Source organism: Raphanus sativus, chromosome 4 (assembly GCF_000801105.2).
Source record: "Raphanus sativus cultivar WK10039 chromosome 4, ASM80110v3, whole genome shotgun sequence".
Lineage (NCBI taxonomy): Eukaryota > Viridiplantae > Streptophyta > Magnoliopsida > Brassicales > Brassicaceae > Raphanus > Raphanus sativus.
Genome location: NC_079514.1, coordinates 19423742 through 19495830, shown reverse-complemented (window position 1 = coordinate 19495830; position 72089 = coordinate 19423742). Strand labels below are relative to the sequence as shown.

At 32.6% G+C, this 72089-nt stretch overlaps 7 protein-coding genes and 1 pseudogene across 11 annotated transcripts in view; 4 read left to right on the top strand and 4 right to left on the bottom strand.

The window, feature by feature from the left end:
• LOC108849111 (serine/threonine-protein phosphatase PP1 isozyme 7) overlaps nucleotides 1–494 on the bottom strand; it is a 2715-nt gene extending 2221 nt beyond the window's left edge. The window contains exon 1 of one of the 2 annotated variants that reach the window (XM_018622619.2): nucleotides 1–494. This exon is cut by the window's left edge and continues 84 nt beyond it. In XM_018622619.2, the coding sequence (XP_018478121.2) occupies nucleotides 1–91 (91 nt within the window). In that variant the 5' untranslated portion in view covers nucleotides 92–494. The other variant, XM_018622618.2, reaches the window with a different exon arrangement.
• A 343-nt stretch (nucleotides 495–837) lies between these two features.
• On the bottom strand, nucleotides 838–3086 carry LOC108853840 (uncharacterized). Its single transcript, XM_018627286.2, has one exon. The coding sequence runs from the start codon at nucleotides 2930–2932 to the stop codon at nucleotides 980–982; it is 1953 nt and encodes a 650-aa protein (XP_018482788.2). The 5' UTR covers nucleotides 2933–3086; the 3' UTR covers nucleotides 838–979.
• Nucleotides 3087–31342: 28256 nt separating this feature from the next.
• Nucleotides 31343–32904, top strand: LOC108848803 (RING-H2 finger protein ATL16). The gene has a single exon (XM_018622247.2). It carries the CDS (start codon nucleotides 31542–31544, stop codon nucleotides 32682–32684), a length of 1143 nt encoding a protein of 380 aa, XP_018477749.1. The 5' UTR covers nucleotides 31343–31541; the 3' UTR covers nucleotides 32685–32904.
• Nucleotides 32905–43369: 10465 nt separating this feature from the next.
• Nucleotides 43370–45370, bottom strand: LOC108850536 (WAT1-related protein At5g40230-like). The gene is made up of 6 exons (XM_057007447.1): nucleotides 45126–45370; nucleotides 44873–45052; nucleotides 44343–44562; nucleotides 44113–44271; nucleotides 43891–44042; nucleotides 43370–43715 (listed from the first exon to the last, which is right to left on the bottom strand). Exons 1-6 carry the CDS (start codon nucleotides 45344–45346, stop codon nucleotides 43571–43573), a joined length of 1077 nt encoding a protein of 358 aa, XP_056863427.1. The 5' UTR covers nucleotides 45347–45370; the 3' UTR covers nucleotides 43370–43570.
• A 170-nt stretch (nucleotides 45371–45540) lies between these two features.
• Nucleotides 45541–59705, top strand: LOC108851491 (uncharacterized). Of its 4 annotated transcripts, XR_008944567.1 has the most exons (4): nucleotides 58401–58574; nucleotides 58927–59229; nucleotides 59439–59559; nucleotides 59671–59705. XR_008944567.1 is itself a non-coding variant. In XM_057007448.1 (3 exons), the coding sequence occupies exons 2-3, from the start codon at nucleotides 58935–58937 to the stop codon at nucleotides 59489–59491; spliced, it is 348 nt and encodes a 115-aa protein (XP_056863428.1). In that variant the 5' UTR covers nucleotides 45541–45641; nucleotides 58927–58934; the 3' UTR covers nucleotides 59492–59705. The 4 variants fall into 4 exon arrangements, 3 of the variants coding, with proteins under 3 accessions (XP_056863428.1, XP_056863429.1, XP_018480430.1); XM_057007448.1 differs by lacking the exon at nucleotides 58401–58574 and adding an exon at nucleotides 45541–45641 and having other exon boundaries at nucleotides 59439–59705; XM_057007449.1 differs by having other exon boundaries at nucleotides 58394–58531; nucleotides 59439–59705.
• LOC108827227 (uncharacterized) lies at nucleotides 45648–48116 on the top strand (annotated as a pseudogene).
• Nucleotides 59706–60125: 420 nt separating the features above from the next.
• LOC108848631 (1-aminocyclopropane-1-carboxylate oxidase homolog 10) lies at nucleotides 60126–61588 on the bottom strand. The gene is made up of 3 exons (XM_018622042.2): nucleotides 60960–61588; nucleotides 60553–60874; nucleotides 60126–60480 (listed from the first exon to the last, which is right to left on the bottom strand). The coding sequence occupies exons 1-3, from the start codon at nucleotides 61472–61474 to the stop codon at nucleotides 60229–60231; spliced, it is 1089 nt and encodes a 362-aa protein (XP_018477544.2). The 5' UTR covers nucleotides 61475–61588; the 3' UTR covers nucleotides 60126–60228.
• A 4807-nt stretch (nucleotides 61589–66395) lies between these two features.
• LOC108850533 (DNA repair protein RAD5B) lies at nucleotides 66396–71585 on the top strand. The gene is made up of 18 exons (XM_018624050.2): nucleotides 66396–67346; nucleotides 67482–67615; nucleotides 67697–67832; nucleotides 67930–67983; nucleotides 68087–68236; nucleotides 68325–68476; nucleotides 68564–68648; nucleotides 68768–68986; nucleotides 69078–69221; nucleotides 69315–69467; nucleotides 69559–69626; nucleotides 69710–69832; nucleotides 69937–70036; nucleotides 70151–70263; nucleotides 70342–70912; nucleotides 70989–71060; nucleotides 71147–71245; nucleotides 71323–71585. Exons 1-18 carry the CDS (start codon nucleotides 66420–66422, stop codon nucleotides 71443–71445), a joined length of 3423 nt encoding a protein of 1140 aa, XP_018479552.2. The 5' UTR covers nucleotides 66396–66419; the 3' UTR covers nucleotides 71446–71585.
• The last annotated feature ends 504 nt before the right edge of the window (nucleotides 71586–72089 follow it).

The window sequence follows — 72089 nt, the reverse complement described above, 5'->3', positions numbered from 1 at the left end:
TCTCAGTTTCAGACAACTGAACAATCTTTCCTGGTTTTTCTCTAGCTTCAAGCAATCTATTGATCACTGAGTTTAAAGCACCAGCTTCCATTGATAATAAACCTTGATAAACAGACCAACAATGAGATGAAACAACAATGACGAGAAACCTATAAGATTTATAGTAAAAGTAAGCTATTGAATATAATAGAAAACAAATAAAAAAGTTTGGAGATTTGATGTTCTTTTTATGCTTGATCTTTGAATAAACGAACGGTGACTTGAAGAAGGGCTTTATAAAGCCGCGTTAAAAGAATATATTCTTCTTCCCTTTTAGCAAAAGCGCATGTGTAAACCTGCCCACATTGTTCTAAACTCAACTACATCATGTAATAACTAAAATGTAAAGCTAGTTTATAGCAAACACATTTTTGGTGTGTGTTTGTTGAGCTTTCGGGGCTTGAGTCCAATCCGCTACGTCCTTTATCAAGATCCTTAAAAACGATAGCCTCTTCTTCACAGTGTCCATGTTTTGGATTCAAGGCAATTCTTCTACGCTTTTTTTGTTGATTAGTTCGCATCATATATGAAGCAACTTGGCCATCTACAAGAACATATTCGTTATGAAACTACCGGATGTGAGAGGACACCACAGGAATAACGAGATAGAGAAAGAGAGAGATTGGAGAATATTAGTTTGCCTTTTCGCTTCCATTACCACCAAAAGAGAGAGAGCAAAGATTCCAAAGTTAGGAGGAAGCGAAGAGTGATGACTCCTCTTCCAACTTTTTTTTTCCCACTTCTAGATCATTTCATTTTCTTATTTCTATACCTATTAGAATTAGGTACTTCAAACAATAAATAAACAAGATTCATTATTTTTGTCAAACAAGAATCATCTTTTTAACTCAAACAAGATCAACCACAAAATGGAAAACAAGCTTTCGAAAAGTAAACTCAAAGAAACAGACAAGTACAATTGTACCAAAGGTGAAGTTTCTCAATCATAAACAGCAAGCTTCTGGTACTCCTCACCTTTAATGGCTAACCACATGACATCTTCAGGATTCACAATCCCACCTTCCTCAAGAAACAGTTTCAGTAGATTCTTTGAAAACCCGCTTACCAAAGCTACTCCTTTCTGCTTGGCTGCTACCGGTGTAGCCGACGAGTCTCTCAAGTTCCAAAATATAATTTCTGGAACATTCTCAAAACCATTCTCCTTATACTTCCTCTCAACCACCTCATAATCCGTCTCCCAATGTTCCTCCGAATCACTGTCCATATCACTGTTATATGTTGCACTATCATATTGGTTGAAATTGCTGGATCCCACTGCACTATCAAACTCCATGTCGCTGAACACAAACAACCGCTTAATCATCTGGTCACTGGTTAAGTTATTCTCAACTGCAACCTCTAGAATCCGATCAAAAACCTTCTGGAAATCCGTGTTCATTCCCCAATCCATTTGTCTCACAAACTCGGTCTTTTCTCTCAGGCTCGAGCCCGTGACTAGATGAAGCTGCGGGTTCTCGCTAAAGGTGATAACTTTCCCTTTCCACGGCTCTTCATTAAGCTCCGAAACCAACAACCCAAGCGCAATACAAACCTCCATAGGTACACCCGCCATGCTCCCAGAGACATCGCAAACCGCCAACGAGTTCTTCATCTTCCCTTTCTTGGCAACATCTTCCACCATTCTCGCCCACTGAAGCTCCGCAACTTCGGAGCCAACTTCATCATCCCCCAGCTGACTGATTATCTGGTGAGGAAGCAACGCGCCAGCAGCCATCTTCTGCTTCCCGGACTTGACATCCTCCAGAAACTCCCTAAACCTCTCGCCATCATGCTTCTCGAAGAGCGTCTTGTAGTTCGTCATAGCAACAGAAGCAACTCTATTGTACTTCAAATGGTTCCACTCCCTTGCACTCATTGAAACCTCAGGCAATGCAAGCGCTTTACGCAACGGCACAAGGACTTGTTTCCTCAGCCTATCTCTGATCCTATAGGCGTAATGCGTCTCTTCTACCCCTTCGTACTCGTCTCTAGAGAACATCCTCCTAGCAATCGCCTCGCATATCAATGAAGTCTTATCGTACGAAGAGTCAACAGAAGGGCACCACTTAGCCGCTAAACTAATCTTATACAGATCATTGGAATTCAAACACACCAAATCGGTTTTCAACAAACCGGCAAACAAATCCGCGATATTATCAAACAGTAATCTGTAGTTAGCGTCAGAGTTATACCTCTCCAAAGCTTTCTTGGCCTTCTCCAACTCTCTCTGTTTCCTTAGATCTCTAGCCTTTGTTTTATCTACATGACCACCGAGCTCCTCAAGAATCCGATCTTTTAAATCCTTGGAGCGAGTGTCTCTGGTGCGCTTGAACTGACTCTGGTTCCTCTTCCTCCACACCCGTTTTGCTCCTCTCATCTGCACCTCCTGGTGAACTTCAAGGATCCGATACAGAATCTCAGGCAAATCTTTGAAGTAGCCGAAATCGACTAGAGACGGGAGATTCAAAGCTAGGGTTTTGGGGTGATTCTCGTAAAGCCACAACGCTGCCGTGTAAAACCCTTCTTTGTCAGACTTGCCAGTGCCTCGAACTCCTCGGAGATGGCAGACGAGTTTCAACGTGGTCAACGGGTCGTGGGACCAAGAAACCGCCAGACGTTGGATCAGATCGTTGGGAGGCGTGTTGGGCACGATGTGGAAGAAGAAATCTAGGCATGGGTTGCCCGAGGAGAGAAACGTGGGTGACAAGTTTTCTGTCAGACCCATCGGTGGGCGTTCTTCGAGGGCAAGTGCGGCCGTCTTGGAGATCAGATTTTGGTCGTTTGAAACAGGGGTTTCCAGCGAAGTGGTGGTGGTAACTGGTTTCATGATCGGTGTCTCGAGGACGGAGGCGGCGGAAGGTGGACCTAGAAGGGCTGTAGTCGAAGAAGCCATTGAAGAGAGAAGAGACAAAGGAATGGTGTGATGGTCTAACGATTTTCTTTTAGGTTTGACTTAGTTTTGAGATGGAAGCACGATGTGAAACACACAAATACATAGAGAAAAAATAGAAAACCCTACGAAAAAGATACGTGTAAGATGTAGAAAAGATACATATTGCATCTATCCATGATATGGAAATATACTAAAAAAAATGTAACCGTCTATATACAAAGATATTTTGTAGATTAGTGCAAAGTTGTGGTGTAACCGTGTATGTTTCTTTGTTGATGTATTATTACCTAAATATAGATTGTGCTCCTTTTTTGCAGACAACCTTTGTATTAAAAGTCCAATGGGTATTTTATAAAAATGTAGTATGGGCTTACAAAACAGAGACCCATTAAGAGAGATTTACATTATTTAGATTAGAACTCGTGAAAACTAACGAATGACTACTTGTTGGGTTAGCTTTACACGCCTATCAACACGTATCTCTGACAACCCGCAAATTGTAAATATAGAACAAAAAAACTAGTACATTATCCATATGCCATAATTTGAGGTATAAATTGTCTAGTTAATCTGATTCACCAGATCCTTTTTGACAGAGATACCTATTTTAAAATCATACAAATGAATAATATATGGTCAAAATTTCATTAATAAAAGAAACTAATTGTCAGCTAACACCAGAAGCAATAAAATGAAGAATAATACTCACATTAGAATCTATTAAAATCATCTCAATCGTTATACCACCAGCAGCAAAATACTATTTCCATAAACGTATGGTTTTCACCTTAATTTTCCATATTGACTTGAATAATTAAATCAGATGAATAACTGATTGCAGCCGTAATTCTTCCTAATAACTTTCTTAGGTTTCGAAGTTGTAAGAGAATTTAGATATGAAGATAAAAGCTGACTAATGTGGTCCTTATATATATATTTATATACACACACCAATATAAGACATTTATTAGAAGGATATTAGTATATGCATATCTTGTATTTTTTTGAATTACAGGTGAAGGAAATATTAGTTGTTCCTAAATATGTCTCACAACGATTATTAAACATATTATAAGGTAACCCATTAAAATCGCTAGGGGCGAAACCCCGCGTAAGCACGGGAATTTTAGAAATTGGATTGTTGTAGTTGAAAATGTTGATGGAGGTGGAGTGTAGAAGAAGAGTGAAGAGATTTTTAAATGCTTATTAGTGTACTTGTGTAATGTCTAAAAATTCTTTTAACTGGAAATAAAACTGAAGAAAAATTCTATCTAAATACCGCATCTTTAGCGGTGCTATTGTGTGTCATGTAAAAAATATGTTTTCAAATTTTTAACAACGATTGTAAATATTACGTTAACCAATTTTTAATTTTTAAAACGTAGAAATTTTTTTTCTCCGACGTCGTACATTGCTGAAATGGTGTTAAAAAAAACTTGAAAAGTGGAAATATTACAAAGTTTAAAACAGGATTAACCAAGAGAAAAGATGTACCAATATACTTAGTGTTCTAGAGGAATTTTGGTGTTTTATAATAGATGATGTTTGCACAAATCTATGTAACTTTAATTTTATCAAAAACTGTGTAACCAATTGAATTATTTTTATTTTTATTTATAATTAAATAAATTAGTTTTTTAAATTGTAATTTAATAAAAAAAAATTTTTTTAATATTTGTGCATTGTAGCAAAACATCAAGTAATATGGAACCGATGGAGTACTATAATTAAGAGATTTTAAACTCTGTTGGAAGCCTAGCTAGTCTCTAACTGTACAAAGCCTGGATTGTATTTTAAACATAAAACTTGTACATGTGGCTAAAACCTTCCTGGAAAAACATACACTGTTTGATTGGCCTCATGGTTATCAAAATTAAGAATTGGCCAATCTTAGATAGTTAAAACAAGATTTGTAAAAATTTAAAAGTTAAATCTATGAATTAACTGTTTTCCTGAGACTTCTATGCCATGACAGCAAGAACTACACACTACACATGGTTTAGTAGGAGGAGATTTAAAGTAACTAACTGAAATCAATTAAATTTTAAAGAACTCAACAAGTCTCAAGAACAGACGGAAATCTCAAGATGGTACATAAATCTCAGTACACAAAATAGAAAAACAAATACAAGGAGCCTTTTAGACAAAATCTCAATTCTCAAACTCAGAAAAACATGTCTGTTATGCTTGTTGGTAGAGCTAATGATAACATTTATCATCGTAGGAAGCTGTTGGATGGGAACTGTCTTAATGGGTTCTGTCGACGGTTTCTCCACAACTTTTACAAAAAGTAAACATTGTTAGATACGCAAGGCATGATTTTTTAGTGAATGAATCAAGAGGAGCTTATGCTTACTTTTTAATCTCACGGCCATCCCTAAGCGGCATACCTTGTGATGACGATGATGAGTTAGTTTCACTCTTCCTTTTCTCTCCTACGCAATCTCATAATCAAAAAATCAATAACAAAACATCTCTGCCCTGCTGCGAAAACATTACTCAATACCATCTTCCATATTTCTTATTCCTGCTTCCACCTCCGTTCCGTTGTGAGTCACAACTATTTGTTATGTTTCTCAGTTCTTGTGATTCCATGGGCTTTACTAACCGGAATAAACCATTGTCTTGAATTTTTAATACGAACATATCATAAGTCTTCTGTCAGTTACTATGCTTGCGGTTTCCTGCAGTTTTCATATGTTATTTAATATTAGCTCAAAAAATCTTAAATATATCCTAAAAGCACATCGAAGAGTATGCCTTTCATTCTCACATTATATGGTATTTGCTCTGACTTATAGACTATTTTAATTCGAAAAGGTTCCATCCATACGTCTTGAACAAAAAAAACCTAATAGGCAAATCCAATACAGATCACATGATCCAGTTACTATGAAATCTACGTTGAATAATTGAAAGAAAAGGATAAATGAAATATTGTATATAACTGAATCTAAAAAAGAGATCTTTACATCCAAAATATGATAATGTTTTTGTTTCAATTATCCCACATGCACTGGTGTCCGACATTCACACATGCACCAAATTGTTTTTGTATAAGCTCTAGAAATATTATGAACGATAACTCAGCCAGGATAGACCTATTGACTACCTATTCTCCCATTAACTTGGCCAAACATTCATCGTTGCCGTCGTCAACAGTCAGTTCAACACGGAACACAGAAGGAGTATGTTAGCTCTGAACATGTATTTAAATTAGGTTGTTCCTTTAGATTGGGGTGAGGATCACTTTGTACCTGTTCACACCTGTGTGGAAAAACACATCTGTTGCACCAGAGGGATGTCTGGATCTGTGCAGCTTCATGTTGCATCAAGAAAGGAATGACCATCCATTTTGTTGAGGGACCCTGACAATCTGAACTTTACACAGGAAAATCAACTTCATGTGTCTTTACGGAAGGAAAAGTAGTTGGCCCTATTTAAAAGCCACATACAACTCATAAAAGAGGCTGAAAGTGTTCGCCAGCACTCTAAATAAATAAAAAAATCAAAGTCTTAGATAAAAGTTTCAGCTCAACACTCTATTGATAGTAAAGCGAACTACAATTACATAAAGATTGGGATGTTTAGAGCAATCTATTAATAAGACAAATCAATGAAGGATATTTGATGATATTTTAAAGCAAGATCACTAACCATGCAGCCTTCAATGATGTGTTTCTCCATGACCATTCTCTCTGCAACATATAACGATTTGCAAACTGATAAATTCAGAAAGGTGTACTATCGCAAAAAGAAGGGAAAAGAGTTGGAAGAGAGTAATGAAGTGAAGGCAGGAAGCGAGGGAAGTTTAATTCAAAATAAAGAAGTAGAAGAGGAACATTTGGATTGAGTGAGAGTCTTTGCAGTTACGCATTCTTTGATCTAGCTATGTTTAAATAAGAGTCATTAGTTCATTTGTGAGGTATGCTTTGTATTTGATTGCTCTTAAACGTCATGAGTTTCCAGTCGAGATGAGACTGACGTGAATGGTGATCTCGCTATGAGAGTGAGCCAGGATCGTAATACAAAGTTGTAATCTCTTTACATTGATATACAAAGAAATATTCATTGATCGTTGAGTTACAGATATCTTGAATCTATCACTGGTGCGGAGAAACTTGATCGGAAGCTACGTGAAGCTGAAATCATGTAAGAAACGGGGATCGGAGTGGAATCGGAGATGACGCCGAGCTCAGGGATGCAGAGAGAGGCGGTGTTACGAAGAATGGAAGATGAGATTGAGTATATGAGGATCGGATGCGATAAGATCTCCAGATCTGATAAAGCAACTTCGGAATGCCTGGATCTTTGGAGAAACAGATCACGACAATGGGATCGAGTTCCGATGCTCGATTCGGAGTGTTGGAGAGCCAGATGTTTGCGATAGCTGAAACATTGGCTCGTATAGAGGCGAACACAGTATTCAATCAACGACAAAGGAAAGAAGTGGCATCCTCATCGTATGATCTACCTAATCAGGTACCTAATCCTTCTCAGGAACTGGAACAATCTCAGTTAGGTTATCGGGGAATCCAGAACACTTTGACAAATCGAGATAAGATATTGAGAATCACCAGGAAGTTACAGTTGGTATCCTTTGCCATTTGACTGGATTTCCAGGGTGGAGAGATTCTTCAGAATTAGAAACTACAATGAAGAAGAGAAGTTACAGTTGGTATCATTGAGTTTGGAAGGTCCTGTGTAGAACTGGTTCAATGGAGAAATGTCAACTAATCCGTTTAAGAGCTGGAATCAGTTTACAGAGAGGATGCTCAAACCGGTTGCTGGTCCTATAGATAATGATCCGGTGGCGAAGTTATTCTGTTTACAACAAGAAGGAGATATTCTCGATTATGTGAATGAGTTTGAAGCGTTGAGAAATCAAGTAACGGGAATTGATGAGAAGAACCTGATTAAAGTTTTCTATAACGGTTTGAATCCAGAAATGAAGGAGGTCACTCGTATGAAGGAACCAGTGAGCTTGACCAGTCACAAATTGGCAGTGTTAAAGATGCAAAGCACGTCATTCTGTAAGGTGATGGGCTCAGCTGCTGGAGGAGAAACACAGAGAGGTTATCAGCATCATTCCCATTCAGTTCGCCCTACGAGTTTTACTCCAAAACAGAGTGGAGATAAACCACGATTGGAGGCTGGGTCTAACAAGGAAAACGCAGTTCAACAGAAACCAGCTTTAAGACCAAGACAGCAATATACAGACGCAAAGCTCGACCGCATGAGAAAGGACAAAGTTTTCTTCAAATGCAAAGCTCCTTGGTCTCCAGATCATAAAATGGAATGTCCAAATAGAATGCTAAGAGTACTTACGATGATCAACGGGTTAGAGCTTGAGGTTATGGATTCTTACGAAGAAGAAGGCTTGCAAGAACAACCGAACCAACAAGTGTTACACACGTTATCACTGAATTATTATTTGGGCATTGACTCTCAAGACTACGAAGATGAGAGGTTTTATCAATAATAAAGAGGTGATAGTCATGCTTGATAGCAGAGCATCTCACAACTTCATCTCACAAGAGGTTGTGACCAAGCTACGATTGAGAGTTTCTGCAGAGAGTAGCTTGGACGTGTTGTTGGGTAATGGAGTAACTGTGAAAGCAACGGGAGTATGCCGATCAGTTACCTTCCAATTAAGAAAAACCAACTTCACAAGTGACTTCATCTCTCTTGAACTGGGGAATGTAGATGTGATACTTGGTATTCAATGGCTTGAAACTTTAGGCAAATGCGAAGTGGACTGGAAGGAGCAGGTCCTTTCGTTTGTCTATAATGGGAAAAAGTGAATTTGTTAGGAGAGAAGTGGTTACATTGCACTAAGTTCTCATTCCAGTGTTTGAAACCGGTCTATACAAGCAGCAAAGGAGGAAGGGAAGCGCTTCTTGCTACTTCTAGCAACATCTCCATTTCCGAAAGTCGTATACAAGTCTCCCAGATACTGCAGGAGTTTGTTGATGTGTTCAAAATTCCAACCACGTTACCACCGTCCCGTGGAAAAGAATACGCTATCAACTTACAAACCGGCGTATCATCAGTCTCTGTTCGACCCTACAGATACCCTCATGCTAGTAAAATAGCTATGGAACAGATGGTTACTGATATGCTAGCTACTGGCATCATACGACCAAGTACTAGCCCGTTCTCTAGCATGTCTTGCTTGTCAAAAAGAAAGATGGTTCTCTACGTTTCTGTGTCGACTAGAGATCATTGAACATAGCTATGGTTTTGGATAAGTACTCCATCCCAGTCATTGATCAGTTGTTAGACGAGTTGCACGGTGCTACGGTCTTTACTAAACTTGACCTCCGCTCCGGTTATCATCAAATCAGACTGGTAGAAGCTGACATCCACAAGACAGCATTCAGAATAGTAGAAGGCCACTACGAATTCTTAGGCATGCCTTTGGGCTTGACTAACGCGCCTGCTACTTTCCAAGCTCTTATGAACAAGGTGCTTAAACCATTTCTCAGACGTTTCGTGCTTGTGTTCTTCGATGATATATTGATTTACAGTCAGAATCAGTCAGATCATGAGGAACATGTACGGCAAGTCTTACAAGTATTGAGAGAGCAATGCCTATTTGCTAATCAGAAGAAGTGCACATTTGCGGTTTCGAGTGTTGATTACGTTGGTCATATAATTTCCGCAAACGGTGTAGCTACGGATTCAGAGAAGACTACATCTATGAAGGTTTGGCCTATTCCAAAAACGGTTAAGCAGCTACGTGGTTTTCTCGGGTTAACTGGATACTATAGGAAGTTTGTGAGACATTATGGTGGTATTTCTTGCCCTTTGACGAGTTTATTGAAAAAAGATCAGTTCTCATGGACTTCAGAAACTCAGTAGGCGTTTGACAAGTTGAAACAAGCCATGATCACTGTCCCTGTCTTAACACTGCCGGATTTTCAACAAGTGTTTGTGGTGGAGTCTGATGCGTCAGGTTTTAGGTTAGGCGCTGTGTTGATGCAAACTAAACGACCGATAGCTTTCTTTAGCGACGCTCTTACTGAGAGGGAACAACTGAAGCCGGCTTATGAATGTGAACTGATGGCTATTAGGAAATGGAAACACTATTTACTGGGCAGAAGGTTTCATGTCCACATAGACCAAAGAAGCTTGAAATTTCTGCTTGAGCTAAAGGAAGTAAATCTCGAATATCAGAAATGGCTAACCAAACTGTTGGGATTTGATTTCGATATCTTTTACAAACTTGGTCCAGAGAAAAAAAGCAGCTGATGGGTTATCTCGCTCTATGTCAGTCGCTTCTTTACTCTTGGTATTGATGGTACCAACAGCACTTCTGTGGGAAGATTTGAATAAAGAGATTCAGAATGATGAGATGAGACAGAAGCCGATTACTCAAATTTCCAAGGGCGAGTTGTTATCAAAGAAGTACAGAGTCATAGAAGGAAGACTGTGGTCCAAGAAGTGTTTAGTGATCCCAAGCTCTTCCGTCTTAATACCTCTCCTTTTGAACGAAGCTCATGATAGTAAGTCTGGGGGTCACTATGGAGTTCTCAAGCCTTTGAAACGAATTCAGTGCTCGTTTTATTGGGCAGGAATGTACAAACAAGTTCAGAAATATATAGCAGCTTGTGGAATATGCCGAACTCATAAACATTCTACTCTATCACTGGCGGGTCTGCTACAGCCTTTACCAATTCCAGAGCTGATTTGGGATGATATCAACATGGATTTCATAAAGGGTTTACCTACTTCAAATGGCTACAATGTGATTCTGGTTGTGATTGATCGTCTCAGCAAGTTTGCGCATTTTGTTGGCCTTAAACACCTTTTAACTGCATTAGATGTCACCAAGAGGTTTGTATCTGAAATCGTTCGTGTACATGGGTTTCCACGGAGCATAACATCTGACCGTGATCGCATATTCTTGAGTTCTTTTTGGACTGAGGTCTTTCGTTTGGTGGGAACGACATTGAAGTATAGTACGGCTTTCCATCCTCAAACTGACGGCTAATCTAAGGTTCTCAACCGTTGCCTTGAGACATACTTGAGATGTTTCTCTTCTTCTCATCCTCGAACATGGCACACATATATGGCATGGGCAGAACTATGGTATAACACGACCTACCATAAGGCATTACAAACTACTCCGTTCAAGATCGTTTATGGTTGGGATCCTCCACCAATATTGCTATTTAAATCAGGATCAACAACTAATTTCGAATTGGAAAAAGCTTTACGAGAACGAGTTGAATTTTTAGAGGTGTTGAAGAAGACGGTGGCGAGGGCTCATGACATTATGAAAAATCAAGATGACAATTCGAGAAAAGACGTTCAATTAGCAGTGGGAGATACGGTTTATCTGAAGTTACAACCCTATCGACAGAAGACAATGGGTCATCGTTTCTGTCAGGAGTTGGCGGCAAAGTTCTATGGTCCTTACCGTATATTGGAGAGGATCGGTAACTTGGCTTATAAGTTACAACTACCTTCGGAAGCACGCATTCACCCTGTATTTCATATCTCTCAGTTGAAACTCGCACTGGGACAACATGAGCAGTGCAATGTATTGCCTCCGGGTAATATTACTAAAGCGGATGAACCTATTGTACCAGAGAACGTGTTGGAGAAATGTTTTGATGCGAAAGGGGAGTTGGAGTTGTTGGTACAGTGAAAGGATAAATATTCTCTTGAGAACTCATGGCTGTTATATCAGGAATTTATTACTCGTTTTCCTGATTACCAGCTTGAGGGCAAGCTGGATTTTCGTTGGGGGGAGTATTAATAGATTCAGAAAGGTGTACTATCGCAAAAAAAAGGGAAAATAGTTGGAGGAGAGTAATGAAGTGAAGGCAGGAAGCGAGGGAAGTTTAATTCAAAATAAAGAAGCAGAAGAGGAACCTTGGATTGAGTGAGAGTCTTTTCAGTTACGCATTCTTTGATCTAGCTATGTTTAAATAAGAGTCGTTAGTTCATTTTTGAGGTATGCTTTGTATGTGATTGCTCTTAGACTTCATGAGTCTTGAGTTTCCAGTCGTGATGAGACTGACAAGAATGGTGAACTCGTCATGAGAGTGAGCCATGATCATAATACAAAGTTGTATACAAAGTTGTAATCTCTTTACATTGATATACAAAGGAATATTCATTGATCGTTGAGTTACAAATATCTTGAATCTATCACAAACACGATGAAACCAAAGCCAAGGGCACGACCTGAACCCGCGGAAACAGTAGATGTTTCAGCAACTGTTCTCTCACCAACCGATCTGAGACGGTAACATTCAGTTCTTGACCCAATGACCTCCCCCAAGATTGAAGTTGCAATGGTCAAAGCCATGGCAGTTTTCGGCATCAGAGAAGTCTGGTCTTGAAGATTATCTCCAAAACTCGAATGTCCAAAAATCGGGACAAGACCGTCTTGATTTGCCATAGAAGAGATTGAAAGATGAATGAAATGCAGAACCATCTTCAAAAATTGGACCTTTGCTACCTTTTTGCACCTGAAAAATAAAAATAATCTTTAGATCACCATTAAATTAAACAGAACATACAATTTTTAGGTTAAAGGGTAAGTAAATTTATAGGAACTGCTAAACTCAAGGAGGAGAGGGAGAAACTAGTAGGCTTGTTGCTGTTTCTGATGAAAAGGATTTTTGGATTATGGTTTCATCAGCAAAGGGACACACAATGAGATGTTTCATTTTCCTTTGATTTCCTTTTCGCTTAGAAAATAGCCTGAGAAATCAAATTTAATAATCCAGAAGTTGAGTTAAGAAAAAACAAACCCAGGATGCTAAGAACACCAATCGAGATACCCAAAAACATCAAACTGAAAATATAAATCATTCACAGATTTCGTATGACCAACAAAAAACTTACATGCATTATCACAAATTTAACCAAATCTCGTACTTGCCAAAATACCCTCCAAGTAGTTCTTTATATGTGTCCCACGAAATCAAATCCGACACCGATTCCATCTTCTGCTCCTGCAAATATAAAACCTATCAGTGAATTCGATCTGCCCATTTCGTTTACAAACGGAACAGAGTCCGTTAATGGTACACTGATGGCAACAGTTCAGAGTGTAAAGACTCTTCATTGGAGGTGCGAAATAGGGGGTGATCCAGAGACATGGGAAATAGAGAGTTAAATGATACGATAGGGAAGATTAAGAATTTGGAGAATAAATGTTTGGGGTTTGCAGAAAAAGTTGAGCGGAGAAGGGGAAGGTAAAGAGTCAAGAAAAAATAAGAACAAAGCAATGATCGACATGAACACAAAACGCTGAGTTTAGTAACATAAACCGAACAATCATTTCCGGCGAACCGAAATCATACCGACCAATTAACAAAACCGACACTACAGTGGGGGCCACAAACTTAAAAAACTGCTGATTTGGACACTCTCAACGAAGAAAGAAGTGTCTCATTATATATACGATTTTATATTTATTGTAGTCTGGAGCTTAAATTACAATCAATGAGGATCAACAATCTTTCTATATATATGTAACCCAGGTTCTAAAATGCGCCCGCGAAGTCCGATTAAGCGGCGGTGCAACGCTCGGCGGTGGTTCACCGTGGCGATTTCAACCTCCGCGGCCAAGAAATCGGATTGATTAAAAAAGTCATTATTTTTGAAGTTTTAAGTGTCCAAATCGCATTTTGAAAGGTATATCTATGAGTTTGATGCATAAACAACAAGAAAAGCTCAAAAAGTGTTTGGATTTTGACAAGTTTTCTTGACGGCGGAAAAAAAATTACAGTAAACCCTAAGAAAAACACAAGGAAGAAGGTGACGTAATAACAATTATACCACTCACTTAAAAATAACTTATAATGTGTCTAGTGGGTTTTGAACCCAACTTGGGATAAACTGACAGTAGAACATTAACCAAAGGACCACGTTACTTTTACTTGTTTCATCCCATATGTTTATATATCTATACACATAATTATTTTAAACTTAAAATAATAATTAAAATTACTCCCCGGTTAAACTCCGATTAAACTCCGCGTTAATGAAAAATCGCTAGGCCCGGACCGGCCGCCCGATTCGCGCCTAGCGTAGTTTTAAACATGGTATGTACCATATAATTGCTTGCTAACTATTCTAAATTAATTGATTGATGCTCATATTTTATGGATATTTGTAGACAATATCTATATTATTAAAACTGAAAGACAAATTAGTTTTGTTTGGTAATATGAATAGCATTTAAAAAAAAGTTTATTTGGAAACATGAATATCAGTTTTTAAAAGAGGTTTGTTTGTAAACATGAATAGCATTTTAAAAAATATGTTTGTTTGGAAACATGGATAACAATATTAAAAAATAATATAATATTGTTTGAAAACGTGAATAGCAGTATATTAAGAAAAAATAATAAAATTATGTTATTAAAAACATAGAAATCCATTATATTATGATAAATTATCTATTTGGACCAACTTTAAAATATACGAAAATTAGCTAATCTAATTACCTAAAAACATCCTTTGTCTAAAAAATAATCATAAAACAAAATATAAACTTCATACACATATTTCAATTCAAAATAATAATTTAAATTTAGTTTAAATCAAAAATTGATTCGAAAATGTACATATTCAAAATTTTATTTTTACTTAAATATTTTTCAATAACCAATATAAAAAAAATTTAATATTTATAACAAAAATACAATAGAAATTCCAATTTCATATACCAACTTAAATTATGGTTTTAATAATATAGATATATGTGATTATTTATATTATGGTACATATTAAATACTATTAATTATATGATTACTTATATTATGGTACATATAAAATATGATTAATTACATGATGACAAAAATATGATATAGAATAGTGTAGGGTGCGCGTTCGAGTACCTATTCAGGTTCGGTTCGGGTTTTTTTTTTGGTTTTGGGATCAAAGATTTTAACCCCATTCGAATATTTCTAAATTTTGGTTCGGATTCAGTTCGGATCTTTACAGGTTCAGTTCGGATCCGGATAACCCATTTAAATTATTTTTAAAATTTAAAAAATTCATGATAAACTTTAAATTTTTTAAGATATATAAACAAAATAATATATTACATATAAATTTAAACAATATGTAAGAATACCTAAACTTAACATATAAATTGATTTGGGACAAACATTTGGATAGAGAATCAATAATTATTTTAAATAGTTTGGTGTTTAAGTATAGTTTAATTACTTTAGATATTTACTTTTGACTATTTGTATATATTTTCAAATATTTAAACCAACTTAAAAGTACCATATATATTCTAGATGTTTTTATATACATTAAATCTAAAAATAATTAATATATATATAAGTATATAAATCTATTTCAGATATATTCGGGTATCCGAAATACTTAGGTTCACATTAGATTTGGTTTCAGTTCTCAATAATTTGGATATTTAATCAATTTCGGTTCGGTTTGGTACTACTTTTTTGCATCGGGATCGGTTCGGTTTTTTGGATTCGGGTATTTCGCTCATCCCTAATATTGACATGAAAAACAAATAGAAATATATTTTATAAAAATACACCAGCGCGGGCGTGCGAATCAAAATCTAGTTAGTATTATTACGTGACTAAATAAATTGCAATAGAAGTATAATTTTGAAAAGAATTATCGCCTAAAATTTTTAGACAAATTTGAGTGTTCGCCGGACTGGCTCTCGGGTCACATGTTGTTGAGCCTTTCACGGAAGTAAGGGATAGTCTATGGTACCATCATAAGTGGAAAATGAGGCGTTTTACGGTGGACAAGCGGCGTCCTGATTCCGGTGTCTTGGTGTCTCGATAGTGAAGCTGCTCCTCCGGTTCTCGGAGGCAGTGTGTGGAGAAAATTAACAGCTTTGCACGTGGTCAACGGGAGGATTGTTGAGACCGTTAATGCAAGGTTTAGAAGTAGCACATTTGCAGTACCATAAGAAAATAGATTCAGTAGTGCTGCTCTTCTTCATCTAACGGAGTTCAGGCTGGGTCGCGGGAGGAGCCAACGCCTCAACCCACCTTTCAAGGGACAGCTCCTTAGTATCTGGATATTGGATAAGCCTTGTTGGGAGTAAGCACCTCTCGGGTGTTGATGCAGCCGGTCAAGAATATCACGTGTATCTTTGGTACCTGCTGCTGGTTTTCAAAAGAACTCTCATCTTAGAACTTTTCGACGGTTCAGGACCGGAGCTGTAACCTTGTTTTTTGGTGGTAGAATGTAGTGGTCTAAGTGGGGTGGTTTGTTTCGGGTTGTGGAGCTTTCTCACCTCGCTGTGGTTAAAATTACAACAATTAAACTATAGGTTGCGCTTGATCCGAGTGAGAAATCACCTAATGAGTGTTCCAGAGTGTTGCTAAGATGCACTGTTGTATTTGTAGTGGAATTTCAATGTGATCAAACTATTCATTGTAAACTGCTTGTTTTATGAAAAGTTGATGTTGAGCCAAAAGAAAAACACTGAAGTTACTCATGATATATACTCGTGCTGTTTCTTGGAATTCGCATATAGAACAAGTTCAAGGAGAAGACAAAAAAGTAAAAAGGTCTCTTTACTGCAGGTGTGTTCTTGTCTCTTACTTCTGTTAAACTTACCTATCTGATATGCACATTGAATTAGGATATAAAGAAACAATAGAAACATCACTTAACCTTTATCTATCTGAATTTTTGTTTGAAGAGTCATCTGCTATAGCTGAAGAAAACAGAGCTGGAAAGGCTTATGTGTCAGATTATAAAGAGACTGATCCAGCATCCATGTCTAAAAGGGACTCTCTTAGAAAATCAAAAAAGAAAAGATCCGTCTGCAATGATCTTTGTAATATTAAACCCGAGAGAAAGAGACTAATTAGCTCTGTAATCCAGAAAGGGCGGCATAAAGCTTCACCAGCTTAAGTAAGACAAGCTATATATATTTAACAAATATACTTGCTTTTACGATTCTGTTGTCTGAATTCATGCTGAAGCTATTTTCTTCATGCAGATACCTAAAGATGGGCTTGATGCAGTTTACAAGTCACGGAGCCTTCTAGAAACAAGGTACGTCTCTGTTATAGAACACATCTCTTCTAATTAGACAACAGTATTGGTGTGAAACATTGATTCCATATACTAATATGCATTGATTTCATGTTGGTGTTGGTCTGCAATGTTCACGTTAACTGATATGCAACGATCAAGGAGGAGAATGATATGAGACTTGCATTCTGATCTATAAGCTTACGAACCTGAGGTTATTCTCTGTTCTAATTTTTTTGTTGTCGCTTCCATTGCTTGTGATAAGAGCTGATAGACTTATGTTTTTTTCTCATCTCTATTGGACTCTCCTTCTTACAGGTGTCATGCGCATGTGTTGATGAAGATTGGAGTCCTGCGGGCATGTACCGCCAAGGCCTGTGCAAGTCGCGGATCGTGATTGGCCAACACTTCTAGGGACTGCATCCCGTGTGGGCCCATACCGCCAAGATTCTCATTGAACTTGTACCTCAGTGGGGCAGGACTAGGTGGGTTGGTACAACCCGATTGCCAACACCACCAGAAACCGTAAAAACTAACTAAAATCAGTCTTCGAATTTAAGACGTATAGCAGTTTGAAGCGTTTAGAAAATGTGTTTTGCGAATGATAACATTGAAACCAATTATGCCCTTAATCAAATATGACTTGCAAAAGTATCTCTGAAATACTCATTTACAGAAGATCTTACTGTGATCTGTTGAAAACAACATCTTTTTAATAGATGTTCAAATTTTGGAGATATTTTAATATTTTCTCTTAAAATATTTCATCCCAGTTTTTTCCAGAGTTTTATATAGCTCTTAAAAAACATTCAGTATCATAAATCTTTATGGGATTATAGAATATCGAGATACAATTCAAGTCTTTGTGTTCTACTATACATATCAATATAATGTTTCTAATATAATTTTCTCCTTTGACCTTGTAACGAACTATTGTCACCGCAAGGTCATCTTACATTTCATTCGCTGGAAAAATTCACCTTTCAGATGCTTAGATTTTTTTTTTGTCCTCAGATTTTTTATTCCAAAATTTATCTTTTTCTTCAAGCTTTATATCGACTTGATTGCCTCATTTACTTTTGGCCAATCATTTACTTATATCCTCATACACTAAAGTAGTAGGTTCATGATCCTTATTTATAGTGTGCGCTTTCTCATTTATTTTCAACAGTCTATTTTGTCTTTGGTTCCATCTTTTTATTTGTAGTGATATGGTAATCAAGATCAATTTATCACCATCAGTAATTTACTCAGGTAACTTTCTATACATTAACCATATCCACAGTCTCTTTAAAAGATGCATCCTCTATTCATATATTTGCTCCTTTGTAGATCTTTTGTAACCAAATCAGTCAATCAAGTTTCTTACATATTCTAGACTCATAAATTTTTATTTGAGCATTTTCAGCGGAAATATGATATTTTGATTATTTTATCAAAATGTCTCTCAGTCATCTTATAAATGAATTATCCTATGAATTTCATCAGTTTTTTGGCATTCAGTTATCTTAATAATAGTCCATTTCATATATCTCATTTATCCGTTGTTTATATGTTTATAGCAACCTTGTGAACATAACTCTAATTATTTCATATACTTTATCTTTCTGGATTATATTTGTTTTTATTACCTGCATAACTGCATGTTTATATCAATTATGGAGATATTATTTCATCTTATTTGAATTTATTTTATCAAGTTCATTTTCAAGTGCGAACATAATCTTTTGGATGTTATCGAACTGAATCTCACTCTAGATCCAATAGCAAATTTAGTTATCCATTTTAGGTTAAGAAATTGTATCAAATAGTTTTAAAGAATTTTCTCAAACTAATTTTCATTTTCTAATAAAATACACTAACTATTTAGGATCCCTACCTATTATATGAACTAATTTTTGTTTCCAATATATAAACTATTAAAATTTGCAGATTTTACGTATTGATTTAAATGATGTCAAAATATGTTTAATAGAAAATGATATTAATTTTAGTTAAACATGTAGTTAAATTGTCAAAACACAGTATTCGTCAACCAAAACATCTCAAACCGATTGAGTCCTAAATTAATTAATCTCAATTCGAGTTTGACACCCTAATATCTGTTCTGGCCCCTTTTATGTTTCAAACCATGTTTTTTTGTTCACTTTGATTTCTGTTTATATCGATTCGTATCTGATATATGATTACAAAGATACACCATTAGGAAAACAATGGTCTATTTCGGCAATCATTGACTAGTGTGAAAAGAACCAACTGTGGATCTTCATATAAAGCAAAAGTTCCTTTTTCCTTGAAAAAAAAGTTTTTGTTTTTGTAACATCTCATTCTAAAACCAAGCGCTCGTAGCTTGGTGGTAAAGGAGGTACAGCTGTACTGCCCGCCACCCGGGTTCGAACCTTGGCTTGGAGCGCTGGACCTCTTTCGAGAGGATAGTTGGGAATGTGGCTGCCCAGATACCAGAGTTATCAAAAAAAAAAAAAACATCTCATTCTAAAAATACGGGAAGTCCATCAACATTTATTATTAGTGTCGTTGAGTGTGAGAATTAATTACACAAACGCGCCAGTGTTTTGTGCCAAAATCGTCAACATATGCACACGGCTTAGGCTAGACTACGAAAACAGTGTCGGTCATATTCTTTTCATTTGCTTCTTTTCTGGTAAGTTTAACAGAACATAAAGTAAAAATCAGAAAAGGAAAAAAAAATGAAGATTTGATTCTTGTGGTAGATTTGACTTATCGTCGGTTTTTTTTCTCTTAAGATTTAAACAATTTTGTGGTCTTTTGATTAGTATCCCCACCATGAAAGTTACTTTAAGTGTTTTCAAAATACTGCATCATTACTTGATTGATAAATGAAAGAAAATATTTCTCAATAAAATATAGCATCCAATGTTTAGATTCTTATATGTTGTTTCAATCTCTTTATAAGATAATTGGTGCTGATTTTAAACATGAAAACTGATACTCTTTTGGTTTGGTGCTGGTTTTAAATATGAGAGTGGATACTTTTTCCGTTCATAAAAGATCAATATTTTAGAAAAAAAATATATATTAATAAAATTTATTTTAATTTTTGTAATATATTATTCAAAAAATTAATTATGTTATTGAAATTATATTGACTAAAAGTGATGCAGAATAATTAGGTACAAAAACTAACACACTAATAATTAAAATTTCATATGTTTTCTATATGTGTAAAATTCTGAAACATACTTAGTTATTTTAAAATAGAAGAAGTATTTATTAAGTATTTACAGTAAAATTTATAAATTAATAATTGGACTATAGTACTTTATTAGTTTATAGATTTATTAATTTATAAAAAATCTTTTTAGATTTTGGAATATTTTAATTGTAAAATAATAACATACAGATTTTAATTGATTGTTTCAACTAAAAGATTATATATGTGTGTGTTTAACAGTAATCAATAATGAATGTTTTTACATTGCACAATAAAATGTAATTTGCGATTTTTTCCAATTATATTGACAAGATTGACTAATCAGTTTAATTAGTTGAATGTAATATTTCTCAAACCGCATACGATTTAAAAATTGTTTAGTTAGGCATTTTAATGTTTAGCTTTAGGCCTTATTCAAAAATGCGGCCGCCTAGCCGCTGTTTGGGGGTTGGCCACAACAAATTTGAAAATCGTTGAAATTAGGCGTTGATCTCCGTAGACCCACGTAAGACCGCCTAATTTCTGCCTAGTTTTTGAGTTGACCGCATAAAGCTTTTTTTCGTTCGCGTAAAACTAAAACTCGATTAATTATTTTTAATCATTATTGACAGATTTTGTGTAATTATTCATTACTAAATAATTACAATTAGCTATTAAACCTAAAACAAACACATACATACTGCATTTAGATAAAAAATCGTACCAAACACACCATGATCTAAATGATCGACAAATCAAAAAGAAGTTGTTTAAAATTATATAAAAAGTTATATAATTATGTCCAAAACTTAAAATTTGCATGTTTAAAATTAGTTAAACATATTATAATATATTAAACTATAATATATTAAACTATATTTAAAATTAAGCTCTGCGTATTCTCTGAGTACTTTCCGACTTTTTGATAATTTACTAGATCCAGACTTACCGCCCGATTATCGCCTAGCATAGTTTTTAGCAGGGGTTTTAGGTATTAAAAGGTACTTCAACTCAAATAAAAACAACATTTGTAAACAGGGAAGAATTGCAAGATCTTGCAATTCAACCTCATCGCACCACGCATTTTAATTATCACCTCACTAACTTTTATTTGTAAACTAAATTTTCATTTTAATCAACCCATCAATATGTAATAGTAATTTAAAAAAAAATAAAAAACAATATGTAATAGTTTATGTAGCTAGTATGTATTACAAGTTATAGTCACTAAACTAACTAGGTATTTTACTCGTACATACGAACCATTTTTGTTTATAGATATTTATTAACAAATATGTTATTAGATATACATTCATAATAACCGAGTATACACTCAAACAAAATAATCATGTTGACAAACAAAATATTAATATGTAAATAAAAAGATTTTATATCTAATGTTATTTTTATTTCCAAATATTATATTAAAAACATTAAGCTATAGTCAATCTATAAATTAAATATTTAAAATATATATGCTATGAGATACGAAGTTTACAAATAAATATAAATCATTTTTTTTCCTTTTCTTATAAAACATCTATATTTTTGTGTAATGATAAATATAATTATTATATGTGCATATATATAACTAATTATAAAAATTAACAAATAAAAAGGAAGATGTTGATAAACACAAAATAAATACATGAAATTATCTTTTCAAAACATGTTTTTCATTTATTTTGAGATAATTTTATAATATTAATTTTTAATCAGTTAAATAATGAATTATATAATTATTTATTAATATATTAAAATTTTGGTCAGATTAACTCATTACTTATTAATATTAATGATTCATTATAAAATTATGAAAACATAATAAATAAGCAAATTCTTTTTCAAATGATAATATAGATTCTAGCTGTGGTGGAATCCATGTGCCCAAAGTTTACTTTTTGTTTTTTCTTCTTTTATTGTATTTATAGTTTACAACGAGTCTATGTTGACTAGAATGGACGTGTTAAAAAGTCATACCAACCCATTTATCATACATGTTTCCAATCATTAATCTATGCCTAAAATCCATTTTAATTATTCTACTACATTTGTTTAAGAGCATCTCTAACCGTCTTTTAATCACTCATCTTTTATAGGCTTTTGCATTCCAACCGACTTTTATCCCTTCAAATTTAAAGATGTATTATTCACACCTTTAAAAAACTATTAACTTTTCACTTTACTCCCTACAACTATATATGTTTCAAAATATCAAAAATAACTTCTTATATATCATATTTTAGTACTTATAGTTATATTTTCTTAAATGTATTTCGATTAAAATTATTTTAGTAACACTTTTTGTGCTATTTATAGGTATATCTAACTAATATCATTTTATTTTCTCAAAAATATTTTATTTTGATATGTTTCAAATAATATGTTTTATTAGCTTTTGAAAGTTTAATGATTATAGATAAATATTATTAATATTAAGGATTGAAGTGTAAGTTATTAATTTTCTATAAAATAAATTAAAGTTGATTGCTAGAAAATCATCCATTTATCTCTTTATTTTAAGGATGGACCCCATTAAAATGAGAAGACTTGTTAGAGATACTCTAAACCCAGGTCCGAAAACGCGGCGATTTTAGCTGATTACTCGCCGGATAAACATTGTTCGGTGGGTAACCGCCGCGATTTTGACCTATCCGGCCAACAAATCGTAAAAATCAAATTCCTCCATTTTTCTGAAGTTTTTGTTGTTGGAGTCATGTGCATAGCTACAGATTGATTAAAACTGAGTAAAATTTCATGAGAAATCGCCAAGAATAGATGGAAAAAAAATCTGGCGGCTGGAATTAGGTTAGAAAATCGCAGAGAAGAGGTAGAAGACGAGGGTAGTGTGGTAAATTTGACGATTATTAAATAAAATGATAAAAAAAAGCAAATTGCAGCGCGTAGGGTTTGAACAGGTGACCTCAGAAACGTTTACCAGCAAAGGGAAGCCACTATACCGCGGCAGATTTACGTTGGGTGATACAATTATTTAGTATATATCTATATTTATATATTAAATTATTAAAAATTACTCCCCGATTAATCTCCGAATAATTCCCGATTAATTAATTACGCGCTAGGCCCAGACCGACCGCACGCGTTGCGTCTAGCGCGTTTCCGAACATGGCTCTAAACCATATTTATCTCTTAGACTTTTATTTGTACGGTTATTGATAGACGGACAGATGGTTACTTTGGTATTCTTGTTAATATGAATTGCTTAACTACTCTTACCATTTAAACTTATTTTCATATTTATGTTCTCTTGAAATATTCTTGAATTATAAGAATCATAATTAGTTTTTAACAAAAGAATACGAGCTCGAGACCAGCGGAGTGAGAAATATTTTGACTTGAGTCATAATATATAAAATAGAAGTTAACCCGCAAGTCCGTACGGGTTTGATTTTGATCTTTATATATAAAAAATTAGTGACATTTTTTAGATATATAGGTTATTCATATAATTTTATGTTCATACAAATTTATCTAGACCTGGAACAATTCAAATCGAATACTGCCCAAATTATTTTTGTATACCCGAACATAGTTTAATTTAAATCGAAAAATCTGATACTCGTAAAAATTGATATGTAAGTTATACCTGAATGACCATGTCTAACTGATTATGTAAACAAAATAAAATAATTTTGTTAATCAGATTGAATTTTTGTCATTAATGAAACAACTTTATTTAAACACTTCATTTAAATACGTGAAATTATTATGATTAATACGTAAAATAAATGTCATCAAATTATTATGGTAAATATAGTTAATAAAATAATTTGAAAGAGCGAAAAGGGAATGTAAAATATGTAATAAACACTCAAATGAAAACAATAAATGAATTGGTTATAATTAGTTGATAAGGGAATGAAAATCTGTAAGAATCTATTTAAAATTATGCAAGTATTATTTTGTACTTCAATTTTAATATAATAGATATAATATTTAAATCAGAAATATATGTAATTATTATAGTAAATATTTTTTTCACAAATTGATGGGGGCATATGAAATTTTTGCATAAATTAGTGGGATCAAATGACAGATTTTCACTAAATATTATAATTGTTTTAAAAAGATATATTTTTCCTACAGTTTTAATGGGATCACTTGACTCCACATATCCCTATTTACCTCCATCTTTGTTGGAGACATTGTGGTCGAATGGTAAGAGAACAAAACTGGAACACAAACATGTTTTGGATTTGATTTATTTGTTGCGTGAAAGTAGGGGTGGGCGTTCGGATATCTATTCGGGTTCGGGTCGGTATTTCAAATTTTTGGATATTTCTGTATAGGGGTGTAGAACCCATTCAGGTATTTCTGTACTTTGGATCGGGCTTTGGTATTTTTCGTTCAGGTTCGGTTATTTCGGGTGGATTCGGATATTTAAATTTTGAATGAAAAAAACTAAATTTTTCATTTTTTAATTTCTTGTATTTAAAATTATAACTTTCTATTAACTGATTTTTTACTTTTTAATAGATTGAATGATTAATAGATTTAGATATAACATTTCAAAAATAAATAAACATTAATTTGGAAATTATTTTTAGAATTTGGATGTAATTGTTGTTAATACATGACACAACAAGCTTGACATACATTTTAAATGAGTATCAAACCATTTCTTCCATAATTATATGTATATTATATGATCTTAAAGTATATGTAAAATCAATATAAAAATTTTAATAAAATGAGAGATGTAAACTAAAAGTATAAGGATAAGTGTATATATGTTCGGTTAATTCCGGTTATCCATTCGGGTTTGGATATTACCCGTTCGGATTTGGATATCCAATTTCTTCTAAATCATTACTCATTCCGGTATTTTGCTATTTCATTTCGAATTTCGGTTCGAGTTTTTTAAATCAGGTTTGGATACGGATTAGGATATCGAGTAAAGTACCACCCCTACGCGAAAATAAGACATATTGTTTCTGAATCCTAGTTAGATATGGATCTATACTTCTAATCTATTTATATATCCTGAAAAAAAAAATCCATATGGCTACACTTATCTTTAGAAATTAGTATGGACATTTCTATAGGTCCAGATATCCCTACATAAATCATCAAAAAAGAAGGGTACGAACTTTTATATTTTCAAACTGAATCTGTTTCATACACTTCAAAGTCTTATATAAGTTTCAGATTTAAATGATCACTTCATATAGCAATGTTGAATAACATAGTAACGTATCGGCCATTCTAACAACCAAACTTCTGAATTCAAATGACTTAACTTGTCGTTGCAGCAAGGTACACTGTCCTTCATTTTTGTTTTTTTTCTTTTTGAGAGAGGACATAATCCCTAACTAAGTTTTACAATTTTTTCACGTCGTTATGCTATTTAACTTTTGTTAAATGTTTTAGTCACATCATTAGTCTCATAATTATTAACAAGTCAGAGGGGCTATGGGAAAGCATACAGACACCCACTAAATATTTTTAAAATAAAAAGTAAAAAATCAATCTGTGTACGTGGGATTCATCTCAGAATTGAATGGTTAGATAATCTCAAGGACGTCAGAATTACAAATATTATTAAGTTGCTGCCGACAATAATGGTTAGATCATAAATCATATTCATAGTCATAGTCTAGTGAAGCAGATTACATATCATCATTACTCGCGTTAATTCAAACTACAATTTTATCTACTTAAGCTAAAAATGGGAAGTGTATAATAGATGGTTCTCATGCCTAGTGGAGGAACCACATGAAAATTTCTCATCCATGCTCCGAATGGAGAAAACGGATCAATTATTACGGTTATAGCTGTCCAAAACATATGTTTGAATGGTAAAAGTAAATAAACATTGATTCAAAGTACTGTATACATTTTAATTAGTTTATAGAAAATTTTATATACTATTTATTTCGATAACTTATAAGGGTTACTTATAAATACTTTTTAAATGAAATGATTATATTTTGATAAAAAGCTGTATAAAATATATTTAAAATTTATTTTGAAAAAGAATTCAATTGTTATTTAATTAATTTAAAATATTTTATTTAAATTTTAGTACTATTTTCATAACTAGAGTAGTTAACTAAAATATAACTTATAAAAGGCTTGGATATTCAGAATTAGAAATTCAATTTTTCATAAATTTTAGATTGGGTTCTGTTGGTTCAGATTAAATTATGTAGTAGTTCAAAAAATTGAATATAATTTAAGATCGTCAAAAGCTAAAAATAAATAATCGATGAACTGAACTAATAAATGATTCTTTAATCATCAAACTGAATTAAATCTATAACGAAACTTAACGTAAAAATCATAAATTTAAAAATTAAAAATAGAAAACATAAATTAGAATAAAAATGTGAGTATGATATAGATGATATGAACTTTTATCTTTTTAAAACTAAATTTTGTAAACATTTATATGATTGAAACCATTTAAATATAAATTTAGTATGTATTACATATTATTTAAACAAAAGAATAATTTACTTTAGAAATAAAACAAAAGAAAGAACTGCTAGTACCACTCAAAAAGAGTAGAGTAACTATTGTAGATAGTGGTTAGTATTTTTGTTCACAAAATTAAACCATTTGCAGTTCTTCCACAATTAAAGTGAATCATTCTACAATTAATAATAGTATGTTGAATGGCAAGTCATGGTGCAGTTGGCACACGTATGTGTATCCTCAATTGATATAACTCAAATTGCATGTGTTAAAACACACGTATGTGTATCCTCAATTGATATAACTCAAATTGCATGTGTTATCTAAATATTTTGATTTTGATTTTTTTTTTTTTTTTTTGACGGCAAACGGCTATTCTATTACTCAAACTTGAGGTGGTCTGGGTAACCAGACCGGAATAGAACAACCAACAAAATGTAACTTCCTATGGAAGGATCTAGCTGTCTTAGCTAAAAAATCTGAAATCTGATTCCGCGCTCTTGGAACATAAGAAATCTTGAAGTCCGGGAAGCATATGAGCAGTGTCTTTATCCTCTCCAATTCCGTTGCAAAACTTGGCCAAGCCTGAGGTTCCTTGATCATTGCGATCAAATCTTTGCAGTCCGTTCCAAAGTTCTGGCACGTTGAATATTGAAGCATGTTCTCCATCGCCCATCTCAATGCCTCCACTTCTGAGTGCAGAGCTGATTCTCTTCTGGGGCAGTTATGTGAACCCATGAGTTGCGTGTTTCCCCTGCTGTCCAACCAGACCCATCCACATCCACTATATTGAGCAAGCGCTGTCCATGATCCATCCAGTAAGCAAACATTGCCCAAGCTTATGGCTTGGGGTTCCTGTATAGTACTCTCTGGTACTACTGGCGGCATCACATTGGCATTAAACCAAGCTTGACACTCACTTTCAGCATATCGTACTAGTTCCAGTGGATCTCTGTCTATGCCCCTAAAGAGTTTGTCATTTCGAGCCTTCCAAATGTACCAAATTAACCAAGGATAAGGATCCCTGTCGAGCTCTGGTTCCAGTGAACCATCTTTTTCCCAGAAGAGGTAGTTCATATTTGTGTAGATGCTTGGTGCTGGAAAAATACCAGGATTAGTCGGAGTCGATGAATGAAGCCAAACTTGTAGAGCAGGTGGGCATTCGAAAATCGCATGTGTTACTGACTCCTCTGGTTCACCACATCTCGGGCAGTAATTATCACATCTCATATTTCTCCTTGCTAGATTTCTCGTTACTGCCACATGACCAGTCAACAATTGCCATAGAAGATGACAAATTTTCTTTGGCGCCTTTACCTTCCAAGCAAAGGCTTGTAGTTTTGTAATACTTGGCTCTACCATTTGATTTTCAGCATCATCCTTCAATAAGTTTCGAGCAACCCAATATCCAGACTTGACCGTGTATTGTCCATGTCGTGTGAAGTTCCAGCAAAAAGTGTCGGGTCTATGAGTTGTGCTTACAGCTAAACTCCTTATAAGAGGTATGTCATCAGGTCTGACATATTGTTCCAGTAGATTGACATCCCATTCCTTCAATTCCTGGTTTATAAGGTCACTCACTCTCATGTTTGGATTCATAACTGGTGCTATGGGTATAGCTGATCTAGCTGGATTCAATGGAATCCAGGGGTCTTCCCACACCTTAACCTCGTAGCCAGAGTGTATTTTCTGTCTTATCCCCAGCAACAAAAGCTCCCTCGCAGCAGAGATACTAGTCCAGACATAAGAAGGACTACTTGCAGAATTTACTCGTAAAGGCGAGCTTAATCTGTAGTATCTTCCTCTTAAGACACGGGCTACCAGAGAATCCGGATTTTGTGTTAGCCTCCATAATTGTTTCGCTAAAAGTGCCAAGTTGAACTCATGGATCAATCGAAAACCAATCCCTCCTTCTTCTCTGGGTAGACAAACTTTCTCCCATTTCGACCAGTGTATTCCTCTTTTAGGGGGATTCGAGCTCCACCAGAATTGAGCAATAGCACTGGCAAGGTTTTCACATATCTCCAATGGGAGCAGGAAAGTAGACATAACATACGTCGGGAGAGCCAACAGAATGGACTTAATCAACACCTCCTTTCCACCTTTCGAGAGCCAGCGCCCTGTCCAGCCATTCACTCTATGCATTAGTTTATCTTTCAAGAATGCAAAGAGTTTGCATTTTGAGCCACTAATATCCTCTGGAATGCTCAAATAAGTTCCCATCCCTCCATCATTCTGTATTCCAATAACATCTTTGATCTCTTGTCTTGTAGTTGCGTTGATCCTCTTACCAAAGAGTAAGGAAGATTTGTCAAAGTTAATACATTGACCTGAAGCTTTACCGTAGATCCTGATTACTTTCATTACTTCTTCACATTCACGGGGCTCCGCCTTACAAAAGAAAAGGCTATCATCCGCAAATAGCAGGTGGGATACCGATGGACACGCGCGGGTAACGCGCATCCCTGTTATCTTTCCCTGGTTCTCTGCGTGATTAAGAAGGCTAACGAGCGCTTCCGTGCATAGAATAAAAATGAAAGGAGATAAAGGATCTCCTTGGCGTAGGCCTCTTCCTGGAATAATATTTCCTCTTGGTTGCCCATTCATAAATATTTTGATTATAGTAACCTAAAATATAATGCTCATATCTACATAATAGAGCTAAGACTAGATGGTAATAACTAAAATGATTTACATATACTATTAAAAAAAAAAGAGAAATGCATATATAAATTACTAAGCAACACTGTTACAAGTGGAGATAATTGAACTACTTCTAAATAGGAATTGGAGAAACGAACCGTTTGTGGTTTTTAAAACAAGAACAAACAATAAAAACTTTTTGGAAAAAGCAGTCCGACCACTTTACACACAAGTTTATAATATAGCGGATGCTACACTAGTGGAGCAAATTTTACTTTGTTATTGGATTGTTTTAAGAGCAGTCCTTATATTATATATTATTTATTTTAAATTTAATAAAACTAATATGTTCTATAAAGTCAACTAAGACCTAAAATTCAACTAATACATGTTTTATTATTTAAACTAGAATCATTTTCTAAATTTTTGGTCACTCTTTAAACAAATAAAAAAATAGATGACATATTTTATAATTTTATAAAATCATTTTATACTTTTAAATTGATTTATAATTTTTATATAGTTATAATTTTAATGATCTCTTATAATTTAATTTTACAATTATATTTTTAAAAGTGATGTGTTAATTAATATTAAAACTTCAAAATATTAAATTATTGTACCAGAAAATTAAAATATTTTAAATCATCCAAAGTTAGATTATTTTCAATTTAAAAACTAAAAATAGTTATAAATATATTTTTAATTAGTTTTTATTATATTCTGAATATCTTAATGGTATTTATATCTATCTATATATTTAAAGGAACTAATTTTAGTTAATAAAAATAAATAGTAATATAATTATTTTTTAAATTTGTACAGTAGTTTGCTGCGCTTTTTATCTATTTTTATCATTCAAATATATATTTGGATCGCTAGATCCGTTTGATCTACTCAGCCTGCTTAATCCGCTTTTGTTCTACTCGATCTGCTTAATCCGCTAGATCTGCAATGCTTGATTTAATTTTCTCACCGGAAGCCTTAGTAACTTTGTCTATCAGAAGATCAAATCAGATTAGTCACAACCAAAGGTAGAACAAATTGTATAATCATAATTAATAAAATAATGAAAACAATGTATTGTATAAATTAGAATTAATGTGAATATATGTCAGGTTTCCTCCCTAAATAAAAAGTTCCCTACCACTTGTACATAAACAAACAAACAAACAAATTTTCAATTTTCCCACTGATCATATTTAATACTGATATTCAATTTACACCAATCAGTAAAGAAAAGAGAACTCTTGCACCAAACGAGTCCCCACCGATCAAGAAATAAAACAGATTAAAATAAGAGTTATTCTTGGGTTTACCCCTAGAGTGAACCTAAATGTTCACCCAACCAATAGGAATCACTCATTTCACAATTAATATCTTTTAAAAAGGAAACAAAATATTATCAAGTTATATTATGTTTTTAAAATAAATAAAATGAAAACAAATAAAAATAATAGTAGTTAAAAAAAATGATTTAAAAATATATTTTTAACATCATCGAAAAAAATAAACTCTAAACCCTAAATCATAAACCCTAAACCCTAAATCATAAACCCTAAACCCTTAAGTATAACCTAAACCCTTGGGTATACGCTAAACCCTTATATAATCTTAAACTCTAAACCCTAAATTCTAGTATATGCAAAAAAAATTAAATATTTTAATGCCATCATCGAAATACTAAACCCTAAACTCTAAACCCTAAACCCTTAGGTAAATCATAAACACTTGGATAATCCTAAATTTTAACTAAAAAAACTAAACACTAAAACAATAAATCTTAAAAATACTATAACTTTAATCTTAATCCCTAATCTCTTTTTAGGATTAAAAGTTTGGTATTTTTAAGATTTAGTGTTTGATGTTTTTAGTTTAGAGTTTAGAGTTTAATGTTTAGTGTTTTGACGACGGAATAAAATATTTTAAATTTTTTTTGTTGCATATATTATTATTTTTATTTGTTTTTAACATTTTTTTATTTTAAAAATATAATATAACTTGATAATATTTTGTTTCCTTTTTAAAAAAAATATCAATTGTGAAATGGGTGATTCTTATTGGTTTGGTGAACCTTTAGTTCATTCTAGGGGTGAACATAAAAATAAGTCTTAGAATAACTATAAAGAGACTTAGAAATGTCACCGAACTTTCATATTACTCCATCTCTGCTTCTTCTTTTGTCTCTCTCTCTCTTCTCCATTTTCTCTCCTTCGCTGATCTCTCTGTCATCCTCTGTTGAGCTATCAATCGTTTCATACCAAGACATTTCTGAATAAACTCTCAAGTTCTTGAAAGTCTATTATTTTCTTTCTCTTTTAGAGAATGAGCTTGTTAATATAGTTAATGGATCTATCAACTCATCGAAGCATCCTCCGAGATCTGAACTTTCCTCCCCCTCCACCACCATCAATGCCCGTTTTTCACCGTGGGAGCTCGACGGGGACGAACTTTCCGATCATAGCCGTCGCCGTGATTGGAATCTTAGCCACAACTTTGTTACTTGTAAGCTACTACGTTTTCGTGATTAAATGCTGTCTGAACTGGCATCGAATCGACATTCTTGGTAGATTCTCCTTATCCCGACGTCGACGCAACGACCATGGTCCTATCATGCTTTACTCTCCAAGGATAAACCGCGGTCTCGACGAATCCGTCATCAGAGCAATCCCTATTCTAAAATTCAAGAAGAGGAGAGATGTAGACGGTCCAAACGACAGCGTTTTTACAGAAGGAGAAGAGAATACTTCTCACGAGTGCTCTGTTTGTTTGAATGAGTTTCAAGAAGAGGAGAAGCTGAGGGTTATCCCGAACTGTAGTCATTTGTTTCATATCGACTGCATCGATATTTGGCTTCAGAACAATGCCAATTGCCCTTTGTGTAGAACTAGGGTTTCTTGCTACGCAAGTTTTCCTCCCGATCCCGTTTCTGCTCCAAGTACTTCCCCAGATAACGCAGTCGTGGTTAGAGGCGAGAGTGAGTATGTTGTCATTGAGCTAGGTCTAGGGAACAGTAATAGTACCAATAGTGACCGAGATAGTTCAAGAAACGCAAGGTTACTTGTGGTACAAGAAAGGTCGAATTCAGGTTGCGTACTGACTGAAAACCAACAAAATTCAATCAGTCAGTCTCAGAGGAAGCTTGATCGAGGAGGGTTTCAGAGAAAAGGAAGAAAGCTTCAGAAAGTCACCAGTATGGGAGACGAATGTGTCGACATCAGAAGAGACAGAGATGAGCAGTTTGGTAGTGTTCAACCCATCAGAAGATCGATCTCGATGGATTCGTCTGCAGATAGACAGCTATATTTGGCAGTTCAAGAGGCGATTTTCCAAAAAAACTATCAAAATCCAGTGGTCGGAGAAGGAGGAGAATGTAGCGGTAGTAGCGGTAATTTTAGTAGTAACAGAGTGAAGAGATCTTTCTTCTCTTTTGGAAGCAGTAGACGTTCTAGAAGTTCTTCCATATTGCCTCTTTCTTTTGAACCCTAACGGGCTACTTTGCTACTTTGTTTTCATATTCTTGTTTCTTTCTACACACTTTTTTTTAATTGTTTGGTCGGTGAGGTAGGAGAGAAATATAGGCGTGTTTTTTGGATTTTAGAAGTCAAAGAGTAAACGAGTTGTATCGTGAAATTTATTGGACTTTTTAAGTTTGAAAAACTCAAATCTCATTTTGCCAATGAAGGAATATGAACATACTTTTGGTGTCTCTATATGTTCACTATTTTCATGACAGAGATGCTACACTATATTGCAAAGTCAACATTTATTTTCTTTGCGTTGAATTTTAGCTTCGTACTAGAATCTGCTTTAAACCATTATCAAATAATATAATCGACCATTTTTCTCAACCAATACTTATGGAATAATGCTTCTTATAAAATATTACTAGAGCTTTTAGTTTTTCTATTAGATGGCTCGAAAAGTTTTGTTACCCAGAAAGTGATTCCTAAAAGAGAAAACATCGTTATTCTTTTGCGTTTGTAGGGTTTAAATTGATCGAGTTGCTGAATGCATTTGCGTCCAGAAATACGTGAATGTCGAATTTTGAACCACCAACAAAATAGGATATTTGCGAACGCTCTATGCAAATCGAATTTGGCTTAGTCCCACAAAACTAATTATCTTTTATTATGTAATCGGTTAATATAAATTAGTTGTATTATTAAGGCCCAATTGATTCAATGTGTACTACTCCATCTATTTCATAATAAGTGTCAATTTAGATTTTTTATTTTGTTTCAAAATAAATATCATTTATAATTTCAATATAATTTGTACATTAAATCTATTTTTCACCCTTTTGAATAAGAAATAGATTTTTATTTAAATTATTTTTATTTAACTAATTATACATTAAATAAAAATATATTAATCTATTATACAATTGTTTTAATTTTCTTGAATCGTGACAAAAAAAAAATTCTCTGAAAAATATCAAAGTGACATTTATAATGAAAATTAGTGGAACAAGTTATAATAAACATGGTAACCAAATATTGTCTTAGAAACACAACTCTAAAATAATACTTTCTCCGTCCCAAAATAAGTGGATTTTAAGGGTTTTGCACTTTAATTAAGAAACTACAAATTTTTACTTTATTTTTTTCGTTTGTCTAAAAACAACAATGATTAAAATAATTTTAAAACCAACAAACAATCATACTAAAGGATATAAATAATTAAAAATATTAAAATACTTTTAATTTTCACCTAGAAATTTGAAAATATCATTTAAAATGGAACAAAATCTTTGTCCTAAAACTCCACTTAAAATAGAACGGAGGAAATTGAATAATATTTTATCGGATTAAATATTAGTAGCTAGATTGTGATTTCCGAATGATGATGATGGATCGTTGCGCACCACCGTGAATATTAATAAAAATCTCTACATATATTTATATATTTATATGCAGTTGTTATCACGTTGTTGACCTGCACGTTACTATTCAGTCTGTTTAGCAAATCTATAAATATGCATATGATCCAAAAAGACTGCAAGTAAAAATTGAAAGTAATATAGGAAAGAGACGACCAGTGGTCGCGGGAAGTGGACACTTATGGATCATGAGGATCTAAAATGAAAACAAGATGAGAAAGTTATGGTATGGGCGGACTTAAAAGTAGACCTACCATTGACTTTGGGTCTTGCTTTTGTCATCACATTACCATTGATTTATTTTTGAGATTTTTGGTCGGTCAATACTGCAATTCAAACTATGTGTACTACTGATTTTATTAGTTTAATATTTACATAGTGATACAACCTGAAAATCAGACCATATGAATTGATGAACTGAGGTTCAACCTGAAAACAAAAAAGATAGATTTTTATGAGTTTTTATAGTTTTTATAAAGCAAAACAGAAACAAATGAAATATGAATGAGATGCTGATTCTATGATGAACTAAATAAGATAAATAAGCAAAGGATATGATGGAATTAGGCTGCTGGATGTGTATCACTCTCAGCCTAATCAGTTGATGATTGAAGTAGATTGAGATGGTGCTTTGCTTGCTGGTTGTGTAACTCTCTCAAGCTTGGCAAATGAATGGGATGGAAGGATGGGTGGATTGAGGACGCCACAAGACACTATGGAAAGGAGTCTTGATAAGTCAAGGTGCTCTGGAGCTGCTTCTCACAAACTCTAAAGACTTCAAACAATAGTTTTAAGAAAACTAGAAAACTGAATAATTCATATTACTTTCAAAGATGGGTGCCTTACAATGAAACAAAGACTAGAGCTTTATAGGCTCGACCAAGACAGACTCTAACAGTCATAAAATGATAAAAGGAAAGAAATAAAAATTGAAATAAAAGTCTTGGAAGCAAAGGCTTTGATGGTTCCATGTAATCTTCTTTTAGCTTGATTTATGCCTTCTTCCAAATGGGAAACTTATAAGGACTTGTATCTTGATAGCTTCTGGACGTGGCCATGATCTTGAAGTCTTCCTGATGTGTCTCTGAGTGTCCTTAATGAGTAATATGGCCGTTGGTCTTGAAAGATTTCAAGAAGAAACTCATTTAAGGCTTGTGGTGTCAAAGCTGCCAAATATGGAATGTTGGTGCAAGTGATGATCCTCCTGATCTCCTGGGTGCTGGTGCAGCTAAGGACGTCTTCCTTGTCTTCTGGTTGGTTTAGAGTGTCTCCTGGCTTCCATAGAAAGGTTTGGGTCGGACCAAATTGAATTGGTTGGCAACTTTCCCAAAATAATGTCGGTTTGATCGGTTTTGGGAAATTGATTGTATCTTGGTATTCCCTGAACCAATTCGCCTGATTCTGGACTCTCTGGAGAGATAATAATTCCCTCTTGAAACCCATGATTGATTATGGAAAGGGCCGCTTCATGGTTGGGCTGAAATCATCTTCTAAAGTCTGATATTCGCAACTGGATGGGCTGGAGAACCTCCTGTTTGTAAAATCCATAACTCCTTGGTCCGGTAAGCTTTTCTGGAAATTCCAATTGGGCTGGACTCCTTCTTGAGTGTAGAGTCCATTAAAATTTGTTTCACTCCAAAACTCCTTTTGTTTGTCGAGATATACGCCGTGGACTGGACCTATGTCGCTGGTACCTCCAAAGTGGCCGGTTTGGACTGCTTGGTTGACTTCTGGTTCAACCATTGGTTTGATGGCCGCATCATTCCCTCCCCCTTGTGAAGGTTTTGACCTCAAAACTGGATAACCTGATACACCACAATAGAGAAAGTCAGGTTTCATTCTCTTTTGAGATTCCAAAGTCTTACCTTGATATTGTTTCGGTTTGGGAATGGATTTTGCATCTGGTGGCTCTTCTTTGAAAAGATGGGAAATGATCACGCCTCTGGCCTTGGCATTGTCATTTCTTCTCTTCTGAAGCTGATGGTTCTCCACACTTTTGGAGCTGATGGTTCTGACCATCTTTGGGACTGATTCTTCAAGCAATAAAAGAGTATCCGGTGGGATATCTTTAAAGCTTTCTTCTTTGCTACCTGAAAAATTCTCAACATTCTGGGCAAAGACCAAATGAATTATATCTGATATAGGAGTTTCATAAACAGAATGTGATATGGTAGACTTTACCATAGGTGCATCAGCATGATGAAGAATTAAATTCTTCCTTGGACAGCTTTGGATTGGTGGCTGTCTTTCTTGCACTTTTTTACTTAGGTTGATATGATCATCTTCTGGTCTTATTCCTGGATCAAAACTCTCTGGCAAAGACAAGTGAGTCATATCTGAATAATCAAGTGTCATAGATGTTTTAAGATCAGAGAAACTTCCCTTGCTGAATTTGAATAGTACTAGTTCAGCATCACTTTTAAGGACAACATCTATTGAACACATGGTTAAGGCTTCTTCTTGCAAGACTACATCACGAATTGGATTGCCCTTTTCTTTGCTTATACCTGGGTCAAAACATCTTGGCAAAGACAAGTGTATTATACCAAAGTAAAGGAATTTATAAACTGATGAAAACAAAGAACAAAGAACCTTACTTTCAGCTGTGGCAGCAAGAAATTTTATTTCTTTGTTTGGCTTGTTCTCACCTTGGTCTCTTGTACCTATTTCACTTTCCCTTGGACAAGACAAGTGCATTAATCTTATCATGGAAATAATAATAGCTTTCTGATCTATAGTGAAATTTACTTCAGCTTGTGGCACTTGAACAATTATTTGTTCAGATTTTGGTTTCCACTTGTGGTGTGGATTTTGATTGAGCTCATGGTCTGGCTCGGCCCTTGGCACTTCAGTAAGCATAGAGCTCTCATCTGGTATCCCTGTACCAAGAATATAAAAATTTAAACCTGTATCTAAAGGTGATGTTAAACACTTACCTTGGTTTGATACTTTGGTTACTGGTTTTGCTTCTTTAAGAAACAAATCATTTCTTCCAGCCTCATTTATGGCTTCCTCCTCTTTAGCAATGCCATGCTGGTAGAATAGATCTTCCCTTTTAAGTTCTTGCTCCTTATTCCCTGATACAATACCCTTTGACAAAGACAAGTGCATTATACAAGAACTTGGAAGCAACAAATCAGATTGAATAAAACTATCACTTATTTTTAAAATTTCAGTTTCAGTTTCTAGTGATGTTTCTTTCAATACATGTTTAATGGGATAAGCTTCAGCAAGGTGTCCTATTTTATGACATTTAAAACATGTCTGATCTTTCAGAATTTTAAAATCAGAAGACTTACCTTGGCTTGATGTGTCCTCCTCTTTGAGGTCTAAAATCTCCTTGTTCCTTGGAAATAATTCTTTGTGAACTTTGGATTCAAACAAGGATGTGGAGTTCGGATTTTGCTGGACCTCAGGACCTGTCTTAACATTCTTTGACAAAGACAAGTGACTCATACCAGTGGGAGAAGATTCATAAACCAAATTATCAAATATAGGACTTACCTTAGCCTTTACTTGCATAGTATCTAGCAATGGTTTTGCTTTGGTTCTGATCAAAGTGTTTTGGCTGACACTTCTACTCTCCATAGCCTTTGGAATGTCACTTTTCTGGTCTAGGCATTGGACAATGGCGTGCCCCTGGTTTGGTTGCAAGTTGGCTTGTTGAGACCAGCCTCTCTTACTCTCTTGTGCAACAACTTTTCTAACTTCTTTGGAACCATGAGTTGGATACCTCCTTGGATAAAGTTTCTTAATTTCAGAACTTGTAAACTCTGGTGCAAATTCATGTCTCATGGCTTCCTTAAGATCTCTCCACGTTTTGATAGTTGGCTCCTTGTAAAACCTCCCATCATCTTCTTCTTGTACCCACCATTTGAAGGCTTCTTCTCTAAGTAGATCAGTGGCATAAGCTAGCCTCTCTTCCTTCATGATGTTGTTGTAATGAAACCATTCATCAAGGTTTCTCTCCCATCTAAGATAACCTCTTTTTCCTGAAAATATAAAGAGTTCAATTTTATCAGAAAGAGAGTTATATTCAAACCGAGAATTAACAACATGATGGTTGTGGGTTTTAGAGATTGGAGTTTGATTGATCCTTGTAGGATCTGGTGGCTTGGGCTCGACATAGACAGCCTCTGGTGCATCTCCAAATCTTCTTTCTCCTGGCTGTGGACGTTGGCCTTGTGCCTTTCTTCTTTTCCTCAACTGAGCAATCTGTTCAACCTCTTGCAAAGCTGTCAAATGTTGGCTCTTCTTTGCCATCTGACTTTGGCTGTGTGTTTCTCCTACCATGGCTTCCTGAAAACACTCTCAAAGATCAAGTGAAGAATAGGGAAGTTCTGGTTGAACCAAAATGAATCAAATGCAAGAATGCAATTTAAACTAAACCGAGAAATAAGCAATTATGAACCGATATGAAATAAATTATGCAATAAAAACTTTTTATTTTTCTTTTCTGATGCAAGCACGAAATGGAGAGACAAATATGATAAGAAACAATAACAAGGATGATTTTTTTGAATTTTCAGATTTTATATTCAATGCAAGAAGATATGGAAACAACTTAAAATGCAGATTTTTTTGACTTTTTCAAATGGAAAACAAATAAATGCAAACACTTTTTTTTTTATAAATGCAAATATCAAAATGATGAATCAAATATGATATGTACGAAATTAAAATGATATGCCTTTTTTTTTTTTAACTTTGCAATGCAAGAATCAAATAATGCAAAAATGCAGATTTTTATTTTTTTGAAATGAATGCACAAAATCTAAAAATGGCAAGGGGAGCTGGGCAATGAATGCAAACAAGCTAATGAAAAAAAATTTGAATCCTAGATGATCTACACTAAAATAAACTTGTCTTCCTCTTTTTTATAATTTTTTTTTTTGAATGCAACAAGAACAAAATGCAGAAACTGTTTTTTTTTTATGGCTTTTTGATTTATAAAGACAAAACAAATGCAAGCAAATATGAAATGCAAGGATAGATATCACCTTAGTCAGGAGCTTGAGCTCTGATACCAAATGATACAGCCTGGAAATCAGACCATATGAATTGATGAACTGAGGTTCAACCTGAAAACAAAGAAGATAGATTTTTATGAGTTTTTATAGTTTTTATAAAGCAAAACAGAAACAAATGAAATATGAATGAGATGCTGATTCTATGATGAACTAAATAAGATAAATAAGCAAAGGATATGATGGAATTAGGCTGCTGGATGTGTATCACTCTCAGCCTAATCAGTTGATGATTGAAGTAGATTGAGATGGTGCTTTGCTTGCTGGTTGTGTAACTCTCTCAAGCTTGGCAAATGAATGGGATGGAAGGATGGGTGGATTGAGGACGCCACAAGACACTATGGAAAGGAGTCTTGATAAGTCAAGGTGCTCTGGAGCTGCTTCTCACAAACTCTAAAGACTTCAAACAATAGTTTTAAGAAAACTAGAAAACTGAATAATTCATATTACTTTCAAAGATGGGTGCCTTACAATGAAACAAAGACTAGAGCTTTATAGGCTCGACCAAGACAGACTCTAACAGTCATAAAATGATAAAAGGAAAGAAATAAAAATTGAAATAAAAGTCTTGGAAGCAAAGGCTTTGATGGTTCCATGTAATCTTCCTTTAGCTTGATTTATGCCTTCTTCCAAATGGGAAACTTGTAAGGACTTGTATCTTGATAGCTTCTGGACGTGGCCATGATCTTGAAGTCTTCCTGATGTGTCTCTGAGTGTCCTTAATGAGTAACTAGATATTGACCCGCCCAACCGGGCGGGTATTCATTTTATGTTTTTAGTTTTTATTTATAAATGATATATTTGTAATATTTAAACATAAATTTAGATTGAAATTTAACATTTGTAGTTATAAAAAAAATTAAAAGTTTAAAAAAATATTTTGATATAAATTTTAAATTCTTAATTAAAATAATATAGAGTTGGGTCATAATTTTTTCCAATTCCAAAATCTTAGCAGTCTTAATAAAAAAAAATAATTTATAAATACATATAATATATAAACATATTTGTTAAAAAAAAATCTTACGCCATTGTTGTTTATTTCTATAGTTTGACCCGTGACCGTATAAATATTTGCTTTCACTTCAATTTTTTTCTTTGTTCTAATGATAATATCTATATATATATATATATGTGTAAATTAATATGTATTACATAATTGTTAGTATAACATTTTAAAACAAAATTTTATATATTACTTTAAATAATTATATTATGTGATTTTAATTGTCTATTATATCACAGTGTATCATATAAAAATCTAATATTTATAACTAATTGGACTTATATTATAAAAGTGTTTTACTAACAATTATAAATAAATTTTTTTATATTTTATTTATATGATATATAAATTGATTTTGATGTGTGATTTTTATTTTATTATTTTTATTAATAAATATTGAAAATATTAAAAGTTAACAAAAAAATCTATTAGGAAATTTATTTTGGTTAAGATTCATTCTATTAAAGAAATCTATTATTTAAATTAGGAAAATACATTAAATACTTAAATCTATCATTTAAATAAGGAAAAGACAAAATTCTCTACTATCTTTGTTACCAAACAAAATTTTTTTTTTTAAAAAACTCCTATCCATGTTACCAAACAAAAGCTTAAAGTACTTCTACTTTAATAAGATAGATATGGCCGTTGGTCTTGAAAGATTTCAAGAAGAAACTCATTTAAGGCTTGTGGTGTCAAAGCTGCCAAATATGGAATGTTGGTGCAAGTGATGATCCTCCTGATCTCCTGGGTGCTGGTGCAGCTAAGGACGTCTTCCTTGTCTTCTGGTTGGTTTAGAGTGTCTCCTGGCTTCCATAGAAAGGTTTGGGTCGGACCAAATTGAATTGGTTGGCAACTTTCCCAAAATAATGTCGGTTTGATCGGTTTTGGGAAATTGATTTTATCTTGGTATTCCCTGAACCAATTCGCCTGATTCTGGACTCTCTGGATAGATAATAATTCCCTCTTGAAACTCATGATTGATTCTGGAAAGGGCCGCTTCATGGTTGGGCTGAAATCATCTTCTAAAGTCTGATACTCGCAATTGGATGGGCTGGAGAACCTCCTGTTTGTAAAATCCATAACTCCTTGGTCCGGTAAGCTTTTCTGGAAATTCCAATTGGGCTGGACTCCTTCTTGAGTGTAGAGTCCATTAAAATTTGTTTCACTCCAAAACTCCTTTTGTTTGTCGAGATATACGCCGTGGACTGGACCTATGTCGCTGGTACCTCCAAAGTGGCCGGTTTGGACTGCTTGGTTGACCTCTGGTTCAACCATTGGTTTGATGGCCGCATCACATAGGTATTTTGATTTAAATGTGGGTTCAGTTCAGTTTGATTCAGTTTGGTTTATTTGGGTCTAAAAAATTGTAACTGAAATTAGTTAGTTTGGTTTGTATTTGATTTAGTTTCTTTTGAGTTTAATTTGATTTAGTTTATGTTCAGTATGATTTAATTCGGTTTTGTTTGGAGATATTCTTGGGTTCACCAACCAATGAAAATTGGTTATTTCATATGCAGATTTTTTCAAAAAAAAAAATAGAATATTTAAAAAAAAAAATTTAAACAAAAAGATAAAAAGTAAATAAAAAATAGTAGTAGCTGTAATTTTTTTTTAATATTGTTAAAACCGTTCATACTAAATCCTAAACTCTAAATACTAAATACTAAACCCTAAACACTAAATCCCTAGGTAAACCCTAAACCCCTGGGTAAATCCTAAACCCTTGGGTAAGGGTTTAGAGTTTATCCAAGAATTTCGGGTTTATCTAAGAATTTATGGTTTAGTGTTTAGAGTTTAGGGTTTAGTATGAACAACTTTAATAATGTTAACTTTTTTTGCAGCTACTACTATTTTTTATTTATTTTTATCCTTTTATTTTAAAAAACAAATTCTAAATATTCTATTTTCTTTTTTGAAAAAAATCTGCTTATGAAATAACCAATTCTCATTGGTTGGTGAACCCAAGAATTACTTTTTTGTTTGTATTTGTTCAGTTCAAATCAATATTTAGTTTTCTTTTAATTTGATTACAAAAATATAATTTATAATATTTTTTTTTGTTTTTATAATATTTATGTTCGGTTTTATTTGTATTTATTCTGTTCAGTCGAGTTGATAATTTTTAAAAAATATAATTTATAATATTTTTAATCGATTTTTGGTTTGAACCGAACAAAACTAAACCAATTGAGTTGATAAAACCTCTAACTAAATGACTGGAACATATAATTTGATTTGGTTCAAGTTGGTTTGGGTTTGTCTGGGTCTGTTCGGAAGACAAAGTTTATGTTTATTGATTGCATAACTAATACATGCTTATAGGAGATTTATGTAGAAGTTATACAGATGTTGACTTTCCAGGGACGTTGAAGCAAATAATACATAGTTTTAAGACAGAAATGAAAATCCTAATAAGTTGTTAACTCGGAAATACTTAAAGAAAAGAAAAGGAAATAAGAGCTGCAAACAAACAATCACACCGTTAGAGAAATCCTTAATTCAAATGCTTACCTTGTTTGCCTTTGGTCTGTTTGATTGACTCTTGTACTCTTACTAAATGGGCTGATCTTTTATGCTGATGACTAGCAAATTCCTGTGGAGTTGATCCATAATGAATGGCCATAAGTCTTCTCTTGATAAATTAGTCCTCTCGGTTGGTCCATCATTATCTAGACAGCTTGTGTTGTTATTTGGTTCAGCAGCTTATCCATGATCAAATGCAAATCTCATGCTCTCATTAAGCTTATGATGAACCTTAGTTCTTTGTTTGGTCATGAGTCTTTTGAACACAATTGGTACTAGAATATTGGTTGATCAAGCATTTCTTTCATCTCTGGTTCATTTAGGTCTGGTTCATGATGAATGTCCTTGCCTCTCTCACGATAGATTTGATATCTCAGAAACTCTCAACTCTCTAAGTTTAGAAGCAACCATGGTGCTGGTGGTTAACTCCACCAAGATAACTGCTAAAAGGTCATTATTATCAATAGGGAATATAGAAACAGCCTTTCTGTACCCACCTTGAGCATGACCAATTAATGACGAAGACTTATAGCTCTTTTCCATCGGCATCATCCTCACAATTCTCAGAAATAAACCCCAAATTCTGCAATCCTCATCAATAGTAATAACTAACCTAAGTCATCATTGATCTTCAATTCCTCAAGCGTAGATTTGATCCACCTATTAGAATGTTAAATATTATAGGCTTCTTAGTTAATAGATCTTTTTCTATTGCTATTAAAAATGACTACAGTTATCATTCACCATTTACTTTTCTTGCTCATGTTGAGTTAAAAAACCACAGTTAATAACATCTGAGCTAAGACAAGGTCATTATCTGAACTCTGAAGCAGGTTAAAATCACAGTATATGATTGCATTGAAGGCCATTTTTGCTAAAGTCACATCTTTACATAAAAGGATTCCATTTGCATCAGTCACATCCTTAATGATAATTAGGCTTCTTCATATTCTACGGTGTGTGCAAGAAGCAAAGGTGAATTAATTTCAGAACCAGTCACAGGTTTGGATGCATCCTCTCTTGCTTTGCCCCAAACCACCGTGTAGAATCCCAAGCTCAAAACCACTGATCCGATGACACTGCACACAACACACACACACATATATATATATATATACAACTCTCTTAGATCTGATTCCATGGATCTCCAAACAACTATTTCAATTACCTAGAGTTGGATGTTATGATTATTTCTAAATCTAGATCAAATCTCTGAATGGTGTTATGAAGGAAGAAGGTGAAAGACAATGGTACCTTCCAAGGTGAAGTGAATCACCAAGGAATATAGCAGACATTCCAACCGCAATGACAATAGACAAGGGCTTGAACAAGGATATGTAGACTGGACCCTTCAAATGCAGACCCCACGTGTGTATAACTGTGCCCAATGATGAAACCAAGGCACCCTAAAAATGCAGAACTTTTTTTTTAACAAAGTCACTAGTTGAAGCAAAGATACAAGGTAAGAATTCTCACCGTGTACATAATTGAAACAAGGGAGACATCAGGTTTAAGCAGAAAGGAAGTCAAGTCCTTTTCAGCAAACATGCACACAGGTGCTGAGATTAATGTTCCGCATAAGCTGTACAGGAAGACTACTGTTATCTCTTGAGAGTACACCTCCATGATCCTAGTCTGAAATGAGCGACAGAGTTTTAGCCATGTGTCACCAACAAGTATTAGTTTCATGAACTGTGTTTCTGTACCTGAATAATCAACCAAACTGAAATAAGCAAATACTGTGCAGCGAGTAATATGCCTCCAAGTATCCAGCTTGACTGAGATAAAGTCAAATTGTGGTAATGCGAGGGAGCTAGAAGTTTAGGTCCTTTATAAAGAACAACAACCAGTGCACCAGACATAGAGACCACCGTGCCAATGATTTTAGCCTGACTCGCAGAGCTCGTTAACCTTACTCGTTCCATCCTTTACAAAGAAACAGAACCAAATAATCAGATTTATTTTATATAATTCAACTACAAGATTGTGCTTTTTTTTTCTTTTTTTGTAAACTAGGAGATGTCTGGGCCAAGTCCCCACAGGCCCGGGACCAGCCGGCGCTAATACCGATAACATGGCGTAAAGCATACCTCCCAACGGGAATCGAACTAGGGGTGTAATGGAACCTACTCCAAGCACTAAACCACTAGCCCAACGCACCGTTGGTACGATTGTGCTTTTGTTACCATAAGATGTAATGACTTGAGCTTTTGTTACTGTTAAGAAGTGTCAGAACCTGAAAACAATGGCGAGGGTGAATGTAAAGGCTGGCGTGAGGGTGCTGATAGCAGAGGCAAGAGTAGGAGAACTATACTCTACTCCTTTACAGCCAGCTATCATCGACATGAAACCGAGAACCGCAAGCAAGAAAATCTTAAAGAAGACGGGAGATTTGGCTGAAGGTAACCTTGTTGACCTGCACATGTAATGTAACATAAGGTTTTAATTGAACTGGTGATAAAGAAAGAGTAGGTGAGGAGATCAAGTACCTTCCGAAGATGAGGGAAAGAGGAAGAAGGACAAGCGTCGAAACAACGTAAGAGTAGAACACGAAGACATAGAAACTCAATCCTCTCGAAGCCGCAGCTTTGTACAGTGTGGTCGATCCAACGGTGACGCACTCCACTGCTATCATGGCAGCAAATGGCACAACATCTCTGTTAATGTACCTCCAAGCCACTGTCTCTCTCATGGTAGATTTGATTTCCATAGAATTGATTGACAGGAAAAAAAAAAAAGTCTATCAAGTCTAAAGTCCCATATCAAGGACCCACCACGATGGGTAGCTTTTTTTATATGCACGTTAATAGTTCTCGGCCGTAGATTTAATCCGACGTGTATTCCTGTTTTATTATTTTCTTCTCAAAATTAAGCAAAGTAAAACGACGCCGGTTGAGTAGTCTTCCCGTTTAGGGTTGTGCAGAGAATCGTGAATTAGGAGTGTTGACATTTGCAGATAATCGTGAGTTGTGATCTCTACTTAAGGTTTGAAGAAGGAGAAGAGAGTGAGAGAACATTCTTCACTAAATCTATTTATATATAATACACTTCTTTCTCTCCTCCTTGCGCCACATCAGATGACACGCTGGAAACTCATGTTCTCTATGTCCGCCACGTCGGATTAATTAAACGATGTGTGTCGAGTTATTGCTTGCGTATGGGCTTCTATTTGGGCTTTCACTCGCGCTTTGTTTTGCAGCCCAGGGAAAACTTCGCTCTCCACGAACCCTAATCCGCGTTGTTTTGTGTTCTTCGTGACGCTTCGATCGGCTGAGACGGCGACGATCGAGAGTCGTATCCGTTTCTGGAACTGAACGGCCACGCCCACATATGTATCTCACTTCTGAGAGATCTCGATCTCCAAAACTCTCTGCTTTCCATCTGTCTCATATTCACAAAACGTGGTGGCAGGTGTGGAGTTCAGACAGAGATTACCTGAAAAAAGTCCAGTTTGTGTTCGATGATGTTTTAAATTAAGATCTATGTATGAGAAGCACTTTCATGAGGTAAATATTTAGAAAGTGCTCCGTCCTCGAAATCACATTCTCTCGCCCATCCCCAAATCTTCCATCGCTCTGCCGCCGCAGCAGCTTCATCCCCGAACCGAGCGAATCACTGCATGGCAAAGGACTCCCCACTCTCTCAACCGGATCGAAGCGGAGATGGTTCCGTCTCCCTCCCTCCTCCTCCTTCTGCTTCCTCCGCCATAGATTTTCTCTCCCTCTCCTCTCGCCTCAAGGTATTTGTAACCTCACCGTCGATTGTTTTCCCATAAGATCCAATCATAAGTTTGTTTTTAAGATCAATGAAATGATTTCAAGCTATGTATGTGGTTGCTTTGAAGGTTTCATATGTCTTTGGTTTTGATAATAGACAACTCCAAGAGCTGGATGGGTTAAAAGAGAACTGAAGGATTCAGAATCAATAGCGGATCACATGTATCGGATGGGTCTTATGGCGTTAGTTTCTACAGATATTCCCGGTGTTAACAGAGACAAGTAAGCTATAGCTTTTCTTTGGTTCCTTCAATTTCTTTGAGAAAAAAACTATTTTGTTTTCAGCTTTCCAATGTTTTTTTCTTCCTTCAGATGTAGGAAAGTGGCAATTGTTCATGACATTGCAGAAGGTTACTTCTTTCACTTATACATTTAATTGCCGCTTTTTTTTTGTGATCTCAAATTCTATAATTGTTGTTGAGCAGCCATTTTAGGGGATATAACACCTACTTGCGGGATATCTAAAGAAGAGAAGAAAGTGAAGCACTTCAACACATGTGCAAACTCTTGGGTGGAGGAGAAAGAGGTCAGTTCTCTTCTCCCGTTCTAAAAACTACATAAATAGATACAAATGTATAATTGCAGCTGAAGAAATCGCTGAGCTGTGGAGAGAATATGAAGCAAACGAATCACCAGAAGCCAAGGTTGTTAAAGATTTCGATAAGCTTGAGATAATACTACAAGCTTTGGAATATGAACAAGGTAAATGACCCCGCCCCATGAAGAACTCCTTCTGATTTGACAAATATTGATAAAACTTAAACTCGATTTCTTTTGTTTTTGTACAGAGCAAGGTAAAGATTTAGATGAGTTTTTCCAATCCACTGCAGGTAAATTCTGGTCAACAAATGTAATCTCACTATTTACGTGAAGCTTCACTTGGAAGAACATCCTCAACTCCTCCGCAAATGATACCTTCTTTAAAAGTAGGAGTCCGTGCAAAACAGAAGGTGATAGTTCAAGATTGGATCACTCTAAAATTTTCCAATTGACACTTAGGCGTTATTCACTCTCCTTACCACAAAGAGAAAAGCTTATGGGCCTTTCTTGCGGATTCAATCAATGTATGATTCTTTCAGAAGGTTGGTTTCATGGATGAAGCTTCACTTCTTCAAGTGATGTTAGTTAGACAATTAAAAGTTTAGGAGCAATCGTCGAGGCAAAGAACAATGAAGTTAGAGAAGGTTAAAAGCTGATCAAGATGGGAAATGGGGAAACGCTAAAAACCTGTAGAAGATACTATTAATTTGACTTGCTTATGAGTTCAGCCTAAGAGATGATTGGATCAGTTGTGATCAAAAGAAATCGCTAAAGGTTGAGGTTTTGAAAATAACCAGTGATTTGAAGGGGTGAGGTTTCAGAAGAAGGCATGGAGGAGGAAGATGAAGAAAATGAGAATGAAGAGAATTATGAAAGCAAATATAGTGAGGAAGAGGAAGATAAGAAGAAAGGGTCAAAGAAAGTAAACAAGATGTGATCTGCTGAAGATTGAAAAACAAAAAAAAAAGGCAGTAAGCCTGCACGGTGTAGATTTTGCATCCAAAATTTATAGTGATACTCAATGACTTTAGCCTGTTATTTGTTCTTCTGCTGATTTCGTATACGTTTTGGATTATGATAGTTTCGTTGACTCTTCAATTTCTGTTTTGATCCAACTCTTCTAAGCTTTACGGTAAAATAAGTTAATGCCACCTGTTTTGGTTATTTCACTGGCTTTGGATGTGTTTTAAAGGTTTTACTGGGCACAGAGGCAGTTATGAGAATGTGTGGTTATGTCGTTGTTTATCAAAACACGAGAGGAATAATAAAATTTGCTAAGGTGAACATAACCTTACACTTAAGCAACTATACAATAGAGATAGAAAGATATAATCAAAAATGAAACAGATCCACATTTGTGCGGTTGTAAATATGGGAAGAAAAAAAAACGCCTACTTTCACATATTATTGAACATAAAAACGAAAAATGTTGGTCACAAGCAAAACAAAGAAAATATTGATCACAAAAATAAATCGCAATATATTTAAAGATTTAATAACCCGCGTTAGTTAACCATCTAATCTAGGGGTGGGCATATTGGTTTAGTTTCGGGTTCGATTTGGTTAATTTGGGTTTTATAAAACTCAACCGAATTAAAACCAAAGTGCTTTGGTTTGGATTCGGTTTGAGTTTAGTTTAGTTTGGTTCGGTTTAATTCGGTTTGGTTTAGATTTAATTTGGTTGGTTTTGATTTAGTTCGGTTTATTTTATTATGGTTTAGTTCGATTTGGTATAATTTAGTTATGCGAACTATAAAAGATAAAGTGAAAATATAAACTTTGTTAACTAAAAAATATATTAAAGTCAAAAAATAATGTATCCAAAAACTAAAAATACCAAGCAATAACTTCGTTACATAATTTTATCTTTAGATAATGGATATTAGAAAAGAACGAAACGAGACGGCTACGATTTAGATGCTTATAGTTTTTAAGTTTTCTTTTGAGTACAATCTTTAGGTATTATGATTAGAGAATATATATAATAGTATTATTTGAATCATATTTGGAATTTTTTTAAAAATATATGAAGTTAAAAAAATGGAAAACAAAACTTTAACTAAAATTTACAATAAGTAAGTTAATATATATATATATATATATATATATATATTTGGTTATCGGTTTGGTTCGGTTTGGTTTGGTTTGTTTAACAGTTTGGTTTGATTTAAACTCAAACCCAACCAAACCATCCGGGTTGAGTAAAACATGAACCAATTGGGTTATATAAAGAGAATGGTTTGGTTTAGGTCGGTTTAACTTCGGTTGGGTCGGTTCGGTTTGGTACGGTTTAGGTTTTTTACCCACCTCTAATCTAATCTAATACTCTTTCTATTTCAAAATATATATGTTCTAGAACTTTACCAGTAAAAAAACTTATTAAATTTTGATTATCAAATATGATCTTTATATTTTTCAGTTTTAATGATTTGGTATTTTGATTAACCTTGCTTTACTACATTTTTCGCATTCAATATAACATTTACATTTAGTAAAAAATGCAACTTCAAATAATCACAACTTCCATCCTAATAGCATGTCGAGAAATTATGATTTCAACCTAAAAAATAATTACTCTTATAGTGTACACAAAATAATTATCTACGACCTACTCTTTCTGAACCCAAAATATTACAAACCACAAATAACGCACCGAATATGTAATCAAACTTTTGTAAAAAAAAATAACATGAAAACCAATTGAAATCTTCACAACATATTAATGCCATAACTCTTTAATATGGAAACAATTATGGTAAACAAACAAATTATCTTTTATCACATGTAATATCTCCTCACCTAAGACTCAAAAGAAAAAATCTTTATCATACAAATTACTTGCAGTTACAAACCTAAAATACAAATCATAAATTATACAAAAGTATTAATCTAATCACAAATAAAGTGTATCCCGCCCGTAGGGCCGGCTCTAGGTAAATGGAAAATTGAGTTTTTAGTAGATTACTGCATAAATATTTACAAAATCAACATTTTTCATATTATTAAATTATACGGTAATACTATTTTCGCGTATTATATATAAAAAATTAAACATGAAACACGAAACTGTAAATTAAAACTATTTACAAATAAACATGAAAATATTTGTAGTTCTAATGAATGAGTTTTTTCTTTTGCATAGTGTAAAGCGTTAATTTTTTAAAACTCTATTTTAAAATAAAAATAGTTTATTTCATGAAATAAACTTATAATCGAGATAGCAAATAAATTTGTCTATTTATTCTTTATAACTCCACTAAACCCAATTGACTGTAATTTTAAATCCATAAACACATTGAAATAAAGTATATAATTATATTCTAAAATTATATAATAATTAGATTAATATATAGTCTCTAAAATGAATAGTAAAATAAAGTTAAAATTTCTGTGAAAATATTATGAAAATATTTTTTTTCTCACTTAAATTCTTTAATGAATTTATATTATTAATTTATTTTTCCGTCCGCCCGTAGGGCGGGTTTACCCTAGTTTTATTTAATCTGCTGATTTTTGTTACTATTCAATCTTATCTCTGCAAATTATTCAATTATTCAATTTTCTATTCAATATGGCCCGCTTGTGTTTATTTGCAAAGTTTGATATTCTTGATTTTACAATTTACCATTTGTTTCAATTCCGATCGCTATTGCTACCTATCCTCTTTTTGGTTCCTTGATGAAAAGATTAGTAATTTGTATACTCAGGAGGAGGAATGGCGAACAAGATTGCAATGCTGGTTTGGATTTGGGTATATTTGCAATTATGTCCAAAAGATTTACATATCTCTATATTGTTTTTTTACCAATCAAATATTCCTCATGTACTTTAAATGCTTCATCAAACAATTTTTATATGTTTTACATAAGAATTACACTTATACCGCATAAACTAGATGGTTGGCCTGCTCATGCGGGCATAATAATCTTATAGATATTTTATTAATACATATATTATTATTTCAATAATTAACATGATAAGTTATGTTTATAGTCTTAAATTTTTAAATTGGCAATATATGTATCTATAATAAAGTTTCTCATTACAATATATGTATATGACTATTATTGAATTTAGTTTTTTAATCTTTATGATTGAAAATATTATTTTCAGATAACAACATAATATATATTATAATTGTTTTATATATTTTAGCCAAAAGTTGTATTATATTAATTTACATTCAGTTATCTAATCTAATAGATAAACATAAAATTATTAAAATAACATTTTATTTATAGTACATATTATATATAACTATTTATTATATACATGATCATATTATCTCTATCATGTTAATTAATACATATGCATTTGTCACTAAAATTAACTTTTTATAAAAACATATAAATGAGGTTAAACCATTATCTAAGGTTTGCTCTTAATTGGGGAATTCATTGGATCTTCGAAAAGAAGATTTTCTAAGTTTGTCGGGATGTCCCAAAACACTAGAAATATAAAAATCCAAAAAAAAATACTCTATCTAATGGGTTTCTAGGTGTTTCGTTCGCCCATCCGGATAAAAAGATTTTATAATTATTTATTAATATATGCATTACTAATAAAAATATAATAGTTATGTATCATAATTTATTGTTTTCATTAGAAAATTCTTACGTATTATAATTTTAAAAAAGTTTCATTCATTATATTCATTAATAATAAAAAAATCTTAAAAATCACTTAATATTATATTTTCGATTATATAAATGAAGAATTTTACTTGATTAAAAATGTGTTTTTTAATTTCGAACTTGTTATTAAAAGTTTTTTCCGGTTTACAACACAATATATATACAAATTATCTCTTTATTTAACTTATATATTTTAAGATTTTGGATCATTCTTACTATTATTAGTTTTAAATTCGTTTTTTATGTTTTAGCTAATATATATATTATTTATTAAGGGTACAACTAACTAAGTGTCTTGCCCGCTCATGCGGACATAATCATGATTTATGTTTTTTTACAATTATTTATTAATACATATATTATTAATTAAAAAATACCATGATTTATGTTTTCATTTTAAAATTCTTACATATTATAAATATTTTTTTTCAGGCCACATATTATAAATATTTTGAAATTTTGTTTTGAACATTATATTTAATAATAATAAATAAATCTTTTAATTACTCGATTATTTTATTTTCAATTATATAAATCAAAAAATTTACTTGATTAATATTTAGTTATGTGATTTTCTATTTTTAAATTTTAATTAAAAGACATTATTATTCAGACAACAACACAATATACATAGTAATTATTATTTTTTACTTAAAATATAGTTTTAGATTTTGGATTATTTTTATTACTATTAATTTTAGTCACTTATCTATTAAAACATTTTGTTAACTTGTTTCTATTTTTAAATTTTTATATTAAAATATTTTTCAGATAACAATAAAATATATATATGAAGTATCTTTATCTTAAAATATATTTTTGATGTTGTGATAACTCTTATTATTATTACTATTCTAATCACTCATCTAATCAAGAAAATTGAAATTTATTTTTCATTTTGTGGGTAATTTATATATTATATTCATTAAAGATATGAACAATATTAAGCACTCTAAATTTTAACGAGAGTTTAATTGTAAAAATATTAATGTTAAACTTATCTAATCAAATAATTTTCAATTCATTTTTTATTTTTTAAAATTTCATTTTTATATTAAAAGTATTTCAGATAACGACCAAATATATATATATGAATTATCTTTTCATTTTAAAAGATATTTTTAGATTTTGGAAAATTCTTCTTATTATTACTAATTTTAACTTATTTAATCAAGAAAAATAAATTTCCTTTTTAACATTAAAATTCGTTTTTCAATTTTATATAAAAAAATATTTCAGATAACAACCAATATGTATGTGAAGTATCTTTTTATTTAAAATATATTTTTAGATTTCGGATAATTTTTAATATTATACTAATTTTAACCTTTTTAATCAAGAAAACTAAAATTCGTTTTTTATTTTATGGATAATTTATATATTTTATTTATTAAGGGTACAATCGATATTAGTCACTCTAACTTTTATGTGAGAACTCCGTTGCGAAAAATCACTTCGCAAATAATAGTATAGAGATCATGAACCGTTGTTGCACTATACCACATCTTTATTCAACTTTTCTTATATTATCAAGATGTCACCATTCAGACTCTAATTAATTCTCATTAAACATCTAAATGTGAATTGAAAAAGAGTCATTTAAATAACCAACTTTCAAATTTAATTGAAAAACATGATCTTTTTCAAGGATCATTAAAAGCCTCAACTAATTTTGACTAGCCATTTTAACCTCAAAGATATTTTGACTAGAGTTTTTTTTTGAAAATAGTAATAGTTGCAACAAAAACAATTATTTCACTATTATCAAAACCATCACCAAAACACTAAACCCTAAATCCTAAACATTAAACACTTGGATAAACTTTGAGTTTTTGGGTAAATCCTAAACCCTAAATCATATACATTAAACACTAAATCTTTAAAACACTAAACCCAAAATTCTTAACCCTAATCCTAAACTCTTGGATAAATCATAAATCTTAGAGTTCAGGGTTTACTCAAGGGTTCAGAATTTAAACAACGGTTTAGAATTTAAGGTTCAGAGTTTACCCAAATGTTTAGTGTTTAGGATTTTGGATTTAATATTATGGTTTAGTATTTAGGATTTAAGGTTTTAAGATTTATCCACGAGTTTAGGGTTTAAGATTTAAGGTTTAGTGTTTTGATGACGGCGTTAAAAATATTGAAATTTTTCTTTTTTAAGCAATTATTAATATTTTTATTCATTTTAGAAAAATAAATATAACTCCAATAACCTTAAACATTTGGATAAATCTTAGACCCTAAATCCTAAATACTAAACTCTAGATCCTAAATACTAAGCCATTTTTAAGAAACCGTTAAAATGGTTAACAGATTAACCCCATTAACTCAATACATTAACCATTTTGACGGGGTCTTAGAAATAGTTTAGTCAAATTATCTTTTAGATTAAAACAGCTAATCAAGATATGTTAAGATTTTAAATAGTCCACAAAAATGTTCATACTTTATTCAATTAATTTTGAAATTTGGTGATTTAAATGACATTTTCCCAAATCTTAATTAGTATCAAAAATGAATGTTTAAAATCTAAAAAATATCTTAAATATTTGTTTTCATATTCATTTTGATCTGTTTGTAATAAATTCTTGAATTCAAAGTATTATTAATTGAATTTAAGATGAATTTGGATCTAAAAATAATATTAGACAAAGTTATAAAAGACTATAACTTCTCCGGTTGGACGAATGTTTTTTTGCCGGAATGCAAACTTAAGAGCCTACTAGAATTTGAACCCGCACGTCCGTGCGGATATTTTTTCTTTTATAAATGTACAGCTTTTATATTATCCTAAACGTTTTAAATATATGATTTACATTTTAGTGTTTTATATTGTATACCTTTATAGTTTTATTATTTAGATTTCTTATTCGACATTATTAATATATAGTGATCTATTTTATATATTTTACTTTTTTATTAATTGTTATTGTATACAATTCATTTTTAATTAAATTTAGCTATACTGTAAAAAAATATATTTTTATAGTATAACTAACCATTTTAGAAATGATGATCTAATATGTTAGCCCACATCTGGGTAAAATATGTTTAATTAAAATCACTTATTATATCACTTATATATTTATATAGCACTATAGCTATAAAAATACTAAAGATTATTTATATTATAAAAATTATATGGTTGTATAAATATAATTTACCAATCTTAAATATTAATAGTAAAAATGAAAGCAATGTAGTTTTGTATTTCTGACACACCATAACTAAATACATCAGCTATGTTAGAATTTGAAAAGTTTAAATGCAAGAATAACTAAGAAAAAACTAAGAAACAGTTAAATAAAATAAAATGTCGATAGTTTCAAATGAATATAAATGGTGGAAGTTTTATGAATGTATAGTAATTAGGATAAAACTAATTAATGTTGTTAGCCATAAAAATACAAGTGAAAATTTGAAATATTAAAGTAAATTAAGAGAACTTCAAAAATATCTTATTAATATTTATTTCTAGTGAAATATGAATAGGTCTAAGATATAAATGACAACATTTATAAGTAGATAAAAAATAGGAATCTTTTTTAATAGATTAGATGTTATGCCATCATGTAGAGAGATGCAACCTGGTTTTTACAAGAGTGCAGTGATTGAAGGATGGATCTATTCCCTGGCACCTGCTTGTGAAAGAGGTTGGTTTGACCTCTAGTCCAATAGAAGATAAATGGGAAATCATAGGAAGCAGTTCTTTGGATTCAGGATGGGGATGGTGCAACTTTAAGAAACAACTAGATCTTGATCCGAGCAACCACGCGGGTGTTTATTTTCAAAATATACATAAATATTTGTTTTAAAACATAAATGGTTTATATTTTTAACGTTAATCATCTATTTATATGATTATATAACTATTTTATATACAATAATTTTATAATTTACATGTTATAATTAGTTAATTGTTTAAAATCATATGAATTAGTCACTTCTCATTATATATTTATTGTATTGTATTTTCATTTAGTTATTAAGAAAGTAATATATTCCTGAGAAAATATATTTGAAAATTATTTTGTACTTAGGTTTTGGTAAATTCTGACCTGTACTTCAAAGTTGAATTTTCTTTTACCAATATTTTTATACTTATTTATTTTAGATAATATATAATTGCATATAAAAAGTCTAAGATATGTTAATTTTTAGATATGTATTATATAGTTTGCTAATTTTAAATTGTTCTGTCATCATATTATATTTTTAAAATAAATAGTTTATTTATAAGGAAATAAAATTTGTGAATTTAATATACTTTTATCATATTTAGTTTAATATAGTAATTGTATTTTAACATGATGATTATGACTATAAAGTAGATAAAATAGGATATAATTTGAATGTTTCATTTTAATATTTTTACATAGATTTATTAGATTTTTAAAATATAAATATAAATATATATATCTAGATTTAAAATGGAAAGATATCATGATTAAATTAGTGTTACAAAAGAGTTTTATATTATAGTTTTAATGAATAATAAATGATAATTTTATACATGTATTATATAGTTTGCTAATGTTAACCCGTCTACCAATATATTAGATTTATTTTTTGAACATAAATATTTTATTACTTACAAAAATAAAGTATATAAGATATATATATATTTATCAATTTAATACAATTTTATTATATTATCTCAACATAATAGTTTTCCTTAAATATGATTGATTATATAATAGATAAAATATGATATAATATGGTATAATAATATTTCAAACTAATTTCGAAATTAGTAAAAATATTTAAATATATTTTCGAAAATGAAGATCTTGTAAAAATCTTTTAAAACAGATTTGTTAAAACAATTTAAATAAATATATGTATATTCAAAATGAAAAGATATCAAAAGATATTGTGATTAAAGTATTTTAAAGTTTATATTTAATATTAGTCTTAGTAAATACATTTAATAAATTTTCTAAGTAATGGTCCAAATTAAAAAAATCACACATGAAAGAAGTCATGACTTCTGAAGGTTTGGTTCTCAGTTTATATGCTAATCCTACCTCCTGTAAATAGCTTTGACTAAAATAAACAAGGTATCCATGTATTTAGGTTAGGTAAAAAAGTAATAGTGAATCTGAATTGAAATGATTTAAATATCAAAATAGATCCAACATTTTGATATCCGAAGAACCAAAAATGAACTCAACCCGAAACAAAATATATTAGATATCCCAAGAATTTGGATCAACAGTTCAATACTATAATATATTAATTATTTTAAATTTAACATCTATAGATATTCAAAATACATTAAAATATCCAAAAATTATCAAAATAAATCAGAAATAAATATTGAAAATAGGGAAAATTCTAAAATATCAGAAATATCCAAAATACCTACTTTTGGTTCACTCAAATATCTAAATATAAGAAAATTTATGTTAATTCTAATTATCTAGTCTTAATTATCAAAAATTAAATGTTGTATTTTATTTTCATTTTTGGATTTTGATGACTTAAGGTATATTTTTATTTTAAATTTTTTTAACATAATTTAAATGCATAGCTGGAACATGAACCGAATTCAAACCAAAATTTATATATATTTGGAGCTTAAATCTCTAGTTCCGAAAACCCAAACCTGAATGGACTTAAACAGAATCAAAACCAATTTTTTCATAAATATTCGAATCAGGCCTAAATCTCTAATTTCAGAAATACAAAACTCAAATAGATGAGAACCGAAACGAAATGAATACAGAACCGACATTCTGTGTATTCCTGATTTATTTTGGGAAAATTGTTTTTTAGCCCAAAAAAACAACAATTATATCCTCTTAGTCTAATCTCTTTTACTTTATGTCCTATTAGGCTAATTTTTTTCTAAATGGCAATGTTGCCCTTAAATTTCAATTAAAAATTCGAAATTACAATTAAAAACTAATTTTGAATATTAAAATATAATTTTTTACTAAAAAGTTAAAAAAATAAAAATTAAAAATCTCAATTTATTTTTTAGCCCCAAAAACGAATTTCCTTTTTTAAGATTTTTTCTTAAAATTTTTTTTCTAAAGATTTTTTCAAAAAAAAAATATATTTTCTTTAGTAAAAGATTTTTTTTTAAAAATATATATTATTTTACTAAAAGATTTAAAAAAAATTAAAAGATTTTTTTCTTTTTTTAAAAAAATCATTTTTTGTTAATAAATAAAGAAACAGAATATTCTCAAATATTTTCTTCTAATATTATCTTTATCCGTAGAACGTGTATTCTAAAATATGTAGAATACAGTAAACATGTTAGAAATCGATTTCTACTAGTTTTAGATTTATAGTAATATGTAGATTCTGATTTTTACAGGTTTTAGATTTATAGTAATGTGTAGATTTCGATTTTTACATATTTTAGCACTATAGGTTAAGCGTAGAATGTGTTTTCCAAATATTTTTAGATTACTATTATTTACGAAGAACACGTATTCTAAACATAGTAGATTCAATGAAAAAAATAAGATTACACTTTCTACTATGTAGAATGTCAATTCTACATTTTTAGAACAAAATATGAAATTATGATTTAAACATTTTTTGAACTAAAAAAATATGTCAATAAGTTGATATAGGTATTTAATCAGTATTTACTATTTTTGATTTTTTTTTTTGTAAAATTATTTATTTGATTTTTTTTAGGAAATAATGGTACAAAGGGAAATTATACTAATATGACATAATTGTTGTTTCTTTTTGCCTAAAAAACAATTTTCCCATTTATTTTTTTGTTTGGCCAAAATATTCCTGTTTTATTATTTTCTTCTACAATTCTGAGAAGTAAAACGACGCCGATTAGGTCTTCTCGTTTAGTAGGGTTTACACGTTTTCGACTCGGCGAGAAATCAAGGAAATGAGTACAGGGTTGTGGGTTTTGCAGAGAATCGTGAATTAGGAGTGTTGATATTGTGGATTTGGCAGATTATCGTGAGTTGTGATCTCTACTTTAGATCTGTGGAAGGAGAATAGAGTGAGAACATTCTTCACTAAATTCCTTTTTGTCTGCTGATTTCTGTTACTATTCAATCGCCAACTCTGCAAATCATTGAATATGTTGAACGATTTCTGTTTCTATTTTATCCGAATTCATAAAGCTGGGGTTTAGCACGATTGACTGAATTTCCATACAATTGTTGCTCTTGTCGAGCTTAATCTCAACTCTCGAGTCTCCATCTTTGATTAGATTTGCTTTTTTGGGCGTTTCGGTTGTTAGTTGAAATCATATTGAGAATCATTGTTATTTTTTCTTCGAGCTAGTGTTTATTTGCAAACATGATCTTTTGTTCCTTGATGAAAATATTATTTGTAATTTGTATACTCAGGAGGAGGAATGGCGAACAGGATTGCAATGCTGGTCTCGGAAGCAATGAACAGCAATGCTGTGATAAACACGTGTCTTGGAGTATCGTTTGTGGTTCTGGGGCTTAGATCTGATAAACAGCAAAAGTATGTCGAGGCCTTGCAGGAGCAGAAAGATTCGCTGTCCAAGTCTAACAAGGATATGAAAGTTACAATGTGGGAGTGGAAACAACAGCTCTTTGCTGAAGCCACCTCTGCTGGTGCTTCCGCGGTTGTTCCTCTCTCCACTCTTAAGGCCATCTATGGAGAACTCACCACCCAATCTGGTCATTACCCTCTATTGCTTTCCTAACAACTTACTGTATAGACACTAGAGTCAAGTTTATCTTATCTTTCACCAGTAGAACAGCAAAAGATAATTCATCTATCATTGGTTTATGTGTAAATATGGATATCTAGTAGATACAAACTAGTGTAGCTTTATTTAGATTAGATTTGCATTCACTAACTGGTTTTATCTATGGTATTCTTCCAGGTGAAGCAGTCAAAGAAGAGTCTAAAGTGTCTACCCCCAGGATCATGGTTTGAGAGGATTTTAGTCTCGTGATTTGCATTTGTAAACATCAAACTGTCTGTTGTTGTGATTCTAAAATAAGGTAAGACCCTCTGATATGTGATTGTGGTTAAGGCTTTTCATTATTGGAACCCATTGGTTGAAAGTGGGACTTGCATGAATAATTGATGACTGATACGGTATATGAATTCAGGAGCAAGAACGTATGAATACACATTTGATTGATCATCATGAAGCATATGAGATGTGGTTTGGATATTTGATCAATAAGACTTTGGAAGTCCCTTCACCCCATTGCTCATGCACAGAGATTTCTCAAAGTTAAACCCTAGTGTGCTCAGATTGTTGTTGTATCCAAATGTTTAAGATCTTCCAAGAAAATAAACTCAGTCACACCTGCTCAGATAAACATATCAGACATTATAATGCGCAAAATCATTAAGTCAGGCACTTCTGTTTGCTCCTTCTAGAACTGAAGCTGGTCAGATCAACTAAATTTAAAAAGCAAATAGCCCCAAAACCTAATTAGTTCAACAACTCTTACCTAAACACATGCAATTTTATATATACTACTTTCGTCCAATCTGCATTCACAACGGTGACAAAAATAGGACCAGTACACCCGCATTAGCTGTACAACTAAACAAATAAATCAAGTGTGAATCGTTTTACTTAAAATATCGTCTCTTTGTTACATTGTTTCAGGTGCAAAGGCACACACATATATCAATAGGACAAGTCTTTCTCTTTTTCATATCCTATATTTAGACAAATGTGATTTCCCATCGAAGCCGCTGGCAAGGTAACCTGAAGTATACTCTGGTATGGTGATACCTCTGTACTTTGCAGGACTTTCATCAGACAAAAGCTCTTTGATCGGTCCATAAACCGTGGCATTTGGAAACAGACTCGAGCTAAAGAAACATGCAACTGAAATCCGTGGTCCATCTATGTTCGTACGTACCCTATGTTCCACACTCAAGAACTTATCATTCGTTATCAGCTGCAAAAAAAAAAATGTCACAATAATATTCTTCTCGCTCTTTAAGAAGAAAGCATCGATTGACGGACTTGCCTGCATGAAATCACCCATATTGACAACAATAGCTCCATGAACAGGGGTTACATCGACCCAATAATCTTTATGAAGAACTTGGAGACCACCGATTTGGTCTTGAAGAAGAAGCGTAAGGAAAGAGTTGTCGGTGTGTTTATTTATTCCCAAAGTTAGGTCAGGTTGTGGGCAAGGTGGGTAGTAATGGCAGAGCATAAACAAACCTTTGAGACAATCCATCCTCTTGAGTATATCTGAGTCTAAACCTAAAGCTTCCGAGAGAAGTTGGAAGAGTAACGTTCCTAACTCCATTACATGCTTCGAATAGTCCATCACAGCATCCCTAATATCATTTCATCATTTAAACATAAAACATAGGAATCATATCACTTATATAGAAGAAACTACAATTTGCCCAAAAGCTTGACCTGCAAGCTACAGGGATCTCTTCAGGGTTTGGAGGATCTGGAGCAAGGAAACAAGTGAAAGAGTCTCTCCAATTCAAAGGAGTTGATTTATAAGGATCTTCAAAGCTGTTACTGTAAACAAACTTCTTGTTGGAATCAGTGGGAAAGTAATTTTTCTTCACCTCGGGATCTTCCTCGTGAAATCTTCGAACTCCTTGTTTGATATCTTCAAGAAGAGTTAAAGGAATACCATGGTTGATCACTTGGAAAAAACCCCACTTCTCACCTGCGTCTTTGATCTTTGAAACGACGGCGTTTCTTGCTGACGTGTTGTTGTTGTTGATTTCTCCAAGATCGATGATCGGGACGGTGAGGTTTAAGCCCGAGATTTCAGAAGGTCTGTTGTTGGACAAAGTTGAAGAAGGGTAACGAAAGCTCCGGGGGACTTCTGTTATTTTGGCGTCAACGAGTCCTTTCACTCCTGATGTCGTTGAGACCGAAGCTGGTAGGTCGACTTTTTCTGTTGTTTCTGTCATGATTGTGTGTTTTTAGGATTTAAAGGTTTTAGTTTCGGTGGAAGTTAATTATCGGCTTATCACTAAAGGTCGGAGAAGAGGAAGAAGAAGAAAATGGTGTATGAAGGATTCAGTTAAAGACAAGATACATCAGTGACGATAAGTTCCAGCGGGACCCATTTAATAACAGTGTGTGTTTATTGTCAACGTAACTTGTTGAATGAGCTGTCTTCGAGAACGATGTGTTGATAGTGTTATACTGTTATTGTAAGTTTGTAAAAGAAGAAAAGATTAAAAGCATCAATCGGATTTGCCTTCGGAGAATCCAGTTTGACTGCGATAAATTTAGAAGATTGAATGATAAAAAGAAAGAAGGAAAAGTATAGTTATTGATCCCCGTAAGCATGGACAATTATATTTAATGTTAACATATGGACATTTAATTATACCATGTCAATAAAATAGTAAATTAACATTAAATATAAAAGTATAGTTATTGATAATTAACATGGACAATTATATATATATTATTAAAAGAGAAGTACACTTAAGAAATGCCCCTGAATTTTCAATGTTAATTACACTTACATGCCACTGACCCTATTAATAACATTCTTAAAAAAATGCTTCTCTTAACCAGTTTATTAAATGTGTCTTTATCACTTTCTTTATTTATAGATAGTCTCTATTTTAATGTTTGTTTTTTTCAGTTTAGTTAAATGTGTTGTCCTAAAACAAAATTTAACTTCTCTTGTATTAAATAAATTTCGAAATTATTTATTTGTTATCAAAAAAAATTTAGGATTAAGTTCGAAATTATTTATTGTCGTAAAATAAAATTTAACTTCCATTCTCTATTAAAATAATTTCAAGATAAAATTGAATTGCCCTTTTCATCTAAACCAATGTTTATTCACCTCACATAGAGTTAGGTCTCAATAAATCTAAAAAATTATTGTATGAATAAATTATCTATATTTTCTTCCCAGTAAAATCTGTTTAACTGAACTTGCAGAGTACTCAATATTAAATATAAGATTAAGTAAGTTAAGAATGAGGCAATTTCCTATATTCTTGCTAACTACATTATTTTTAGGAAACAATTGATTTGCTTTATAAATGTTATGACATTTATTAATTAACTAGGTGTAATAAACCAATTATTTCAAAAGAGATTGAATTACTCCATACCTTGATTCGTAAAGAAAAAACACTAGATTCACAAATATCAAACATTAGACCCTCGATTAATGAGTTTTGAAATCGTCATCGCCATGGGAGAACACCAAAAGTCGATATATTTATTTTTTTCATTCTTCACAATTTTTTTCTAAACACCGAACGGTTACAAAACAAAATTGTCGGTTAGAATAAGAGAGGAGAGTCATGAGCCACTAGACCAACTTAATTTGATCTAAAACACTATGGCCCTAACAAAAAATGTAATAACAATGAGCCGATTAAATTGATTTATATATGATTCAAAGTCAATTATTTTAATGTATTTCAAATTAACTAAATTGATTTATATATTTCATATATAATCTATCATTGTTCACTTTAAGCTTTCTTTATAATAAACAATATTTTCACAGATTTGATTGTTTTTTTAAAATTCAAAAAGAACTCAATGTATCCAATGGCGGACCCATCAATTTTTTTTACATGTGTCATGATATATAAAATTTTAAAAATATGATAACAAAAGTATAATTTAGAGATGTGAACCCAGATTTAGGTGTGTCAATACATACACTAATACCATTTTAGCTGCTGATTCTTTTTGGCTTCCTATGCAAAACCAATTATTTCATAATTAAACATGTGTCAACTGAACCCCCTAATTCTATAGTAGGTACGCCTCTGAATGTATCACAAGTAACTATTAACAAATACATCATTTAGTGTAAATCAAAAATTAAAAAATTAAATAAACACCCGCCCGGTCGGGCGGGTCATGGTCTAGTTTAATGTTAATATGTATATAAACTTTACTGGCATCAAAAGCTTTAAAAGATATGATTATTCTAAGGATCTATTCTTTATGCAAATGAATAAAATATATCGGATAGTTTAAAACAGTAAAATCCCTAAAAGAAAAAGAGATTTTAATATTTCAATGATATTTTAAAAATGAGATTTTAAACCATACAATCTCCTAAACTATATTTGACCCGCCTAAAATTGATGGCATATCTTATATATTAATATGACATGGACAATTATATTTAATGTTAATTTATATTTTATATTTGTGGTAAACTTTTTAAAATATGATAATAACTCATATATTACATTTATTTCTGATTTATATTTTTGGACTTTTTAAAATATGGTAATAACTTATAAATCATCATTAAAATAAATATATTCAGTTATGGCATTTTCAAATTTTGAAATATCATTTAAATTAAAAATATTTCAAAAATATATACATATTTTTATAAAATTATAAAAATTAAATAATAAAATAAAATTAAATCGTAAAATCATTAGTTTCTATATATATATATATGTATATCTACAGATTTTATAAATATTTTTGATTTTATTTTTTTGACAATTATGAAATTTTACATGCCCTAGACTATATTTGATTAAATATATAAAATAAATATGTAAAATTTCATAATTGTCAAAAGTTAAAATTTAACAATATTTATAAAATCTGTAGACATATATAAGAAACTAATGATCTTACGATTTAATTTTATTTATGATTTAATTTTTATAATTTTCTAAAAATATGTATATATTTTTGAAATATTGTTGATTTAAATAATATTTCGAAATTTGAAATGCCATAAATTGAATATATTTATTTTAATGATGATTTATGAGTTATTACGATATTTTTAAAAAGTCCAAAAATATAAATCGACAATAAATGTAATATATGAGTTATTACTATATTTTAAATTTTTTATCAAAAGTATAAATTAACATTAAATATAATTGTCCATGTCATATTAATCTATAAGACATGTCATCATTTTAGTAGCAATGTCATATTATTTTTGTGAAAATGATTGTAGAGAAGACATGTGGTAAAATCAAATATAATCTAGGGCATGTAAAATCTCTCTCTCTCTCTCGTTCGATTGTTCTTAAGCATGGACAATTATATTTAATCTCTAGCATAATTGACATGGACAATTATATTTAATGTTAATTTATATTTTATATTTTTGGTAAACTTTTTAAAATATGATAATAACTCATATATTACATTTATTTCTGATTTATATTTTTGGACTTTTTAAAATATGGTAATAACTCATAAATCATCATTAAAATAAATATATTCAGTTATGACATTTCAAATTTCGAAATATAATTTAAATTAAAAATATTTCAAAAATATATACATATTTTTAGAAAATTATAAAAATTAAATAATAAAATCAAATTAAATCGTAAAATCATTAGTTTCTTATATATATATATATATCTACAGATTTTATAAATATTTTTTAATTTTATTTTTTGACAATTATGAAATTTTACATGCCCTAGACTATATTTGATTAAATATATAAAATAAATATGTAAAATTTCATAATTGTCAAAAGTTAAAATTTAACAATATTTATAAAATCTGTAGATATATATAAGAAACTAATGATCTTACGATTTAATTTGATTTTATGATTTAATTTTTATAATTTTCTAAAAATATGTATATATTTTTGAAATATTGTTAATTTAAATAATATTTCGAAATTTGAAATTCCATAATTGAATATATTTATTTTAATGATGATTTATGAGTTATTACGATATTTTTAAAAAGTCCAAAAATATAAATCGACAATAAATGTAATATATGAGTTATTACTATATTTTAAAAAATTATCAAAATATAAATTAACATTAAATATAATTGTCCATGTCATATCAATCTATAAGACATGTCATCAATTTTAGTAGCAATGTCATATTATTTTTGTGAAAATGATTGTAAAGAAGACATGTGGTAAAATCACTTCTCAAATATAATTTAGGGCATGTAAAATTTTATAATTGTCAAAAATTAAAATTAAAAAATATTTATAAAATCTGTATATATATATATATATATATAAGAAACTAATGATTTTACGATTTAATTTAATTTTATTATTTAATTTTTATAATTTTCTAAAAATATGTATATATTTTTGAAATATTTTTAATTTAAATGATATTTCAAATTTGAAATGCCATAACTGAATATATTTATTTTAATGATGATTTATAAGTTATTACCATATTTTAAAAGTCCAAAAATATAAATCAGAAATAAATGTAATATATGTGTTATTATCATATTTTAAAAAGTTTACCAAAAATATAAAATATAAATTAACATTAAATATAATTGTCCATGTCATATTAATCTATAATATATGTCATCAATTTTAGGCGGGTCAAATATAGTTTAGGAGATTGTATGGTTTAAAATCTCATTTTTAAAATATCATTGAAAGATTAAAATCTCTTTTTCTTTTAGGGATTTTACTGTTTTAAACTATCCGATATATTTTATTCATTTGCATAAAGAATAGATCCTTAGAATAATCATATCTTTTAAAGCTTTTGATGCCAGTAAAGTTTATAAAATATTTAAAGTATATCAAAACCAAAATCTTTCAAATAAAATTATTGGTCATAAAAGTTAAATTTGATAAATGAACGGCGAGATTAAAGGAAATAACTGCTATATCATAAATATCCCGGGAATCAGAAGGAGGATCAAAAATATTTTGTTCTAATGATAAGAAGATTTGATGTAATTAACAGCAAGAGATTGACAGTAATTTTGGCTCCAAAAAAATACCCCGCGAAGTCTTTAATTACCCAAACTAATCCGCTTGAATTCGCGCCAAAATGGAACACGAAGAGACCTTATTTAAACAAACCCTAAGCCTCCCTCCACTCTCACCACTACCTTCTCTATTCTTCATCTGTACTCGCGTTTGATCAAATGGACGACATGGAGATGCGGAGAACCGAACACGAAGAAGCTGTTTCAAGTTCAGACGACTGTAAGATCGTTGCAGAGACTCCCGATGAATCCTATGTGGTGTTCAGGACATCCACTGGAGTCCGAATCTCTTCTCAACTGGACAATGGCGGCGGATCCAATTCGGAAGCTATGCCAGTGAAAGACGAGGTAACCGGTGACGGTTCTGTTACTCTTTTTGACGGTGTGAGTAACGGTGGTGTAGAATCTGAATCGTTTAGGGCGGCGGGTTTAGAGTTCAATGTTAAGGAGGAACCTGATTTGGATTTTGAGAATCGAGGAGAAGAAATGGTGATTGATGATAATCTAGAAAAGCCTGTGGTGGTTGCTCTTGCTCAAGAAGAAGAAGAAATGATTGTTGATTCTATAGCACTTTCAAGAGGCTCTCTCAGCGATTGTGTTACTGTTGAAGTCAAACAAGAACCTGAGAATTTGGAGACAGAGCAATCTATTATACCAACTGCTCTCATCTTGGCGCCGACGCCACTTCAAGTTATCCGACCGAAGGCTGAGAGTTTGGATACCCCTGAAGTTATTGATGTAGAATCTGATTCTCTAAAGCATGAAGATGTATCATCAGCTCATGTGAAGATGGAGCAGGTTGAGGGAACAAAGGTGGGTGCTTTGAGTTTGAGTCTGCAAGTGAGAGACCAGAAACCTGTGTATGTGAAGAAGGTAAATAATACACAAGGGAAGGTGAAAGTGGAAGATGGTGATTTCCCGGTGGAGAAAGACTGGTACTTGGTTGGTAGGTCTCTTGTCACTGCTACTTCCACTAGTAAAGGAAGGAGACTGGAAGATAACGAAGTTGTCAATTTCGCATTTCCCTCTACTGTCAATTGGAAAGTTCCAAACATTGTTCGTTTCTCTACCAAAAGATGTGGAGAGGTAAATCCCCCTTCACTGCAAAGAGATTTGTTAATACTTGTGTTCCTGATTCTTCAAATTTTAGCTACTTTTGTTTCGGTTTGATTTGAGAAACTTTAACTGAAGAGACTAATTATTTGATTTGCATGTTTCTAGATTGGTAGGCTTCCAATGGAATGGTCAAACTGGGCTGTCAGCCTTTTGAGATCTGGTAAAGTCAAAATGCTAGGCAGATGTGTTGCAGCGCCACCCTTTCTACAAATGATGCAAGATATTATGCTTTATGTCAGGTAATGATCTTTTTCGTCTGTTTTCTTTGATTGCTTGTTTTTTTTTATTTGTTGGAAACTTATATGGCTTTTGGATGGCAGTTTCTACATTCACAGCTCCATATTCACTGATGTTAGCAAATCCACTTGGAGGATTGGTTCTTCCCCGAACATAGAGTCCACGCTTCATCCTCTGCTGCAGCTTTTCAGACACTTGACTATCAAACCTTACCAAAAGGCACCTACCACACTTTCATCTTCCAATACCTTTTTTTTTTTTTTTTGGTTTCTAGTCCATCACACGTCTGTTTCTCATTTTGTGTATCTTCAATCAGGCTGAGTTTACTCCTCAGGAACTTGACTCTCGCAAACGCTCCCTGAACTTGGAGGTATGTCTTCCTCTTCATTTACTCTATGAAACTCATATAATGTACTTATACGTTATCAGTTTTATTTGGTGGAAACTTAGTACGTTTTGCTTTCATTGGTCAGAATGACTCTGACGAAAGAGCAGCATTGTTGGCCATAGCGAAAAGAAGAAAAGGTGCTCCGCTGTATCTGGAACAGGACAAAGATGAAGAAGATGCTCCTGATTCATATATGAATCGGGTCGTTGGCGCTGCAGATTCATATAACCTGGAGGTTGTGGAATATTTTATAAAAATATTTTCTTGACCTTAAAAAAGCAAACTAAATTTAGTAATATCTTCTCTTCTTGGCAATGTTATAGGAAATGGAAGCTCCAAGTACACTCACGTGTAACCTGAGACCATACCAGAAACAAGCACTCTACTGGATGTCAGAATCTGAAAAAGGAATTGATGTTGATAAAGCAGCTGAAACTCTCCATCCTTGCTGGGAGGCTTATCGAATCTGTGACGAGTATGTACTATCTCAAATGTTTATAACGAGCTTCCTGGGAGTTTTTTATTTATTATAACGAGCCTTCTTGTATGTGATTATATTCAGGAGGGCACCTTCAATTTATGTGAACATCTTCAGCGGTGAAGCAACAATCCAGTTTCCAACAGCTACACAAATGGCAAGAGGCGGAGTACGTTTCTTGAACACGCTTAATCTTCATTTTAACACATGTCTGTCTCTCTACTGGCATGGATTGGCCAATATTATCTGTTTGTGGTTTTGATTTATGTTACAATTTTTTTTTTGCAGATATTGGCAGATGCCATGGGACTTGGAAAAACTGTGATGACAATTGCACTAATACTTGCACGGCCAGGCAGAGGTAATCCAGAAAATGAAGATGACTTGGCGACAGATGTTAATGGAAATAAACCTAAGGGGAAGGAGAGTCATAAAGCACTAACATGTGTGAAAGCAAAAGGAGGCACTCTTATTATTTGTCCCATGGCATTGTTAAGCCAATGGAAGGTATTTTTGCTTTGAAATCGCTGTTTCTTCTTAAAGTTTTTATTTTAAAAAAAGTTCAGAAAAGTCTCAAAGATTTTATACTTAACTGCAGGATGAGCTTGAGACTCACTCGAAGCCTGACACAGTGTCTGTGTTGTCTTACTATGGAGGGGATAGGACACAGGACGCGAAAGCTATAGCGAGTCATGATGTGGTCTTGACAACTTATGGTGTCTTAACCTCGGCTTACAAGCAGGTAAGAAAGTTTTCATGCATCACTTCAGTCCCAAAAGTGTGTTCTTTCCTATCAGTTTAGTTGAACTCAAATTCTGAGAATCATGATATGCAGGATAAGACGAACAGTATTTTCCACAGAATTGATTGGTTCAGGATTGTTCTTGATGAAGCTCACACGATCAAATCATGGAAAACACAAGCTGCTAAAGCTACATTTGAGTTGTCTTCCCACTGCAGATGGTGTCTGACAGGGACTCCTTTACAAGTAAGATACTAAAAGCAACTTGTGAATATAGATTATCTGAGCGTATACTCTTTTGATACTTACTGGCTCTATCTATACTTCTTCAATGCAGAACAAGCTTGAAGATCTTTACAGTCTTCTTTGCTTCCTTCATGTCGAACCATGGTGCAACTGGGCTTGGTATGATAAATTATCATCTGAAATCGGACTATCTTTTACTATATAACTTACAATTTAATGTCTGTGTGTATGTATATACACAGGTGGAATAAGTTGATTCAGAAGCCTTATGAAAATGGTGATCCACGAGGACTAAAGCTGATCAAGGCGATTTTGAGGCCATTGATGCTGAGAAGAACAAAGGAGACGAGGGACAAAGAAGGAAGGTAGATGTTTTTTTCACTGCTACAATCTTTTTTTTTTTTATTGCCTTTTCTTTTGCTTGTTCTATGCTAAACGCTCCTCTACTTTTTTTTCTGTAAACTTTCAGTCTAATTCTTGAACTTCCTCCGACCGATGTCAAAGTGATTGAATGTGAACAATCTGAAGCAGAACGTGACTTCTATACAGCCCTTTTCAAGAGATCTAAAGTAGGTGTTATAGTTCCAGGCTTCAAGCACAATAAAAGCTTAATCATAATAATCTGTTTCAAGATTGATAATGTCTTGATAAATGCATAACCTTCTTTCTTCTTTTGGAAACAGGTCCAGTTTGACCAGTTTGTGGCACAAGGAAGAGTTCTTCACAACTATGCAAACATCCTCGAGCTCCTCCTCCGTCTACGCCAATGTTGCAACCACCCTTTTCTAGTTATGAGGTACTTTTGTAGTTAGACGATAACACCTTAGTTATTCCTTGGAAGTGGATTCTAATACATTCTGAAAAAAAATTGCAGCCGGGCAGATTCACAACAATACGCTGACTTAGACAGCCTGGCAAGGAGATTTCTTGACAACAATCCTGACTCAGTTTCTCAAAGAGCTCCCTCTCGGGCATACGTCGAAGAAGTTATCCAAGACATACGTGATGGCAACAGCAAAGAGTGCCCAATATGTTTGGAGTCTGCAGATGATCCCATTCTCACACCTTGTGCTCACAGAATGTGCCGTGAATGCCTCCTTACTAGCTGGCGCTCTACTTCTTGTGGTCTATGCCCAATCTGCAGGACAGTACTGAAGAAAAGTGAGCTCATCTCATGCCCAACTGAGAGTATATTCCGTGTTGATGTTGTAAAGAACTGGAAGGAGTCCTCAAAGGTCTCGGAGCTTATAAAATGCTTAGAGAAGATTCGGATGTCTGGTACGGGGGAAAAGAGCATTGTGTTTAGCCAGTGGACTTCGTTTTTGGATCTCCTGGAGATTCCTTTGAGAAAAAGAGGAATTGAGTTTCTTAGATTCGATGGAAAGCTTGCACAGAAGGCGAGAGAAAAGGTCTTAAAAGAGTTCAATGAAACCAAACAGAAAACAGTAAGTAGATCAATCGTTTCTATCAAACACCGTCTGAGTGGAACAGAGATCTTAAAAATCTTTAATCCTTCCACAGGTTCTACTGATGTCTCTGAAAGCTGGAGGAGTTGGTCTGAATCTGACCGCAGCTTCAAACGTCTTCTTAATGGTACTATGTCTCTTCAAGCTTGGGTTTAAATTCTTCTTGACTATGAAGAAATAATGACATTTATTTTGTTTCTTGAAACACTTAAGGATCCATGGTGGAATCCGGCGGTGGAAGAGCAAGCAATCATGAGAATTCATCGCATAGGGCAGAAAAGAACTGTATGCGTCAGAAGATTCATTGTCAAGGTACACACCACTCCACTTTCTTGTCTAGTAATCCAACTCTTAACTTACATGGTTTGTCATTGGATGATTGTGTGCAGGATACAGTAGAGGAACGGATGCAGCAAGTTCAGGCGAGGAAGCAGCGGATGATTGCTGGAGCTTTGACTGACGAAGAAGTCCGGTCGGCCAGACTTGAGGAGCTTAAAATGTTGTTCCGATGAGAGAAGATGCTCAACAGAGAAAATACTCTTTTTCTTTTATTTACTTTAGTAATGAGTTATGCCTTTTATTCCATTTTAAACTGTTTTGTAAATAGCAGTAGAAATTGCAACGGTGCTTAATGAGTTTGAAATTTCCTTTCTCTCTTCGTTTTTAGGTGTTTTGATTATCTTTAGGTTGTGTATTGGTCTGCACAACCATTAACTTTTCTAAGATTATATAGTGTAGGTTATATCTATTTGATTGAGGCTTAGATCGAACTTGTTATGGTTTTAGTTAGGCTCCTTGGAATGGAGCCTGTGCTCAAATTTTACCGAGTTAGTGTACTCATAAGCTGAATCACTCGGGCCAGCAGGATAAATAATGGAACAAGTATCTGAGCTACTTTCATGAAGCCTAAGGTTAGCAGCGGATCAATGAACGAGCAAATCCGTCATCATAACATTCTGAAGGTGGAAACAAAACTTTCTCAGAACGTTGTTGCTGAAAGCATACTTCCAAGGTATTTTTATTACACGAGTAGTTACAATGGAACGGTCTCATTCAAAGCCATAGGAACCAAAGTTATCCTATACAAGCTGTCACAATCATCAACATGAAGATTACCAAACAAAATTTCTAGGACGGACGGCTATAAGGAGCTGGT

Coding starts and splice junctions, on each gene's coding strand:
- LOC108848803 (XM_018622247.2), top strand. CDS start 31,542: ATGGATCTATCAACTCATCGAAGCATCCTCCGAGATCTGAACTTTCCT.
- LOC108850536 (XM_057007447.1), bottom strand. CDS start 45,346: ATGGAAATCAAATCTACCATGAGAGAGACAGTGGCTTGGAGGTACATT. Junction 45,053..45,125: donor CTTTCCCTCATCTTCGGAAG/GTACTTGATCTC, acceptor TTACATGTGCAG/GTCAACAAGGTTACCTTCAG. Junction 43,716..43,890: donor GATTCACTTCACCTTGGAAG/GTACCATTGTCT, acceptor TGTTGTGTGCAG/TGTCATCGGATCAGTGGTTT.
- LOC108853840 (XM_018627286.2), bottom strand. CDS start 2,932: ATGGCTTCTTCGACTACAGCCCTTCTAGGTCCACCTTCCGCCGCCTCC.
- LOC108850533 (XM_018624050.2), top strand. CDS start 66,420: ATGGACGACATGGAGATGCGGAGAACCGAACACGAAGAAGCTGTTTCA. Junction 67,616..67,696: donor GATATTATGCTTTATGTCAG/GTAATGATCTTT, acceptor TTTGGATGGCAG/TTTCTACATTCACAGCTCCA. Junction 67,984..68,086: donor AACGCTCCCTGAACTTGGAG/GTATGTCTTCCT, acceptor TTCATTGGTCAG/AATGACTCTGACGAAAGAGC.
- LOC108848631 (XM_018622042.2), bottom strand. CDS start 61,474: ATGACAGAAACAACAGAAAAAGTCGACCTACCAGCTTCGGTCTCAACG. Junction 60,875..60,959: donor GAGATCCCTGTAGCTTGCAG/GTCAAGCTTTTG, acceptor AAATGATATTAG/GGATGCTGTGATGGACTATT. Junction 60,481..60,552: donor ATATGGGTGATTTCATGCAG/GCAAGTCCGTCA, acceptor TTTTTTTTGCAG/CTGATAACGAATGATAAGTT.
- LOC108851491 (XM_057007448.1), top strand. CDS start 58,935: ATGGCGAACAGGATTGCAATGCTGGTCTCGGAAGCAATGAACAGCAAT. Junction 59,230..59,438: donor AGAACTCACCACCCAATCTG/GTCATTACCCTC, acceptor GTATTCTTCCAG/GTGAAGCAGTCAAAGAAGAG.